The sequence below is a fragment of the Carassius gibelio genome, chromosome A3 (assembly GCF_023724105.1).
Source record: "Carassius gibelio isolate Cgi1373 ecotype wild population from Czech Republic chromosome A3, carGib1.2-hapl.c, whole genome shotgun sequence".
Taxonomy (NCBI): domain Eukaryota; kingdom Metazoa; phylum Chordata; class Actinopteri; order Cypriniformes; family Cyprinidae; genus Carassius; species Carassius gibelio.
This window is the reverse complement of record NC_068373.1, coordinates 3567773-3639861: the sequence shown is the minus strand read 5'-3', so window position 1 is coordinate 3639861 and position 72089 is coordinate 3567773. Positions and strand designations below refer to the sequence as shown.

The 72089-nt window shown below is 38.0% G+C and overlaps 1 protein-coding gene and 2 long non-coding RNA genes across 3 annotated transcripts; 1 reads left to right on the top strand and 2 right to left on the bottom strand.

Annotated features, from left to right (window-relative positions):
* Window positions 1-19080: 19080 nt before the first annotated feature.
* On the bottom strand, window positions 19081-22405 carry LOC127944147 (uncharacterized). Its single transcript, XR_008150282.1, has 3 exons — window positions 22225-22405; window positions 20169-20562; window positions 19081-19997 (listed from the first exon to the last, which is right to left on the bottom strand). It is a non-coding gene; the product is annotated as an uncharacterized LOC127944147 (long non-coding RNA).
* Window positions 22406-35368: 12963 nt separating this feature from the next.
* Window positions 35369-38163, top strand: LOC127943983 (uncharacterized). Its single transcript, XM_052539958.1, has 10 exons — window positions 35369-35473; window positions 35566-35625; window positions 35720-35770; window positions 35875-35946; window positions 36050-36127; window positions 36230-36349; window positions 36433-36516; window positions 36658-36878; window positions 37046-37205; window positions 37309-38163. The coding sequence occupies exons 4-10, from the start codon at window positions 35928-35930 to the stop codon at window positions 37452-37454; spliced, it is 828 nt and encodes a 275-aa protein (XP_052395918.1). The 5' UTR covers window positions 35369-35473; window positions 35566-35625; window positions 35720-35770; window positions 35875-35927; the 3' UTR covers window positions 37455-38163.
* A 9823-nt stretch (window positions 38164-47986) lies between these two features.
* On the bottom strand, window positions 47987-49301 carry LOC127944197 (uncharacterized). The gene is made up of 3 exons (XR_008150301.1): window positions 48855-49301; window positions 48541-48615; window positions 47987-48108 (listed from the first exon to the last, which is right to left on the bottom strand). It is a non-coding gene; the product is annotated as an uncharacterized LOC127944197 (long non-coding RNA).
* Window positions 49302-72089: the final 22788 nt, after the last annotated feature.

Genomic DNA, 72089 nt, shown 5'->3' with positions numbered 1-72089 from the left:
GCTCTACCTCCTTTAATGGACTTTGCTATCCTAGGAACTACCAAAAGTCCAGCGTTTTGTGACCTTAGGGTGCGTGATGGGTTGTAGCATGGTAGAAGGCTAGTTAGGTACGCAGGAGCTAAACCATTAAGGGCCTTATAGGTAAGTAATGATAATTTGTAACTGATACGGAACTTAATAGGTAGCCAGTGCAGAGACTGTAAAATTGGGGTAATATGATCATATTTTCTTGACCTCGTAAGGACTCTAGCTGCTGCATTTTGGACGACCTGTAGCTTGTTTATTGAAGAAGCAGGACAACCACCTAGAAGTGCATTACAATAGTCCAGTCTAGAGGTCATGAATGCATGAACTAGCTTTTCTGCATCAGAAACAGATAACATGTTTCGTAGCTTGGCAATGTTTCTAAGATGGAAGAATGCAGTTTTTGTAACATTGGAAATATGATTTTTAAAAGACAAGTTGCTGTCTAATAGAACACCCAGATTTCTGACTGTAGAGGAAGTAACAGTACATCCGTCTAATTGCAGATTGTAATCTACAAGATTCTGTGTAGTGTTTTTTGGTCCAATAATTAATATCTCTGTCTTATCCGAATTTAATTGGAGAAAATTATTTGTCATCCAATCTTTTACATTTCTAACACACTCTGTTAGCTTAGATAATTGGGAAGTTTCATCTGGTCTCGTTGAGATATATAGCTGAGTATCATCAGCATAACGGTGGAAGCTAAATCCATATTTTCTAATAATATTACCAAGGGGCAACATGTATATTGAAAATAGAAGGGGACCTAGGACGGATCCTTGTGGCACTCCATATTTTACTGATGATAAATGAGATGACTCCCCATTTAAATAAACAAAATGGTAGCGATCGGACAGGTAAGATCTAAACCATCTTAGAGCCTGCCCTTGAATACCTGTATAGTTTTGTAATCGATCTATGAGTATGTCATGATCTATGGTGTCGAACGCAGCACTAAGATCAAGTAAGACTAGAAAATGAGATGCAGCCTTGATCTGACGCAAGGAGCAGGTCATTTGTAATTTTAACAAGTGCAGTTTCTGTGCTATGGTGGGGCCTAAAACCTGACTGAAATTCTTCATACAGATCATTTTTATGCAGGAAGGTGCTCAATTGAGCAGACACAACCTTTTCTAAAATTTTAGACATAAATGGAAGATTTGAAATAGGCTTATAATTTGCCAGGACACTAGGATCTAGTTTTGGTTTCTTAATAAGAGGCTTGATAACCGCCAGCTTGAATAGGTTTGGGACGTGACCTAAAGATAAAGACGAGTTTATGATATTGAGAAGCGGTTCTTCGGCTACAGGTAACAGCTCTTTCAGTAATTTAGTGGGTACAGGATCTAATAAACATGTTGTTGGTTTAGGTACAGTGATAAGTTTATTTAGCTCTTCCTGTCCTATGGTTGTAAAGCACTGCAGTTTATCTTTGGGTGCGATGGATGAAACTAAAGTGTTAGACGCTGTAGAATCTACATTCACTATTGTATTTCTAATGTTATCTATTTTATCAGTGAAGAAATTCATAAAGTCATTACTATTTAACGTTGGTGGAATATTTGAATCAGGTGGCGTCTGGTAATTTGTTAATTTAGCCACTGTGCTAAATAAAAACCTTGGATTGTTTTGGTTATTTTCAATGAGTTTGTGTATATGCTCTGCCCTAGCAGTTTTTAGAGCCTGTCTATAGCTGGACATACTGTTTTTCCATGCAATTCTAAAAACTTCCAAGTTAGTTTTTCTCTATTTGCGTTCAAGACTACGAGTTACTTTCTTGAGGGAGTGAGTATTACTGTTATACCATGGTACAGTACGTTTTTCTCTAACCTTTTTCAATTTGATGGGGGCAACAGCTTCTAATGTATTAGAGAAAATAGTGCCCATGTTGTCAGTAATTTCGTCTAATTCATGTGTATTTTTGGGTACAAATAGCAGTTGAGATAGATCAGGCAGGTTATTTGCAAATCTTTCTTTGGTGACTGGAACAATAGTTCTGCCCAGACGGTATCGCTGCGACATATAGTTAATATCAGTTATACGCAGCATGCACGATACAAGGAAATGGTCTGTAATATCATCACTTTGAGGTACAATATTTATAGCAGTAAGATCGATTCCATGCGATATAATTAAATCTAGTGTATGATTAAAATGATGAGTGGGCCCGGTGACATTTTGCTTGACTCCAAAGGAGTTTATTAGGTCAGTAAACGCAAGTCCTAATGTATAATTTGCATTATCAACGTGAATATTAAAATCTCCCATGATTAGCGCCTTATCAACTGTAACTAGAAGGTCTGAGAGGAAATCTGCTAATTCTTTTAGGAATTCTGTATACGGCCCTGGTGGTCTATACACAGTAGCCAGAGCAAGAGATACATTAGATTTCTTTTGCATGTCTGACAGTGTAACATTTAGCAGAAGTATTTCGAATGAGTTAAACCTGTATCCTGTTTTCTGGGTAACATTGAGAACATCACTATATATTGTTGACCAGTCTGACGGGGCTCATGCTTATAACAGTAGTTTGGTGGAGTAGACTCATTTAGACCAAAATAATCATTTGGTTTTAGCTAGGTTTCAGTCAAGCAGAGTACATCAAAACTATTATCTGTGATAATTTCATTTACAATTACTGCTTTTGGTATGAGTGATCTAATATTTATGAGCCCAAACTTAAAAAATTGTTTTTGTTCATTTACTTTACATTTTTCTGGTTTAATTACGATAAGATTTTTTCTAGATCCTACATTATATTTATATTTTGACCTCACTATTCGGGGAACAGACACAGTCTTAATAGTTTTTACAGCGCAAGTACTTTTATCATTTAAGCGGGTGGAACAAAACTCATCATAATAGTTATTTGAGAATTGTCTTACTAGTCAAATGGAGCGAAGTGTCCTGGAGATGTTGTCAGAGAGAAGCTCCGCTCCAATTCTGCTGGGGTGTAATCCATCAGCGCGAAACAGTCTAGGACGCTCCCAGAAAAGATTCCAGTTATTAACAAATAGCAGATTCTGTTCTTTACACCATGACAACAACCATTCATTTAAAGCAAAAAGTCTACTGAACCTTTCGTGTCCTCGTCGATACGTGGGCAGTGTCATTCCTCTGTTTGAGGAAGCACAAGTAATTATTTTTATTTATTTATTTGTATTTATTTATTTATTTTATTCTATGTCAGAAAATTTCAGAGCCCTCTGTTAGAGGAAAAACATGTTTTGATAGTTGTTAGTTTTTTATGAATTGTGCACATACATAAAGTTAAGTATAATCTGCTGCATTTTTTTAAGGTATTTACAATGATTTGACAGAGTAATACCACTAAAAATTTACAAATTGGAAATGTGTTTCCGTTACCAATCTTGTATAATTAAAAACAATAAACACTTTGTTAAAAAGAAAATATAATGACCGGTTCAATTTGTACCACTGAAAAAAGTGGTCTGAAAAATACAAAACAATTCACAATATGTTATAATGTCCTTATGACAGCCAATGTAAAAACCAACTGCATGACAGTTTAATGTTTATGTTAACCATTTAAGCTAAGTATTTTCATAAGTTTATAATTAATCTGCTGTCATGATTATAGCAGATTCATGACAGGTTGTCTTGTTAATGTCAAGTTGTCATAACAAATGACATCTCATACAATGTCATCTTTGCCTTAAAAGGGTAATATGATGCAATTTCAAGTTTTCCTTTCTATTTGAAGTGTTACAAGCTGTTCATGAATAGATAAGATACATAAAGTTGCAAAGACTAAAGTCTAAAACCCAAAATGATAAATAAAAGTTTTTTTTTTATTTTTTATAAAAGTTAAAGGCGCAATATGTAATTTTCACCGCCAGAAGGCACCTATTCGAAAGAAAGACGTAGTTTGGAATCATGGGTGTTGTGGTCTTCATTCCCACAGCCAATGCAATCCGACGGGACTTGGGTTTTCATTTGTACATGTATGAGCCAACTATGATGTAAAAAAAAGAATGACACCTCGACTGTCCACCACGGTTGCCTCTATCAGCCTGTAGGCTCAATTGTATGTGGAGTCGGGCCCGAATTGGCGCGAAAATTCACAAAATGTGACGTCATGCGCGTTCTCGTCTACTTGGGCTTACAACCGTACGGCACGCCAGCCATTATAGTAAGCAGCGGCAATAGTGTTTTCCAGAGATGGGACCAAGTCACACATGTGCAAGTCTCAAGTAAGTCTCAAGTCTTAACCTTCAAGTCTCAAGTAAGTCCCAAGTATTTTTTTCTTGGGCAAGTCAAGTCAAGTCAAGTCACAAGCTATGTCAAGTCAAGTCCAAGTCAAGTCACCTTAATATTGTTATTTTACCTGCAGAATCTGATCTTAATAAAGTTAAAAGACAAGATATAAGTAACTGTCAGTAAATTAAAATAATTTAAATGTAAATACTCATGTTCAGTAAAATACATCATGGAATCAAACAAAATTGTAAGTTCCTAAAATTATTTATTTTTCACTTCTGCCAACAGTGTTTGAAATGTTTTACATTTTCAACATTGAGTCCATAAAACTAAACATCCAACAGACTCCTCTCTGAACACCTCTCTCTCTTCTCTCTCTCTCTCTCTCTCTCTCTCTCAAACACAGTTTACATACAACATTAAACTGTTACATTTCTCCTCTCTCTCTCTCTCTCTCTCTCTCTCTCTCTCTCTCACACACTCTCTCTCTCTCAGAGTATAGAATATAAATATGACGTATTTTCAGTTGTTTCATACTTTTTTGTTATGTACAGTACAGACCAAAAGTTTGGACACACCTTCTCATTCAAAGAGTTTTCTTTATTTTCATGACTATGAAAATTGTAGATTCACACTGAAGGCATCAAAACTATGAATTAACACATGTGGAATTATATATGGAATTATATACATAACAAACAAGTGTGAAACAACCGAAAATATGTAATATTGTAGGTTCTTCAAAGTAGCCACTTTTTGTTTTGATTACTGCTTTGCACACTCTTGCCATTCTCTTGATGAACTTCAAGAGGTAGTCACCTGAAATGGTCTTCCAACAGTCTTGAAGGAGTTCCCCGAGAGATGCTTAGCACTTGTTGGCCCTTTTGCCTTCTGTCTGCGGTCCAGCTCACCCCTAAACCATCTCGATTGGGTTCAGGTCCGGTGACTGTGGAGGCCAGATCATCTGGTGCTGCACCCCATCACTCTCCTTCTTGCTCAAATAGCCCTTGATGCCTTCAGTGTGACTCTACAATAGTCAATAGTCATGAAAATAAAGAAAACTCTTTGAATGAGACGGTGTGTCCAAACTTTTGGTCTGTACTGTACATAACAAAAAAGTATGAAACAACTGAAAATACGTCATATATATATTCTGTACTGTGTATATATATATATATATATATATATGTATGTAATATGCACTTGTCATGACTGGGTAATCGCGGCAGCTACATTTGTTTTTCTGATCAATTGTTTTGCTCTATGAGAAAGACAAGGTAACAAAATATTCGGGGCTTATGCACCCTTAGCCCAACCCTAGCGCCGCCGGCCTGCTAGCGGATCATTAGGGGCTGTTCACATCACGTATTTTGTGCGCGCAAGTTCGTTATTTCCAATGTAGGCGCGCGGTATGCGCGCTTATAATGGAAGCAACGCGCTCAACATCTAAACTTTTCAGAATGCCGCAAGCGCACCGCAGGTCATGTGACAATAACTAACCAATCAGCTTCATCCTTTCTCGTATCAACGTTGAAAGCTCAGCTAAGATGAAGGAACAGCTGTTCATAGCTGTATATGGATTGCCATTTTAAAATGAATTTAGTAGCAGAGCTACTGCGAGCGATTTTTTGTGCTGCAAATCCATTTATCCTTTGCTGAAATTTCCGCGTTTTCATTGAGAGAGAGCGTGTCATGGATGCTTAGCAACGACAGACGCCCCAGGAGCACTTCTGCCCGAGCGCTTTGGAAAGACGGAGAAAGCGGCGCGACTAGCGTTTTCCACGCGCGAACTATTGAAGACAAAAGCGATGACCCTCGGTACCTCTCAGGCTGACATGTTGATGTGATGTGATATCTGATTTAAGTGGGCGTGGTGTGTGTAAGGTAGAGAGGGCATGACTGATGATAGTGTCCTGATCCAGTCACGACACTATTCTCAGCCTGCGCTCCAGCTGAGTAATCAACTTTCTTTTAAAAAATAATTTATATATTTTATATTCAAACTGAAAACATGATGTAATTAACACTCAAGTCATTCAAGTCATCGTGTCTCAAGTCAAGTCAAGTCCCGAGTCTTTAACTTCCAAGTCCGAGTCAAGTCTCAAGTCCTAAAAATAGCGACTCGAGTCAACTGGAGTCCAAGTCACCAAGTCACAAGTTGGTAAGGCAGCGTAACCTTTCATTCTAGCTGTTGCCGCTGCTGCCATTTTGTGGAGACACAGTTTTGTTGTGAAAGCGAAACTACTTTGTTGGGTTTTCCAAAAGAGGACACAACTAAAAATCAGTGGTTAAGTTGTATTTACAACACCGTTTCAAGACAAATATTCAGAAGTGTGCGGCGCATTTTATGGAGGATGATGATGACGATTGTCACTACAATGCCAGACTCACAGTCTCTAAGTACGTTCACATATTTAAATAATTTGCCACTGATGATTTAAAGTTTTGAGTAGTGTAGAGTAGCGCTTGTTGTTTGTCTTTTTTCTCCGATCAGCAATGCAGACATAGTTTTATGTTTATGCAGGGTGACACAACATGTAAAAAGACAGTATAAGTCATTATATTCAGTAATTGTCACCACTGGATGCAACAAATGCCTAGTTTATAATGGGTTTTGTTTGGTCGTGCCGGGACATGCATCACAGTATATCAAGGGGCGTAACATTTCCGTTACAAGGTCATTCAGCCAATCACATCTCACTGGATAGCTGGCCAATCAGAGCACACCTCACTTTTTCAGTACGATGAGCTTTGTAAAAAAACTTGCTCAAGGGCACCTCAGTCGTGGTATTGAACGTGGAGAGAGAACTGTACATGCACTCCCCCACCTACAATTCCTGCCGGCCCGAGACTCGAACTCACAACTTTTCGATTGCCAGTCCGACTCTAACCATTCGGCCATGACTTCCCTTTTAGGAGTCATAAGTCTTTGGGTACAGTGAGTAAAGACCATACTATTAAATGGCACTGTTATAAATGTTCAAATCCAAAAGTTAAACAGTGCTTTGATAATTATTGATCTAGAGAGTACAGAGAATTGTACTGCAGTGGGTTTTTCGAGGACTAGTACCCAAAAGTATGTTTTTAAACAGTTGGAGAAAAACTGTGGAGACCTGTGGCCCTCCAGCAATCAAGTTTGAGACTACTTGTTTAGGAGTTATAAATGATCTCATACTTTTGATTACTGTAACTCCCCATCAGGCTGACTGGGGCGATCATTGGTGACTTTGTAGATAATGTGAGTACTACCATGCCTCCAAGTTTTAAGTCTCTAGAACTTACAGTTTGTTCTGCCTGATCAGTTTTACATGGAGATTGCTGATCCTTGGCCATTCTAAAAATTACAGTAGGGTTTCAGCACTACGTGCTTGAATTCCTAATAAAAAAGGTCTAGTACATGCCTTTAAAACAAAAAAAAACATCATGTTTGAGCTGCTGATTAAAAAATATTTATCAAACCTGGAAACATGTCAGTCAGGGAAGAAAAGACTTGTTTAGAATCATGCGACACACATGCTCACCTAATTCTGTGAAATTGTACATAAATCAGGCAAGGAGAGGGCCGTTTCCAGATATTTCATGGGAATAAAAAATACAGCATTTTTACACCTTTTTCACAGCTACTGCCTCAGCTATGAGCACCTATCAGTTATCTCCATAAAAGTTTGCATGCTTCTTCAGAATCATGTGCTGCATGTGCTGACTCCGTTATCGTTTAGGATTTATAGGCTTTTGGTCACACCATTTTCCAAATTACATAATGTCATTATGACATAACATTGTTATGGCTATCCAAAGGGGTAAGTTAATCGTTTTTTCATAATTATTGACCTAGAGAGTCCAGAGAATTGTACTACAGTGGTTTTATTGAGAAGCAGTTATTGACAAGGTTACATTTTTTGGTGAATATCTCCTTAAAGCTCTAGGAGTATTTGGAGTCAGAAATTTTTGTCTCAGAAGAATAAGAATAACTAGAATTAAAAGTTAGTGAACTAACTTTGATGTTGGCTTGGCCATCTTGGCCATGGGGCAAAAGAGCCACAGTACTTGTGTGCCTAACATTCTTGAGTTGCCCCGCTGCAAAAAAATAAAAATAATAATACCATAAAAAAATACACCTGCAACAGTCTTTTTCCATGGTCCCCTTGCTGTTTTCTTTTTTAATAAAAAGCCTAGGCTATGATAACAGCTACGACAGGGTTGTCTAGCTGATTGCGAAATAAGTCATGCAAAAACCATAATGTCCTAAATACCATTCAATTTGATGTTATTTTAATAGTACTGACAACATATTTTAAGTTATCACACTACTGAAAAATTAAAGAAGGGACACTATATATAGTATACTTTGGTGAGTCAAGAGCTAAACAAAAAGTCCTGTTTCATTACAAAATACAGTAACTTTTATAAACTTTATACTATCACCACAAAATTTTAATTAATATTTATTAAAAAATAAATATTTCCTAAAACTGAAACTTAAATATATTATTTCTATAGGCTATATAAAACAGAAAAGAAAAAAGACTAAATAATTAGGCTGAATAAGCTGATTTATAGCATGTTAAATGGTGGTTGCCTGTCTATGAATGGTACACCCCTCTAAGCTCACAGAAGTAGTTTGACCCAAGTCCTCAGCAGCCAATGACATTGACCTCTTCAAACTGATTTTTAACGCGTACTTCACGTGTATTTCACATGAATTTAACACGTGAAATACACGTTAAATACCCGCTGATTTTTCACGAGTAAACAACACGCATTTAACGCGTTAAATACGTGTTGTCTACGCGTGAAATACACATTTTTAACATGTTGTTGACGCGTTAAAATTCACGTGTATTTGACCCTCTTGGCCTTCCATACACATTAGATATAATGAAGGGAGACGTGAAAAAAGGACATCGTGTACTTTATCACAGAATACTTGTTTGAAAGCTTTCTATAGATATATCTCTCATGTCTCTTCGTTGAGTATTCATGGAGTTACAGTTCATTTTAATGACGTGTTTGTAAATGAAGATCAGCGAAGACAAAAGCTGCAGACAGCGCACCTTGTTTGTTATCTTTATTTTATAAGTGCACAAAGTTTTGTTGTTATTATGTTTGTATCCAAAAAAAAGTAGACCCTTTACAGATTCGATTGATGTATTGCTCTTATCTGTACGATTAAAACTGAAAGTGTAATTTAAGTAATTGTTGGGGTTATCAGGAGAAAATGACTCAAAAAGGGTATATGCATTAATCGACTCCAGAGTTAAAAGGATGTCGTGACTTTTTTTCCTTCCAGTATTCATAAGCTGTATCACGCTGTCAAATTATATTTCATTTTGCACACATAAACAGTTCAAAAACACCTGAATTCTGCTCTTGTTGTGTTCTAATGGGTGGATTAGTGCAATTCGCTGTGATATTATTTTTGGAAGCGCTTAAAAAATGCTGATGAAGCGCTCATTTCTCTCTCGTCTTTCTCGCTGTTCTTTGGCCAGAGACATAATTTATAAATGAGATCTGACCCGGTAATAATAACATATGTTGGTTTAGCTTGTCAGTGTGAATGAAATGTGTTGCCTATTTATTTGTCCGATCTCGCCCCGAAACGCGGCTGTCATGTGGACTTGAAGTGTTCAGAGAAATACATCGCGAGCTCGCGGACATTTGGCTGCCGCGAATATATCATGTTATTACTTTAAACAGTTCAGAAACATCTGAATTTAGCTCTTGGTGTGTTCTAACATGTGGATTGCGTGCAATCGCCGATATAATTTAATAATAAAAGATCTTAAGAATAAATTCCCTCGTTGTGAGCTCCGTATAGACAATGCCTGAGCTGAGAAGCAGCGATTCTCGCCTTTCTGACTGCTCTCTGCCCAGAAATAAATTATCAATGAGGACTCCCAATCGAAGGGTTGTGGGTTCTAGTCTCGGGCCGGACGGAATTGTGGGTGGGGGGAGTGCATGTACAGTTCTCTCTCCACCTTCAATACCACGACTTAGGTGCCCTTGAGCAAGGCATCGAACCCCCCAACTGCTCCCCGGGCGCCGCAGCATAAATGGCTGCCCACTGCTCTGGGTGTGTGCTCACAGTGTGTGTGTGTGTGTGTTCACTGCTCTGTGTGTGTGCATTTCGGATGGGTTAAATGCAGAGCACAAATTCTGAGTATGGGTCACCATACTTGGCTGAATGTCACTTCACTCACTTCACTCACTTTAAAAGTGAAAGTAAACCTTAGATCGGGTATTGCAACTAGGGGCGCAATTTTTCTTAGATAATGTAAGTCTATGGGTAATGTATTTTGACATTTAAAAATTAATTAAAAAAAAAACTTTAAAAAGATATAAAAAGATATAGCACACACCACCGCTCTATCCCGCAGGTGTCTGCCGAGTTTGGGGCTTGTGGATTTAAAGCCCTAGGAGGAGTAGCGTTTAGAATTTCTGTCAGAAAAATAATAAGAAGAAAAAGAAGAAGTTTAAATAGCATAACAGTATGTTGGCTTGTTGCCAAGCCAACATAATAAAAAAAAAAAAAGTTTAAATAGCATAACAGTATGTTGGCTTGAAACTAGAAAAAAAAGTTTGTTGAGACAAACTTTAAGTTGGTTTGAGAAAGCCTGACGAGAAAGTTTGAAGAAGTTTAAAGAAGTTAGAAGTTTATTGCTTAAAGTTAGATTGAAAGATTAGTTGAAAGAAAGAAAGAAATATTAGTTAGAAAGAATGACAGATAGATTAGTTAGAAAGAATGATATAGATTAGTTCTAAAGAAAAAATGATAGATAGATTAGTTTGACAGAAAGAATGTATGTGACTTAACATGTTTCTAGCATGATTAGCAAGTTACTAGCATGTTGTTAGCATTACTAGCATGTCGCTACCATGTTTCTAGCATGACTAGCATGTCGCTACGATGTTTCTAGCATGTTTCTAGCATGATTAACATGCTGCTAGCATGTTGCTAGCATGTTTCTATCATGATTAGCAAGTTACTAGCATTTTGTTAAAATGACTAGCATGTCGCTAGCATGTTTCTAGCATGATTAGCATTTGACTAGCACATTGCTAGCATGTTTCTAGCATGATTAACATATTTTTAACATGTCGCTAGCATGTTTCTAGCATGACTAGCATGCGACTAGCATGTTGCTAACATCATTAGCATGTTGCTAGGATGTTTCTAGCATGCGACTAGCATGTTGCTAACATCATTAGCATGATGCTAGCATGTTTCTTGCATTATTAACATGCGAATAGCATGTCGCTAGCATGTTTCTAGCATGATTTGCATGTTTGCTACCATGTTCCTAGCGTGATTAACATGTTCCTAGCATGTCACTAGCATGTTTCTAACATGATTAACATGTTGTTAGCATGTTTTTAACATGTTTCTAGCATGATTATCATGTTGCTAGCATGTCGATAGCATGTTTCTAGCATGAATAACATTTTGCTAGCATGTTTCTAGCATGATTAACATGCAACTAGCATGTTGTTAGTATGTTTCTAGCATGATTAGCATTGTTGCTAACATGTTTCTAGCATTATTTACATGTTGCTAGCATGTTTCTAGCATGATTAGCATGTTGCTAGCATTTTTCTAGCATAACTAGCATGTGACTAGCAAGTTCCTAGTTTGATTAGCATGTTGCTAGCATGATTTTACCATGATTAGCATGTTGCTAGCATGTTTCAAACATGACTAACATGCGACTAGGAAATTGCTAGTTTGATTATTAGCATGTTGCTAGCATGATTTTAGCATGATTAACATGTTATTAGCATGTTTCTATGATGACTAGCATGCGACTAGCATGTTGTTAGCATTATTTTAGCATTATTAGCATGTTCCTAGCATGTCTCTAGCATTATTAGCATGCGACTAACATGTTGCTAGCATAATTTTAGCATAAGCATGTTGCTAGCATGTTTCTAGCATGATTAGCATTCAACTAGCATGTTTCTAGCATGATTAGCATGTTGCTAACATGTTTCTAGCATGACTAGAATGTGACTAGCATTTTGTTAGCATTTTTCTAGCATGATTAGCATGTGACTAGCATGTTGCTAGCATTATTTTAGTATGATTAGCATGTTGCTAGCATGTTTCTATCATGATTAACATGTTGCTAGCATGATTTTATTATGATTAACATTTTGATAACATGTTTCTAGCATGATTAACATGTTTCTAGCATGTTTTTAGCATGACTAGCATGCGACTAGCATGTTGCTAGCATGTTTCTAGCATAATTAGCATGTTGCTAGCAAGTTTCTAGCATGACTAGCATGCGACTAGCATGTTGCTAGCATGATTTTAGTATGATTAACATTTTGCTAACATGTTTCTAGCATGATTAGCATGTTGTTAGCATGTTTCTAGCATGACTAACATGCGACTAACATGTTGCTAGCATGTTTCTAGCATGATTAGCATGTTGCTAGCATGAATTTAGCATTATTAGCATGTTTTCTAGGATGATTTTAGCATGATTAGCATGTTGCTAGTATGTTTCTAGCATTATTAGCATGTGACTAGCATGTGTCTAGCATTACTAGCTAGAGTTGGGTCTGAGTCCACCTTTGTCGAGTACGAGTCAAGACCAAGTCCACAAACATCGAGTCCAAGTCCGAGTCCGAGTCCAAAAGGGGCCGAGTTGGACTCAAGTGAGAGTTCTTAAAGGCCGAGTTCGAGTCGAGTCTGCCCGAGTCCAGAAAGTAATTAAATTAAAAAAGATTATGAATTGGTATTGTACATTTTTACATTCTATTAATATTTTAAACTTTCAACCCATTAAACCAATGGCAATATAAAAATTTATTAAACAAAATACCACTGTTACATCTAGTCATTGCCATTGAACATTTTTATTTTATGTCAACAGAACTAGTTTCCTATCAAAAAAGGTTTCAAAGGTTTTTATTGTATTACAAGTGCATAAAAATACAAATGAACCTGTTTTATTATTGTATCACACTATATTGTCCTCCAGTTAAAGCTGACATTTCAGTTATTTAATGCCTCTCCCCCACATTTGACAGAGGTAAAGTGCAGCCAATGAGGAGATCCTTAATGATGACATTATGAATTTCACGGATCACCAGTACACTGAACCGAAAACCGTTTCTTTCGGACGCGTCCGATTTGAGAACCGATGAACTGATGATACTGCGCATGCGTGTAATTTTTCAAGTATTTTTTTAAACATTGGAAAGTGTGATAAAATAACTAATATATATATATATATATATATATATATATATATATATATATATATATATATAGTTTATTTTTTTTTTAAGATACATGTTTCTAATCTGTATATTGTAAATTATGTATGGGCCAAAGGGGTTTTCAGGGAAGTTGGACAATAATTAAGACTCTAAAGACTCCATGTTTAATATGAATAAGGTATGATTTATGAAATATCTGTACTGTATTTATAGTTAATGTTGACAGATTCACAAATTGAGTTTGTAGTAAACAGAACATGAACACGAGTAGAGCAGCTGATGATACTGAACTGCAGCACGTGCCGGTTTGAGCGATTCTCGTTTTCGAGTCAAGAATTGGTTGCATCGGTTTTCGGATCATCAGTAAACTGAACCGAAAACCGTTTCTTTCGGACGCGTCCAATTCGAGAACCGAGGAGCTGATGATACTGCGCATGCGTGATTCAGCGTGAAGCCGACTGACTCACAGCGCGTCTGAACCGAACTGATTCTTTTGGTGATTGATTCTGAACTGATTCTGTACTAGTAATGTTATGAGTGCGGGTAAACCGAGGGCTTGAATGAAGGGCAATCTGACGAAACGTAAGTTCATTTAATAACAAATACATGGCAATGGATTATGTATAGTAAGTGGGTCATGGTTTCTGCGCTGATGACACCTAATTTATTTACTTTATATCTTCAAGACTTAAATCCTCGTATGCACATTATTGCTGTTACTGTATTTGGGTGTGTTGTTGCAAAACATAATTGTAAACTTTTCATGATTATGAGGTTTTAACTGACTGAAGTTATGATTAGTGACTTTATATATTTGAATGTTTGATAGACTTGATGCCATAACGTCATCGCCAATGCCAGTCATTACGTCGAGCGTAAAAGAACCGGTGAACTGTTTTTTTCAACTGGTTTATTGAATCAAACCGTCCGAAAGAACCGGTTCGCGGAAACGAATCGAACTTCCCATCACTAATCCACATTGATATCCAGTGAGTGGTGCGTGTGTTTCGTCTGCAAGCATGAGATGATATGCTACTGCTGCCTGCCGGTGTGGTGCAGTAAAATGACAGAAGGGGAGACATTCATTAATTTATCATCTCAATTTTATTCTGGTTTTATTGTTACACATGACACGGACTCGACTGTACTCGGAATATTTTCCGAGTCCAAAATGTTCAAGTCCGTGTCAAGTCCGAGTACAAATTCACCCGAGTGCGTGACAAGTCCGAGTTCATTCAAAATTGGACTCGAGTCCGAGTCCAAGTTCGAGTACCCCAACTCTATTAAACAGTTCAGAAACATCTGAATTTAGCTCTTGGTGTGTCCTAACGAGTAGATTGCGTGCAATCGCCGTTTTAAAAGGTCTTAAATAAGAATGAATTCGCTCGTTGTGAGCTCCGTGGAGAGACCAGCAGCTGATTGTTCTCTCATCTTTCTGACTGCTCTCTGCCCAGAAATCAATTATTAATGAGCCCTGACCCCTGTAATAATCAGATATGTTGGTTTAGCTTGTCAGTTTGAAGGAAATTGTATTATTTACTTGTATTTTAAACCAATGCAAAAGTGAAAGTAAACAAAACTCTGGGTATTGCAACCAGTAGGGGCGCGATTTTTCTCAGACAATGGAAGTCTATAGGAATTGATATTTAAAAATTTATTTTAAAAAAACTTTAAGTCTGATCAGTCTGAAAGATATAGCAACAAGCACCGCTCTATCCCGCAGGTGTCTGCCGAGTTTGGGGCTTGTGGCTTTAAAGCCCTAGGAGGAGTAGCGTTTAGTCTCAGAAAAATAATAAGAAGGAGAAGTTTAAATAGCATAACAGTATGTTGGCTTGTTGCCAAGCCAACATAACTAGAATTAAAAGTTAGTGAACTAACTTTGATGTTGGCTTGGCCATGGGGCAAAAGAGCCACAGGACTTGTGTGCACAACATTCTTGAGCTGCCCCACTGCAAAAAAAAAAAAAAGAAATACACCTGTAATATTTTATTTCCATGGTCCCTTGCTGTTCTTTTTTAATAAAAAGCCTGGGCTATGATAAAAGCTACGACAGGGTTGTCTAGCTGGATGTGAAATAAGTCATGCCTATTTTTCTCGTGTATGTATTTCACAGTCCTGTCACTGTCGCGTTGTGGGCAACGACAGACAAGTTAATAGAAACAATGCAGTTTAAATCAAGGTGATCATAAGGGGTCCAAGCACAATGGTGTGTATAGATGATGCAGTTACACATTGGACATGTATCTTTTCAAGTAAATTATGAGTCCTATTGTTAGTACTATTATATGCACAACATGAAAATAGATAACTATCAGTGTCCCTTCTTCACTTTTTCAGTAATGTGTGATAACTTGATAAAAATATTGGCAATACTATTAAAATCTGATCAAATTTAATGGTATCTAGGAGATTATCGTTTTTGCATAATTACTATATTGGGTTTTATGAAAGTTTATAAAAAATTATGAATATTTATTCTTTTTTTATTTATGCACATAAATGAAGTTTTTTCAAGTCTTTGAACAGATGAGGTGTGCTATATCTTTTCTAACTGATTGGACTTACGGTTTTCATAAAAATAAATATTAAACATAAAAAAAAATCCCATAGACTTTAATTGACAGGATTTTCAGATGAGCCAAGCTCCAAATCCCATTAGAGTCAATTTAACTTTGCTTCTGTGAACTATTTCTAATCAATTTAAACTCATTCAAACTCATGTAATATTTCAAATTTATTTATGTGCATAAATATACATTTATAAATATTCCTTTTTTTTAAATAAATTTAAATAAGGCCCAATATAGTAATAATGCATGAAAAAAAACTATAATCTTCTAAATACCATTCAATTTGATCTTATTTTACTGACAACATATTTCTCAAGTTATCACACATTACTGAAAAATTAAAGAAGGGACACTATGTAAGTTATCTATTTTCATGTTGTGCATATAATAGTACTCACAGAAGGAATACATAAATAGGCAATTTATGTATTCACTTGTATGAACTGCTTTGTCTCTGAATATAGCTTGAAGTATTTAGTATTTATCCTGTGGCGCCATCGTGTGGACAACATACTGAAAGCATCTGGTAAATGCTGCCTCTTTTAATATTCAATCCAGCATCAATACCTATTGTCGATTTATTTTCAGTTTATGTTCACGTGGCTGTTTTCATTTATATTCGCCAAGCTATTATGAATTTTGAAATAATCGTGAACTTGATTTGTCCAATCTACCGACGAAAAGCTAGAATCACTGTCCTCTGAAGCTGGAGAGATAGATGTTATTTTCACCTAAGACAAAAAGAACACACAGGCACTCATTTTGATCTCTATATTATATTCTTCTAATTGATTGGGTTGATTCGCTGCACTGTTTTAATTTAAAAGGCTGTCGTGACTTATTTTCCTTCCAGTATTCATAAGCTGTATTGCGCTGATATTTCATTTTGCATACATACACAGCTCAAAAACACCTGAATTCTGCTCTTCTTGTGTTCTAATGGGTGGATTAGCCATCTTTTAAACCACATGCCTTGTTCTATTTCTTACAGTACACACAGTGCATTTCTCCGTCTTGTAGCAGGGGTTAAAGTTGCCCCGGTGCAGGTTGTACAGTGGGACATTTAAAATTGTTAAATTTGTACTGAATGTTTATTCTATTTATTTATTTGTGCTATTTACATAATGTTTACATTTTTTTAAGTTTGTTTTTGTTAATTTAAAATAGCACTGCATAGTCTTCACTGTAAAATAAAATACATAATCAAACCAAAATGTATTCAGACACCTTCAGCATTTCTCAGATTATCACAGTTTATTTGCAGTAGTTTAGAAATCGGTAATAAAATATGACAATAACTCAGAAAAAATTCATCTTTATAATGTTGGATAACTTTGATAAAAAGATATGTAATGGAATCAACCAAAACTTCAGGCAGCTGTCAGTATGACAATATTTACACAACTATCAATACTTTGTTGAACAGTTAATAAGCAAGCAATGCTTAATTTGGTTCAGTCTGTGGTGTGAAAAGGTTGCATTAGCAATTAAAGAAAGAAACACTTAAGCAAAACATGGTCAGGTCCCTAATTTTTTTTAAATCTATTTCACTGGTAGCCTACAGTATAAAGAATTTTTGGGTATAATATTTCACAGATCACTATTTTGCCATTCTCACTTACATAAATGAACTAATGGCCTGCACACTAGTAAAACAATTCTATCTGATTTTTGGATTGACTTTGCATAAATTATTGTACTACAAGGTAATTCAATCAAGAGCAGTGATTGATTTACTTTCATTTTCATACATTAAAGACACTGCAGCAGAGCTAGTAAATTAGACGCGGTCGCCTTAAGAGACAAACGCATCCATTATAATGATACACATCCGATATTTTTGCAACTCTTTACTTTTACTTAAGACATAACCACATACTCTTTCGAACACACTTTCCAACACGGGTATTTCGACATATTTTGTATGTATTTGTTGTCAGTACAAAAGCAAGAAGACTCTGAGACGCGTCTCTGCTTGCGTCCTGAACACCAGAACACTGCAGTGCTGTATTGAGCTCTTTCGCTTTTCGCTCTTTTTTTCTGTTTATTTAAACTGCGATTCGTATTTGTTTGTTCAGGAGCAGGAGGACTGAAGGAGAGCTCGGTTCAGTGTTGCCGTCCCTGTTCGCGAGACGCGGCTCTCTCTCGCACCGAACACAGCGCGAGTCACCAGCTGCTCAGTTCAGCTTTCCCGCAGAGCGGGGCTGAAGCCAACTCGATGTGTTGAATGCTCGGAGCACGTTATAAAACGTATTCTTAAAATACACATTTCTGTTTTAATAAATGCTCATATTAAATCATAGCATAACACATAAGTAGGTAAAAAAATAATCAGTGATGCATATGCGACCATTTTGGTCGCAGTGTTCCCTGCTTTACCATGTCAGGCTGTGAATTCTCTTCAAGTGTTCAGAGAAATACATCGCGATGTTATTACGTTAAACAGTTCAGAAAAATCTGAATTTAGCTCTTGGTGTGTTCTAACGGGTAGATTGGGTCTTAAAGGTAAGAAGATAAGGTCTTAAATAAGAATAAATTCGCTCGTTGTGAGCTCCGTGGAGACAATGCCTCCAGCAGCTGATTCTTCTCTCGTCTTTCTGACTGCTCTCTGCCCAGAAATAAATTATTAATGAGCCCTGACCCCTGTAATAATCAGATATGTTGGTTTAGATTGTCAGTTTGAGGGAAATTGTATTATTTACTTTTTTAACCGATTTAAAAGTGAAAGTAAACCAGACTCCTCCCCCCTTAATCTCTCCCGGGTATGGGAACTGTAGGGGCGCAATTTTTCTCAGACAATGGAAGTAATATTTGTTATAGACTGTTGTAATCATGTATTATAGAAAAAATAAAGCGTTAATACCATTAAAAGGTTTTAAGATGATGCGATCAATAGCACAAAAGACCAGATTGCGGGGCTGTTGTGATACTTCCATTTCTACTTCTACACATGTAGAGTAACAGTACATAGACATTGATTGTGGTTACTTTAAAAAAAAATTGTCATGAATAAGGATTCATAGTGTCGTTTTTTACTATGTACTTCGCAAATAAGTGTGTAGTTAATGGTAGTATAGTGCATAATTTAAGTGATCAAGCTTTTTAAGTGCCATAAGTAAGATTTAGTTTTGTTTCCAAAAAGTAGTTTTAATATACATTTTAGAAATGCAAAAAGGTTACAAAAATGCAAGAAATTATGTGTTTAAATGCAATAAAATGTACAAGAAAGGTATATATTAAAAAGTGCAAAGTACAAAAAAATGAATGGACATAAAATGAAAAATTCTAAGAGTCCAGGTTAAGTAAAGCTTAAAGTAATGCTTTGACACCAACGACTCTGTTGTTGATATGCTCCACAAGAATCTTCATGGGTAATTGTTCAATGAGACTGGTGAAGTTTCCAGTGTAAAACTCTGCCGAAACTGTGTAGACTTCATCATCAGTGCTAAGAAGAGTGTAGGTGTCATCTGCTTGAGATACTCCCAAAACTTCGATTTCTTGTTTTGTCCGTGGAGTTTCCTTAATTTGTAAAAAAAAAGAAAAAAAAGAAAAGAAAAGAAAGTCAATATTATTACACCAAACATCTTGGTATGTGTAATGTTGTTTGTTTCTAGTAATTGTGAGATTTGTATAATAGGAGTGTATAATTTGTATTGTATTTGCTTGTGTGTGTTACATGATAGATAGATAAATAGATATACAGTGTGTCTTTACATTTTTGTAAAGATTGTATTATGATTACCTTAACAGTTGTGTACCGAGAAGAATGAAAACGATCCTTCCTCGAGGCACCTTGTCACCATAAAGGTGGGTGATCTCTACGTCATCTCCAATGTGTAAGCCACAAAGAGCTTCTTCTTTCCACAGGGAGATATCAAGTTGATCAGGACCACACAGCAGCTTTAAATTTAAAATGGAAATCGAGGATCGTGTCATCCTCACTTTTTGTAGCTGTGGAAGTACAGAGGCGGTGGCAAAAATGTTAAAAGATAAGAACCATAATAAGTTTATTTTGAGCAGGGACAAGTATATATATATAACGTATAAAATGTATAGTTACGTGAAATGTATTTTTGCAGAAGTAGTATGAATAAGAGAAACAGAGTGATAAAAGGTACTCACTTTTTTCACTTGGCCTTGAAGAGTAATATATCCATGCATAAAGTACATGTTGTCTTCGTTGCCAGATATGGGTTTAGAGGGTGGACAGAGTGCATCTTATGTACGAAATTTCTGTGTTGCTGGCCCGACTAGTAAATGTGGTAGCCCATCTCTGGTAGAGACGGTCACATTCTTTAAAATGTAGCTAGCTCCCTCAAATTCGGGGTCTGGGCCAGATCTTTTGTGTAGGTAGGTCAAGGCATTATTCGTGAGGGCACAGAATGAAGTTGTCCTGTATGTTGCAGGTTCAATTTTAGACTGTTGTGTGTATATAAATGTTTCAGCTTTATTTATCACACGGGTCTGAATGCATTTGCACGTAATTCTTCCTGGACGAGTATATGGAGTAGCCATTCTGGGGGCAAAAAAGTAGAATAAAGTAAATAAAAATAAACTACAGCAAAACTAAAGAGTGAAATTGCAAAATCTGGCAAAGATTTTTTAATAGTGCGTTTATTTTGTTGGTAGTATGTTACAAATGATTTGAGGAGCATAAAAAAATGCATGTAATAGTGTGTTGTAGTGAACCAAAGGAAGTGATCAGACATTTTATATAAGTTAGCTAATATACATTAATAAAAGGTACATATATAATGAAAATGTTATTTGTGGGCGTACATGCAAAATAAGTATGAACGTGTTACTAAAAGATCTGTAATAGTATGAAAATGTAGCCTACTTATAACGTGGGAGTACAGAAGGTAACGTCAAACAATGGGACTTTTAGTTTGACATGGCTGATAAACAGTTTTGAGTCCAGTTCAAAATCGACGGAGGAAAACAAGTTATATGATTTCAAGTATTGTGTTAAAAGTAGCTGTACTATAAAATATTTAAACATCGTAAACTGTGGATTTGGGAAAGAGAATGGAATTAAAAGCATAATGCAGCAATGTGCGTGAAAAGCACAGATAAGCGGATATGGAGAGGGAACAATAGCGGCGACGCCGATATAGGCAAACGCAGCCTATATGTTAAGCAAATGTGTGTTTTTAATGTTATAGCTGTTTAAGAGTAAAGATTTACGAATTACAGTGGCCTTTACTGTGAAACACTACAGCATATTCAATATAAAAATAATAACAGTAAGACTTTCATCATATACCGTGAACTGCGCTGTAAAGATAATGGCGCTTGGTAACGTTACTGCTTTATTGAATATATGGTTAAATGTGGTATGTTTGTTAATGCATCTGTATAAATGTTTAATGGTTATGGACATACCTGTCAAGTATCCCGTTTTGGCCGGGAAAGTCACGTATTTTACCCTTCTTTCCCGCCGTCCTCCCGTATTAGTATTTTCCCGTAAATCTCCCGTATTTTATTTTTTTAATTTTAACCTTCGTTATTAATCAAATAATAATAAAAAACCCATTCCCAATCTGAGCTCTGTCACTAGTCTCGCGATAACTGGCACCTGTAGTAGCCTGTCCCGAGGGGTGTGTGAGGTCAGATGACATGAGTTATAACGCGGGGAAAACAACAACAAAAGAAAAAACAGAGACGGATGATGGATGCTACGATAGAGAGTGAAAGCACACCTGCCAAAAAACCAAAACCCATGTGTAAATATCGTGATAAATGGGACAGCGAATTTACTTTTTTAAAGAATGCAAAGTCTTCAACAAATTTGTACAACAACTCACTAAAAGAGTAAAAGAAAAGTTATGAAAAGAAAAGCTGTAAAAGAAAAGCAGTAGCCTACGAAATGAAAAGAATGTGTGGAATGAAAATAAAATGTAAATGTAAAGACAAGCAATGTTAAATTAACAGAAAATATGCTAATAAGCCTTTAAATAAATGCTCTTCATATATACCAGTTTGTGTTTTCATTTGGGCTATAACACCTGTCTTAAAATGTAAGGGATACTGGAGCTTTGTTGGGGTGGTGGGACTGCTCGCGGTGGGTGCCGGAAAATTTCCCTTATTTTCAAATCCAAAACTTGACAGGTATGGTTATGGATAGAGTGATGCAAAATAAGCCTGTTACAAAATATGTGAATAATCAAGGACTTACCTGTGAAACGGATTTCCTGCTAGTGCGTCTAACTCCGTACTGAATGAGTTTGTGAGTGATGAGGGCAGAGATATGCAAACGGGCCCCATGCGGTATTGGGTCCTGATAAAAAGGCCGTAGTAGATTTGCCTGACTTTTTCTTCTTCTTGTTAGAAAGAAGAAACATGCTGATAATAAAGAGAGCGCCTATCGTATTTAGCTTTCAAGGATAAAGGATTTAAGGGGAAGTCGTGGCCTAATGGTTAGAGGGTAGGACTCCCAATCGAAGGGTTGTGGGTTCTAGTCTCGGGCCGGACGGAATTGTGGGTGGGAGTGTGCATGTACAGTTCTCTCTCCACCTTCAATACCACGACTTAGGTGCCCTTGAGCAAGGCATCGAACCCCCAACTGCTCCCCGGGCGCCGCAGCATAAATGGCTGCCCACTGCTCCGGGTGTGTGTTCACAGTGTGTGTGTGTGTGTTCACTGCTCTGTGTGTGTGCATTTCGGATGGGTTAAATGCAGAGCACAAATTCTGAGTGTGCTCTTAAAATGATTAACTTAAATGATCAGGCAGCGGCGAACTTGGGTCATACTTCTAACCAGCAGGTGGCGGTAATGCACCTTGAAATTGTCTTCAAAATATACAAGAAGAAGAGAAGGGAAATACACCTTTGAAGTGTCTAAGCTGCCGCAAATCACAGAAGAAGAAGTGAACGGATCACGAAGATCTAGCTTGGATGTTTGGAAGCGCCGGTGAGTCGTATAACAATATTAAAATGCAAACTTTTGGATAATACAAATAGGCTAATTGTTGCACATGTGCTAAGTAATAATGGATTTTTTTTGTATGTAATTAAGCATTATTAAGGATATTTGTTCAATCTGCTTGTTTTTAGCATACAGTATGTTGGGTGTATTTTTATCATACTATGTAAGGTCGTTAAATTATTTAGGTTAGTGAGGTGAAAGAGAAGAAAACAAAAATATAATCGATCAGCAAGCCCATGGATGTGGAATAGATGTGAGTCAGGGGGTTTGTGTTTTGCCTAAAATGTATCAAAAGTGCATTGAAGTTTTTTTAGCCACGTGGATACACGCGGAGTCCTATCCAGCTGCGGTAACAAAGGTCCGGACCTCGGGAAATAAATATTTGTTAAAAATCACATTTGTTCATCAATTGACTAATGTGCTGTTTAACAGTCCTCATATACATGTCTGCATGTATATTTAAGTTTAGAAGAATGTTTAGGGTCAGTATTGAAAGCTGCTGGAGTGAATTAGGTCTGAGACAAAGCTGTGAGTGAGAGCGCAGGAGCAGCTTTTGTGTTGCCAGATCCAGTTGTTAAAAGCGTCTTTGGACTTGTCTTTTACACTTAATTTGAAACTGTAGAAAGTAAATAAACTGGACATTTAAGTTTAGGATTAACAGTTTATTCATAGTATTATTATGTTTACCTGTAAGTTAACTAACTGACAGTATTCAAATGAGCCGATGGGCATTTTATTGCTGAAAGGATATCACATTCAGTAAGGCAAAAAATTAATAAATGATTATGATGATAATAATAATAATAATAATAATAATAATTGGCTATCAGTTCCGAATATTATCAAAGCTGTCAAAGCAATAGCATATAACACTAGTGCTGAGATTTTGTAAAACAAGTAGGTTACAGAATGAAAAAAGATTGTAAACACCAACCACGAAGAAGTCATGATATTTCATTGTAAATTGTAGGTCTAGTTAAATTTTGACAAAGTCATGTCAAAAACATTCAAAAGAGCTGTATAGAAAGTTATCATATAGCATGTGTTTTAATGAAACTACAAATTATACTATTTTATGTCCCTAACATATAGCAATTGTGTGTAATTTAATTGAACAATTGTTATTTCTCCATAATTAAAATATTTTTTTTACAAAAACCTGTTCTGTTACTCATCGAGACAGGAGTCTTTCCGTTTGTTCAAGTTTCTATTTACCAGTTCTGTGTGCTGAAGAGACGGACTGCCTTTTGTTATTTATAATTTCATTAAAGACTGTTATTCCTGTCATCTCTGCTTTTTGGATCCTTCATTTACCAGCGTGACACAAGTATTGCATAAACATAAATGTATCATATATTGAAGTTAGTTTAAAGTGAATTGTGATGTTTCACCCTCAGTTGGGTAAGTAATTGTCTTATGTATTAAATGAAAACTGATGTTAATAGTGTATAGTATTTTTTTAATCAATGTACTTTATTTTGTAAAAAAGAAAATACATAATTCTTTTATATCTTAATTTTGTCTGTATGCAGTTAAATGTATGGTTTTAAAATGTATGTTATTGAATGTGCATTGAACATTGTAATTAACATGTTTTTTTGTTTACTGTGTCTGTTTGTCCCAACCTGTCCTGTCCTTTCCTGTCCGTACCTTGATATTTTCAATCAAATCTTTATCTTGCTTACGAATTTAAACTCATGCCTCTGTTCTTTTCCATTCTTTCTTTTCCAACTGACAACTGGCCATGCTCATGCTACTGCATTGCTTTGCTACTAACCTTTTATGCACCTAAACTACGCTTGCCAACGCATCTTTGAAAAGCGGTCAGAAAAATTACCCAAATACTGATCTTTGATCACCTCTGAATCAAAAACACTTGATATTGCAAAGAGAAATCTTTGACCCTGAAACATAATCTGAAAACGCAGGTAAGAAAACAATTTGAGTTACAATTTCAGAAACCGTGAAAGAGACATGTAAATGTACTTTCATCTACACTGTATTTTCATTTACATTGTCTTCAAGGATCTCTGATTTGAAGACTTCGCCAACTTAATGGCATAAACAATAAGTCACATTACCTTTGAGTATTAGATATTTTATCTGTATATATTCAGTAACGTATTATTAAATACATTACATATTTACCACGTTTATTTCCTAGTGGTGAAACAACACCATGCCAAGAAAAGGAAAGAGGAGTGCATCTCAGAAACAGCGCAGAAAGCTTGAAGCTGCATCAGATGTTAGCAGTACCAACTCTGTGTCAGGTATGAATGATGCACAACCGTATGTTTTGTCTATAAGGGCATCACATTGTCAAACTGATCCTAGGTACAACCTTTACTCGCGAGGCCGGCAGTGTACTTGCAATTCTTTAATCTTCCTAGCAGTCCATCAAGAAAGTAATGTGCTAAGCAGTAGTGATTTAGACAACATTTTACAGAATGGGGATGCAGTTTACACTACAGTTAAACAAACACTGCAGAGCAAAGGACAATTTGTGCATAACTTTTTAAGCTTTGATGAGTTACCGAGCACAGTGGAGATAAACTCAGAGTTGTATACCATCATAAAACATCCTAGAAGGTTCGGATTTCTAAGAGATACACCTGCACTAGGTGATTATGAAAATCTTGCAAACACACTGCAATGTCTCAGAAGTGATGTGAACGATGCTTTGCTGTTAAGTGGACATTCATGTATTGCTGTGTTTAGAGATCGGTCAGGGAGGTTTGGTTATTTTGATTCACATTGCAGAACAATTGACGGCATGATTACTGATGAAGACACAGGTACGGCTTTAATGCTGACGTTTTCCTCTTTAGAAGATTTGATAGAGAGATTGCTATTAGTGTTGCAAGCAGATTTGATCTTAGGAGACCAAGATCAGTTTGATCTGTTGCCTGTTTCATTTGTAAATACATTAATGGAAAGTTGTGTACATACTCAGCTTTGTGTGACCAGCCCTGAGTTTGAAAGGAATACACAGCCATCTGTCTCTCCTGAGAACACAGGTCTAAACAACAATCAACATTTGCCTGGCATTTCACAACTTCAAGATGTTCAACAGCTACCCGAGGAAAGGTTCACCCAAGCTAAATCAACTAAGATTAACTTAAATGAGCAGTCAAAGAAACTGAACCAGCATCAAAAGAGAAGGGCTTATCATATAAAACAGCACAAAGAGCTAGCACAAAAGAAACACGCAAATGAGAAAAAACAGACTTTACATAAAGTCTATGACTATAAAAAAAGTAACAAATACAGGCAAATACATAAAGAAGCTACGAAGAAGACCTATTGGAATAATATGACTTACAGGGAAAACCACAAACAAGCAATGAAACTTAAGTATAGAAATACTGATGAAAACAGAGAGAGAGGAAAGATCAGGATTACCAGCAATTACAGGAATATTGCCAAATTTAGAATGAGTCAAAAAAACTATATGGTTCAAGATTATAGGAAGGACAAACAATTCAGAGAGAGGCAAAAGAAATGTATAAATCAAAAGTACAGGACCAATGCTAAATATAATGAACAGCACAGGAGACATATAGTTGAAAGATACTTGAAAGATCCAATTTTTAAGCAAAGGAAAAAAAAACATTATACAAATCAGTGCAGAAAGGATTCTGAGTTCTATGAGAAAAGGAAATTAAATTGGAATCACCGATATCACAATGATGTACAGTTTAGGACCCGCCAAAAAATGTATTACTTATTTAAAGTACAAAAAAAAATATCTGCTTTTAACGAAATTAGCAGGATTCAACAGGGAAATACAGAACAATGGATCTTATGCGCCAGCAGAGAAACATACAACAAAATAGCCAGTCTGACCTAATACAAGATGCAGGAGTTCTAAGAGCTTTAAATACTTTTAGAGATGTTGTTAAACACGGACCAACGTTTGTCTGCACATGCTGTGCCAGAGTGCTCTTCTCAAACCAAGTACGTCTTTGTGATCGTGGCCGATATCAAAAGAATCCAACAGTTTCTTCAGTTTGCTTAAGTGGAAACTATGTTCACATCTGCTCTGACTGTCCTGATCAATGTGGCTTGGAGAACAGGAAAACAGAATGGATCTGTCACTGTTGCCATACAACCTTGATGAGAGGTTTCATGCCAGATATCGCAATAGCTAATATGCTTCAGTTCACTCCCATTCCTGCTGAACTCAGTGATTTGAATATTCTTGAGAGACACGTTATTGCAAAGTACATTCCCTTTGCTAAAATTATCACGCTTCCGAAAGGTCAACAGAGAGCTATAAAAGGAGCCGTAATATCAGTTGCATCTGAAGTGGAAACAACAGTAAATAGTTTACCAAGACCAAGAACTGAAGCTCAGATGCTAACGGTGAAGCTAAAAAGACGTCTGGGGTACAAAGGTCACTATCAGTTTCAGACTGTGAATATGCATAAAGTTTTGTCTGCTTTAAGAAAACTAAAAGAAATTCATTCAGAGTATAAAGATATTACTATAAATGACACAGTCTCAGAAGAAGAAATGTTTAATCAGAATGAACAAGGAACAAATGAAGTCAGTGCCCCTAATGATGAAATGGATATTGAAAGCAGCAGCCAAACTGACAACATTGAAGGAGTGAGCAATGAAAATCAACAAAATGATTCAAGTGATGACTCTGAGAATACTGAAGATCAGCCCTCTGGTCTAGCATTGGATACATGTCTTCAGCCCCCAGATCTTGGCCAGCACTTGTTGTCCTATGAAGATGGAATATTTTGTATTGCCCCAGCAGAGAGAAATACACCTATAACTATGTTTAAGATTCCTAAATTAGAATCTTTGGCTTTCCCGGTGCAGTTTCCTGATGGTATGAACACCATTGATGAGCCTGATCGCACAAAACGTGTCTCCCCTAGCAGATACTTTAATGCAAGACTGTTCTCTGTTGACAATCGCTGTGCAAGAGACACAAACTATATCTTCTTTGCTCAGTTTGTCACTGAAATGCACATGGCCACATCTAGTATGTCTGTTCAGCTGAGGAAAGCAAAACCCATGACCCGTGATGGACGCAGAATAAACTGTTCACTGCTGCAAGACAAAGAGGAGTTAGAAAAGCTTGTGAATAATAAGGAGGCAACACGTTTCATGCAACCATTAAGAGGGACTCCAGCATACTGGGAGAAAACTCTCCGTGACTTGTTTGCTATGTTGAGACAACTGGGCACTCACACATTTTTCTGTACGTTTAGTGCTGCTGAGATGAGATGGCCTGAAGTCATAACTGCTATTAAAGCACAACAAGGTGAAAGTGTGAACTTCTCTGAATTAGACTGGTCTGAGAAATGTGAAATTCTGAGAAGTAACCCAGTCACAGCCATGCGCATGTTTGAGAAACGAGTTGAAGCCTTAATGAGAGATCTAATCATGTCACCTGCTCAACCTATCGGTGAGGTTATTGACTTTTTTTATAGAGTTGAATTCCAACAACGTGGCTTTCCGCACATTCACTGCTTATTTTGGGTGAAAGAAGCTCCTGAATTTGAAAAAGATCAAGATCAGGATGTTTGTGATTTCATTGACAATTACATCTCATGTAAATTACCAGATCCAAACAAAGACCCAGAACTGCACAGAATTGTAACGGAAGTACAGGTTCACAGTCGAAACCACTCCAAGTCCTGTAGAAAAAACAAGAAACATTGCAGATTTGGATTTCCTAAACCACCCATTAACAGAACCACGATAACTCGCCCTAGACCTCCTTCTGAAGATGAATCACAAGACCAAGATGAATCAATAGAAGACCGAGATCATGGTACTGTTGAAAAAGCTAAAGCTCAACTTCAGAAAGTGTGGGATCTACTGAATGATTGCACTCAATGTTTGGAAACCACTGTACAACTGCTTGATAGAGTCAACATGACTTATGAAGAATATGAGAATTACATTGAGGTTCTGTCTACATCAAATGTAACCATTATGGAGAGACAACCACAGGACTGCTGGGTTAACGGCTACAATCCTTTGCTGTTAAGAGCTTGGAATGCAAACATGGACATACAGTTTATTCTGAATCCTTACAGCTGTATCATGTACATTCTTTCATACATTTCAAAAGCTGAACATGAAATGAGCAGTTACCTAAACCGAGTGATAAAAGATTCAAGCCACGATAATCTGTCTGACAGTGAGTGCATGAAGCAGGTCATGAATGCCTATTCAAAGAACAGAGAAGTCAGCGCTCAGGAGGCAGTTGCTCGCACATGTAGTCTGAAATTGAAATCATCATCACGCACTGTTCTATTCATACCCACTGATGACAATGCTGTAAAGATGAGTTTACCCATGAGGTACTTACAGACCCCATGGATGATGACATGGAGAATGTGTGGATGACAGGATTGCCAGACAAGTACAAGGCAAGACCAGAAAGACCTGAATTTGAGAACATGTGCATTGCTGAATTTGCAAGTGAATACCGCATTGTTTATGCTGGACAGACAAAAGGTAAAGCTGTTTTCAAAGCCACTTCAAAACAATATGGGACACATACAGAAAAGAACAAGAGGGAAACCTGCTGTTATCAGATTTGCTCGTTTTTCACAGCAGAAAAACACAGAAAAATTCTATAGAACACTTCTAAAACTTTACCTACCATATTGCAGAGATGAACAGCTGAAGTCCACAAGATTCCCAACATATGAATCATTCTATGCATTTGCTTCAGTAAAACTACCAGGCACTGATGACCTGCAACGTGTGTTCGACATTGTGAAAGAAAACCGTGAAAAATATGAAAAACATAATGAGACCATAGAAAAGGCAATTGAAGAATTTGAACAGAATGGTCCAATTGAAGATGCATGGAGTACATTGGCACCAGCGAACGAACTGATCAGATTGGAGAGCATTATGGAACGTGAACCCACTGATCCTAATGAAGTAAATGAGCAGGATGAAATTCCTGAATACACATCGTCAACCTCTCTCAGTAACACAGCCATGCCACTCATGGAAGTTTCCCAGCTAAATCCAGCACAGATTCGCAAAATGTATCAGAGCTTAAATCAGACACAGGCGTCTATATTTTATGCTGTGCGCGATTGGTGCAAAAGATGTGTTTCAGGTGAAAAACCACAACCGTTTATGTATTTTTTAAATGGAGGTGCCGGAGTTGGTAAGTCACATGTGATAAAATGCATTTTTGCAGAAGCAACCAAAATCCTGCGTAGGCTTCCATGCACAAGAGATCTTACAGATATTTCCAAGCCAACAGTTCTCTTAGCTGCACAGAAGAGAACATGCACACATCTTAATTATTGATGAAATCTCAATGGTGTCAAAACAGTTGTTTGTCTATGTGAACTGGAGACTGCAACAGATTAAAGGAAACCAGAAGCCTTTTGGTGGATTGTCCATACTTGCTGTTGGAGATTTTTTTCAACTGCCACCGTTAGGAAGAGCTAAACCACTCTGTGTGTATGAAGACCATGTGCTGGACTTTTGGAAGGATAATTTTCAAATGATAACACTGACGCAGATCATGAGACAGAGAGATGATCTTGCATATGCTGAGTTGCTCGACAGACTAAGAGTGAAACAGAATAAGGACCAACTGACTGATGCAGACAAGTGTATGTTAGAAAACAGTCACAAGATCCTCCCCTGAAGAATGTCCCACAGATGCATTACACATCTATACAACCAATAAAGAGGTTGAAAACCACAACACTGAAGCTATATCTTCGCGCTTTTCAAATATTATTAATATTAATGCGGATGACTACAAAAAAGATCCACGAACAGGTGAAATGAAAAGGCAAGCTGCCCCATGTAAAGGAGAGAAATGTGACCTTCTCGACACACTACAGATTGCTATTGGTGCACGAGTGATGCTAACCAGAAATATTGATGTAGAAGATGGCCTAGTTAATGGTACTTTTGGCAATGTGGTAAAAATAACGACTCGGAACCGTGACAGTGTTTCATATGTGCAATTAATTGGTTTGCATTTGGATAATGTAAATGCTGGACAGAAATATCGCAAAAAAGCACCTGATGGAGATGACACAATTGTCTATATTGAAAGGTCAGAAGAACCCCTCAAAAGAAAGGGTACAGTGAGAAGACAATTCCCCATGAAACTTGCTTTTGCATGTACTGTTCATAAAGTGCAAGGCATGACAACTGATTCTGCTGTTGTATGTCTGAAACATATATTCGAACCAGGCATGGCATACTTGGCACTCAGCAGAACAACAACACTCAGCGGTTTGTACGTTACTGACTTTGATGAAATGAAAATCTTCTGTGATCCTGAAATAAGTTCGTCCTTGGAAAACATGCCAAAAGCTGACTTTCGTAACATTCAGCCCATCCTACACACACTGCAAGAGTCAAGTCTTGATTCATCTTTGAAAATCATTCATCACAACACAGAAGGACTGCAGTGTCATATGAATGATTTAAAATGCCACCATGAGCTACTATTGGCTGATGTTTTGTGTTTAACTGAAACACATTTGTCTGGCTCAGCTGTTCCTGAGTTTCTCCAACTGAATGGTTACACTATGTACAAACGAAACAGAAGTGTATCTTACACAAACTATTCACATTTGGCTAACCAAAAAGGTGGAGGTGTAGCAATGTATGTGAAAACCAACTTAAAAGTTCATCCTCTGATGTATATCCAGAATGTGACAGACTTAGAATGCTTGGTTTTAAAGGTAGAAGCTCCTAAACAAGCACTTATTGAATCTAAATGCCCTTTTGACATCTCTAGAAATCTTTGATTTCAAGCATGTTATAATATGCGGAGACTTCAATGAAGATCAGTTATCCCGTGGCAACAAACCTATTCTACGTTTATTTCAAGAAAAAGGTTTTAACCAACTTATTAACTCTGGGACAACAGAAAACGGGACTCTTCTGGATCCTTTCTTCATAAGCGGCGCACACTCTCATATCAGGGCAGGTGTACTACAGACATATTACAGCTATCATGATCCTGTGTATTGTATTTTAGAATAGAAGCAACTTTTTTGAACATACAATAAATAAATTTTTATAAAACACAACTTCAACACTTCTGTAAGATTAATATATTGTTTTACGATAAAATATCAATAAAGAGTTTTCTTTTGTGTCTGTTTCTTGTGTGCATGTGTGCGTGTATGTGTTCAACATATAGTGTGTGTGTGTGTGTGTGTATGAGAGCATTAGATAAGGAATGAATGGAGAGTGAGTGTCCTTTCCAAGGATCGCCACCTTGACGTGGTGGAAAGGCTTGTGTGTTCCAGTGATCCCAAGAGCAAATCAGTCTGGAGATTTTCACTTCAGTTTGGCTTGCTTAAGGGTGAGGTTCCAGACTAAGTGCGATCCAAAAGGTCTTTAATTCAACTAAATAAAATGTTTTTAACATAATTTGTTTCTTTCTTTCTTTTTGTCTTTAAGTCATTCAGTCACCATGATAGCTTATTGACCAAACTTTGATGTGTAGTTTATGTAGGCAAGGTTCTAACTACTATGTGTTATCAAAATGATCTGTAAATACAATGTAGTTAAGTACAATCAACACTAGTAATTCTCTGCATTTTATTTCTAACATGATCGCTCCGTATTATTTGCCTTTCTTAAAGTATTGACATTGATCCACTTCAGATTTACAGTATTGTTCAAAATAATAGTTTCATGATTATATTGTTCTCACCAAATGAGTCTTTTGAACCTCCACCAGGTATGACACATTATCTGCATTATTCTTTTGCTTTTATTACACCTTTATCAGCCTTTGTTGTGGTTATTTCAAGCTTTACAATCCACTAAACTGATCACTTAGTCTCAGTATGCATTTAGCCCTTATTTATCAAAAGTCTTACTATAAAAATTATTGTGACAGAAATGCATTATGAAGAAATGCACCTGCTATAAGTAGCATTAGAGCTAACGTTAGCATCAAGCTACATCAGACAATTTATTAAATTATTAGTAGACTTTTACTAAAAACTCACTTTAAACCCCGATCGAGTGTTTATAATAACTTCCTTTAGCAATCAGGGGTGGAATTTGGTCGTTTACTATTGTAAAAATATGTTATTTGTAGCCTTTTTCATCGCTGCACAAGTTAGCATTTCCGATGTACATTTTCTTTTTCTTTTTTTTATAAAAACGCCCCAGATCTCAAGAAAATCTCATACCAAGTTTTACTATCGTAATCGCGGGTTTATTATTCGGATATTTCGTGTGTACAGAGGTGTTTCAGTGTTGTTATGGTAAGATATGAACCAGGAAGTTTACAGGAAGCATGTGACACGATGTGGCGGTGTCCGGATATGACACTCTCAGATTGACATGGGGAAGGACCAATCGGTGTCTGACTGACACACACACACACACACACACACACACACACACACCTAGCACCATAGACATATAAATAACTAGACGCCTCATTGGCCGCTCTGAGCCGTTGCTGCGATACGTCAACACGTCCGCCATGTTAGTGAGGGCAAGACTGCCTTAAAAATACATGGAAGTAAACGGGGAGCTGCGGTTTATTCTGAATAAAAACACGATAACGTTCACATTTATCAACCGATTTCAGGTTTGTGATCCACGTGCAGTTAAAAAAAACGTTGCCTCCAGTTATTTAGTTAGGTTTGGAAAATTATTAATTTTCGTAAGGAATTATGAAAGCTCACATTTGTCTCACTTGTTGATTTCGTTGATTATTTTCGGTTTACAATTCTAATGTTAATTTAGTATAACTGTGACATATGCATGTAATGTAATTTGAATGTACATTCAATTAAATGCAGTTGTTTTATTGCGTTCTCTGAGTTCAAATTCCACTTTTTTTTCTTTCTTGTGTCTCAGGTCAAAACACAGCTCATTCCCTTTGAAATACTGGGAAAAAAATTGAAATAATACATCTTTAAACATGAATATGTAATATCAAGAATTACAAAGAATATGTAATATCAACGGTGGAATAATACAGAATAGACAAAATGAAGAATAAATTAATAGTTAATTATAGAGTAAAATAAACAATTGTGAAATGTTATTTTAAAATACTATTTGTGTAATAATTATTAAACAAATTAAGACACAACTAATGACAGAACACAAAAAATTGTGGACATGAGTTCCAAATTGTGTTTAATTAATGAGCTCCTTAAGTATAATATATACATGTACACACATACACACACACTCATACATACACACACACTCACACATACACACACACACACACACACACACACACACACACATATATATATATATATATATATATATATATATATATACAGAGCCGATCAGCCCTATACGCTCACTACGCAAGCTGCGTAGGGCCCCGCAAATTACTCAAGGCCCCGCCTCCTCCTCGTGTCATAGCGCGTCACGTCACCGTCAATTAATGTTTACAACATCCATGACAAAATGAAGCGAAACTATCCTTCTGGTCACGAAAAGAGGAAAAAAAAAACCCATGAAAGTGAACTGCGGGAACAACAATCAGGTAAACTTGTCTTCTCTCCTCTCTAAGTTTGAGGTCAGCAAAGTAAAGTTTATGTGCATTTCTGTTGTGTTTTTTCGGTCTTGCTAACACTTTGCTCATCTACAAGAGGTTCCGGAACATGGTCGATTTCTTCACTTACCCTGTGGAATCTTCCAAGCTAGGCATTTTTCATTTATCTGGCCTGTCAGATACACTCCGCTTTACCCATATAGCAAATGTGCAGAAGAAATATTATCTTCTTCCTTGCCTGGATGGAAAGGCTGGTTTTCCGTTGATCCACTTGTAAAAATGACTGCTTTTTTTGAAGGGGTGAGAATTTAATTTATTTTGCCTGGAAATTAATCAATTTTTACTTTATGCACGTTTTTCTTCTATTTTAGATGCTGTTTGCCATTGTTCAGTTTATTGATGAGGAGGATCAGCCATTTGCAGTGGTTCCGCAAGTGTGGCTCAGCGAGGGCATGTGCTATTGGCCCCCATTTAACCTCCGCAAAAAAGACAAAGGCAACAATTTAGCCATCCGCTGCACGCCTCCACACAGCACCTGGGAGAAACATCATTTTAAGTTTATGAAGGGAGCAGGTAAATGGTTCTGACTTATGCATTTGATTTTCCTGCATTTCATCTGTGTATTTTCTTTGTCTGTTTATGGTGGATAACTGACTTTCATTCATTATTCCCTGCTCTAGAATGTTGGCAAGAGGCGATGAGATATTTGGTGCGCTTCCAAACAGGTTCTAGCGTTGAAACGACGGACGATGACAAGAAGAGAAAGAGAAAGAGAATCTCAAATTCCAAGTATAGACCCCAGGCCTCTTCTGATGAAGAGGAGTCTAGTCTTCCAGATGCACCAGCAGTGCTGTCGTTTGGACAACCTCTTTTGAGCTTTAAAACATTGTTCCTGGTAACAAGGTTTCAGTGCTGCCCGATGCTCCAGAAGTTGCATCGATTCCAGAAAACCAGGAAAATGTTGTGCCATCTGTAGACTTCAGAGGTGGTATGTAAAATTGCTGTGATGCTTGATTTGTGATCCTGCCACTAAACTATACCCTTTGTTAGATTTTCAAAGTTCTGTTTCCTCTTTCTCAGAACCAGGTTTCTCTCCAGAAATTCAGACTCCACTTCACAGAGCCAAGAGTTTGAGTACAAGTAAGTGATGTTATTTGTGACGTTTTTTTGTCTTGGAAACTATTGCTTCTATTTAAGATAAGGAATCCTTTAATCATAATCTGTTTTTCATTAGGACACTTGACTGGTTACTCGCCGCAGCAGTTTCTGGATGAAAGGTGTCGAGGTGTGTTGTACATTCCATTAGCATTGCACAGTTCAATTATAGTTTCATTACTGAATATGCAATACTCTGCACTGAAGTTAAAGCTGTTATGTTTGCTCTTCCAGCTCGTCAAGTACTAAGCTTTACACCCCCAGCAGCAAATTTACCCTGGCAGCATATGGGTGAAAACGCTGGAGGTATGTAATATGTTGCGCTAAACTAAGTGTTCCATTTTAAGTCCAATTCATTAAATGTATGCAATAACTTCAAACATATTTTTACGTCAATGATTATCAATAGGAGAAAGTCATCGCTCTGTAATTGGCCCTTGGACTCCCCTGGCATCTTGTGTACAGCATGAAGTTTTCAGCTATGAAGGTATATTTTAGGCCTATGTCTTAGTGTCCAGTGTTTTAAAAGTATTGAAAATAGTGCCTTTAGGTGTTTTTTTTTTTGTTGTTGTTTTGTTTTTTAATGTAGATTTCCAGAGATTCCAGAATGAAAAACAAGCCGTGATGGAGGAGAACCAAGCCCTTAGGGAGGAGAACCAAGCTCTGAGGGAGGAGAACCAAGCTCTGAGGGAAAGCACTGCACGAGCAGGTAAGAACATGCACAAAAAAGTCAAACTTAGGAAAGAGTATGTGATGTATGTACAAAATTACCATATGCCTTTCATTTTGTAGCTTCGGATGACAGCGGCTCACTTCAAGAGCAGGTGAAGCAAGTTGGGACAATGTTGAAGACGTTTGCTCGCACTGGGCAATCAGGTACAACTTGCAAACAACACCTGTGGTTGTTGGTTTAATTCCCACTGGGGCCACCTATACATGTAGTAGACCTAGATATAAATGTCATAGTTTAGTAGTTGAGGGACCAGGACTGACTATTATTTTATTTAACCCCTGTAGGTGCAGATCAGACCTTAATGCTGCGACGTCTTGGAGAGTTTGGCGATGTTGTGCGTAGCATGGACAACAAAATGGACACTATGCTGCAACATTTCAGTGCCAATGTGTCTGTTGGAGAGTTATCCCTGCCAGGGGATCGGTTACTCCCCCTAGACACCCAGGAAGATTTGGCGTTGCTTGACAACAGTTTGAGGCAGGATAAAGAGCTCCAGGAACGATTTGTAAGTGTGCTGATTTCGTTTATAACTCCATAGGGTAATGTAAAAAGTAGAATTAAGATTGTACACTGCATATTCTACAGTCTGAATCCATAGCCTGTCACATTTTATATTTATGTATGATAAGCTTCAGAGAAATGTAATTTGTAACACTTTTTTTGGATTTTCAGCTTCGGTTTTTGGCAATCAAATGTGGGAGGGACCTAAAGACAACCGTCTGGCGGATGCTTCAAAGTATCTTCTCTAATCACCTTTCCATCAATACAACCTGGACTGGAGTTGGGGATAAAGCATGTTTTAGAGACATGTTCCTGAAGACCATTGTTCAAAGTAAGTTGGATGTAAAAAAATAAAATAAAATAAAAAATATGTTTAGTAGATGTGTATGGCATTATGCCATTCAAATGGAATGACAGATCTGTATTTTCTACAGGAGCCATCCGGAAGAACCCGGCAACACAGGATGCCACTGATGAAGCCATCCAGGTTAACGTTACGCGTTACCTGAAAGGAGCATCTGACCGTGAAGGCGGAAAAAGGCGCCGCACAGCTGAGAGGGACCCACAGCCGACCCCTTAAACCTAGGCTGACTACTGACATCCCAGCATCACTGACAACTGGAACCCTTTCTTTATCCTGCAGTCAGTAACATCAAGACCCCTAAAGAAGCCAGAAGTGTCAGACTGCACTGCCCAATCCACACTGTTCACTGTGGATATTATCATAGTGCTTAACTTATTATATTGTTAAATATAGCTTGTAAATCCTTGTGCCACAGGTCAGCATTGCAGTTATATCTGTTCTACTACTTTTTTTACCTCAGTATTTTTTATATATATTTGAAGATGTTTATCACAGATACAAGAGACATCTTGTACCCCAGGTCAGCAATGCCATTATAATGGTCTATTCTACTCCAGAGCTTTATTCTAAATTATTACCACTTATCTTATTGTTAGAAATGGCTTGTAAATGTGATGTTATACCTGAATTTTTTTTGGTGTCCTGCACATTCTTTGGTACCAGATATACTCATTACTTATGTTTACTGGTAATTCTTTTCATGCCAGAGCTGACCTCTTTATATTATTAACAATTATTGTAAGTGTTATAATTTGCTTGTAAGCTAAGGCTGTTTTTTTTTTTTTAACAATTTAATTGGAAACCTGCATGTGTGTGTGTGTGTATTTATTTATTTTTTTTCTCTTTTTTTCTGTTATTTATATTTCAGGGATCTGACATCATGTTTCAATGACAGTTACTGTACTTTGAAATGTGGAATTAAAACGTTGACGTTAGGGTTTAGACCAAATGGAAATTTGTCTGGTTTGATCAATCATTATTCTTGATAAACTGCATAATATATATATATATAATATATAATATATATATAAATAAATAAATAAGCAAGCGGCGACCGATCGCTCGAAAATAGCGTTTGCCTCCGACGGGCCGCGGAAGGGTCGCCTTTGATATAACGGCGGCGGGACGGCGGTTGGCCCGCGGGCCGGCCGCGGAACGAAGGCGGTAGGAAGGCGGCTGCCGCCGGCGGTGCACCGTCAAACGTGTTTGCGATTACGCTATTCTGACGCTTCTACTGCCGCCGGAGCGCCGCCGGCGGTCCGCCGACTCATTGCTATCTGGGTAGCTGGGCAGGCAGGCAGTGCATCTCTTGCATCACTTTGTGCCTGACAAAAGTGAGAGTAAAATACAATTATTTATTACGTTTGTTTTTGATAAACGACAAAGTGCGACGGTGTTTGTATGCGCATGCACGAATAGAAATGCGCATTTTTCAAGCAGAAATATATGTGGAGACCAGACAGACTGTACAATATATGGGCGTGAATGATGGCACTCCTCATCAAAAGTGCACATTATACATAGCCTACATACTTTTAAAACAAGACACTGATTATCTAGTCTCAGTCAATGTGTAGTTAAAAACTCTATAGGCCTACAACTGCACTGCACTAATTATGCAAAATGGAAAGCAATGTATTGATAATTTGACAGTGATTGACTTGATTTATAGGCTATATTGAATTTAAAATGTTGATTAGCTGGACATACTGGTCAATGTGTGGATGCACATCGCTCAGTTAATAATAACCATAAATCAAGCATTGCTTCACCATATATATTAAAAAAAAAAAAAAAAAAAAACTTTAACATGCTATGGCAAGCCATTTTAGCTTTTATTCGTTCACAGTTTATGCATTTTTGATATCAAGCATTACATTTTTTTACTATTTGCAATGTGAATTCTTGATTATTTTTACTGATAGTTAGTCAATAATAGCTAATACTAATTATATTAATACTAATAGCTAATAGTTACATTTTTATCTACCAATGTCTATTTTTGATATCAGGAATTACATGTTAACTTGTACAAAAGTTCATTCTTGATATCAAATAAATAATAATAAAGTAAATGACTGTTTAACTAACTATGTGATATTCTTCTCAGTTTCTTCTAGACAGTCCAAATAGACTGGTGTTGCCCATACTGATGCCGAAAATGCCCAGGCTGTAAAGAGAACCTAAGTTAATCCCAAAAGCCAAAGCTCAGAGTTATAATTTATTATTTTCTTCTTATTTATGTTTACGTTAATATTCACTTACTTAATAATGTTCACTTGTTATCTTAATATTCTATAGGAAATACTCTATTCAATAAATATTGTTTGTTTGAACCTCATTCTGTTCTATATTGTTGTTCTATATTGTCGACTGTTTTGTTTAAAGGAGGGAGGATTATATTGGGATCACTGAAGTGTCAGGTGTGACTGTGTGGCAATGGCAAATGGTTTACATAGCTCACAGCATCATGGGTCAGTTAGAGGGCCCCTTAGCAGAATTTTGCTTAGGGCCCCAGGGAGGTCAGGATCGGCACTGTATATATATATATAAATCCTCTGAGAAATCCTCAAGAAACACGTTTTATTTCAGTTTATATTTTATTTCAGTTACGTTTATTTCAGTCTTTCTCTGTGAATAGAGTGGTTTAGCTGTGAAAACAAAACCTGACAAATAAAGATTAATTCTTCACCGCTTCCCTCAAGATTTTCTATTTTATTCAATTAATGAGTCAAATAATGTAAAAGACTTGACGATGCTTGACATTTTGTTCTATAATGCACATTACACACACTCATGCAGAAAACACACACATTTTGAAACAGTGGTTTGTTTTTGTTAACACATATGAATGTTTGAGTGTGAGTGTGTGAGGTTTACCTTGTACAACAAAATCTCAAAGTATAGTTATGTTTATCACAGACCAGAATATGAGATGGTCCCCTCAAAAAACTTTATATTAATCAAAATGAATAATCATTATAAAATCATCACAATGATTTCATTAATTTTATTGCAGCTGGACTCACTATGAGTCATTTCTAGGCTATTAACATCATGTAGTTTTTGTGTAAAGACACACGCAGTACATGATCAGCTTTAAACAGCCTGTGCAAAGCTGTTAAATGCAGTCTATAGTATTGTGATGGACTGAGAAAAATGGTTATATTTAATTATTAATAACTAATAATTCCTTACATTTATATAGCACTTTTCTGGGCACTCAAAGCACTTTACACTCAAACACCACCAGTGTGCACATCTACCTCCAAATATTTGACAAAAACTACTGAAACATTTAATAAGGTAATTATATTATTTATATTAAATTCTATCTTTACGGGGGGGGGGAGGGGGGGCGTGGGAGAATATGAGCAGGGCCTATCTGGCCATTCATTCAGGTCTGCTCTGGGTTTAGTACAAACACAACACTAGTTTAGGGAGGAATAGTCTTGTCTCTGAGAAATGCAGAGAACAGCTTTCCTCAGCTTGCCTTGTCCTGTTTGCAACTGGCTAAAAGGGAAGAGAAAATAATAATGTATTACATAGAATCAGTTCACAGTTTTATGAAAAGCTATGAAATCCTTAAAATTAAGTGATGATAAACTTAATCAGTAACAGAGTTACTGAAGAATAATGGTCCATTAGTTAATGTTAACTACTTTAGTTAACATGATCTAAGCAAGAACAATACTTCTACAGCATTTATAAGTCTTAGTTCATGTTAATTTCAACATTTACTAATGCATTATTTAAATCAAACGTTGTGCTTGTTAACATTAGTTAATGCACTGTGAATTAGCATGAACTAACAATGAATAACTGTATTTTCATTAATAAAGATGAATAAATACAGTAATAAATGTACTGTTTATTGTATGTTCATGTTAATTAATGGATTAACTAACATTAATGAACCATGATTCTAAAGTGTTACCACTTAATCTTTGTAAATAAGTAACGGTAGTGATGCTTTAGAATCGGAAAATTTGAAAATGAATAGAAATTACAATTATGTCTGAAGAAATATGAAGTAAACATCAGTAAATATATCCATATATCTCCGCAGATATGCATCTTTGGTCTATAAATCCTTATTGACGCTGTTCAGTGAGTCTGTGTGAACACAAATAAACCGCTGCTGACCTGACTGAATATGAGTGAGTGGTGAATTTCTATTCAAAATGTGGCATTATACGGATTTATTATTTTGCACTCCTGACATGAATTACTAAATAACTGTCACTGCAACAACGTTTTGTCAAAATTCGTCAAATATCAAAGCTTAGTCTTTAAACTTTCAATTGATGCAGTTTGTCTAGATGTAAAGGGGTTTTAATGTTCAATCCTGCATTAATACTACCCATTTTCAATTTATTTCTCAACAGTTTATGTTCGCCAAGCTATTATGAATTTTGATATAATCGTGTAGCCTACTTGATTTGACCGGTCTACTGACCACTGTCCTCTGAAGCTGGAGAGATGGATGTTATTTTCACCTAAGACAAAAAAATCACACAAGCACTCATTTTGATCTCTATAATATATTCTTCACATTTTTTTGTGTTGATTCGCTGCACTGTTTTAATTTAAAGGGCTGTCGTGACTTATTTTCCTTCCAGTATTCATAAGCTGTATTACGCTGCATGGGCTGCTCATGAAGCGCTCATTTCTCTCTCGTCTTTCTCTCGGTTCTTTGGCCCGAGACATAATTTATTAATGAGATCCGATACGGTAATAATAACATATGTTGGTTTAGCTTGGCAGTGTGAATGAAATGTGTATTTATATGTCCGATCTCTCCCCGAAACGCTGCTGTCATGTGACTTTTTCTCCCTCGATGTCAAATGATATTTCGATTTGCACGGCTCAACAAACACCTGGATTTTGCTCTAGTTTTGTTCTAATGAGTGGATTGTGTGCATTAATATTTAAGAAGCTCTTAAAAATATATATAAATGACTTTACCATGTTGTGACGATGGATAGCAATTGATGTGAGGTTCAGCCTGACAGATACAATCTCACAATCACATATAAACACTCATTTTCATGTGTATAATATATTCTTCTAATTGTTTTGTGCCGTTTCGCTGCAGTGTTTTAATGTGACAGGCTGTAAATTCTCTTCAAGTGTTCAGAGAAATACATCGCGAGCTCGCGGACATTTGGCTGCCGCGAATATATCATGTTATTACTTTAAACAGTTCAGAAACATCTGATTTTAGCTCTTGGTGTGTTATAACGTGTGGATTGCGTGCAATCGCCGTTTTAAAAGGTCTTAAATAAGAATGAATTCGCTCGTTGTGAGCTCCGTGGAGACAGCAGCAGTGATTCTTCTCTCGTCTTTCTGACTGCTCTCTACCCAGAAATCAATTATTAATGAGCCCTGACCCCTGTAATAATCAGATATGTTGGTTTAGCTTGTCAGTTTGAGGGAAATTGTATTATTTACTTGTATTTTTAACCGGTTTAAAAGTGAAACGAAATCCGACTTCTCCCCTTAATCTCTAACGGGTATTGCAACTAGGGGCGCAATTTTTTCTCAGGCAATGTAAGTCTATGGGTAATGTATTTTTACATTTAAAAATTAATTTAAAAAAAAAACTTTAAGTCTGATCACTCTGAAAAGATATAGCAACAAGCACCCCTCTATCCCGCAGCCCAGATAGCAAACATATCCGGGCCTCATCTGGGCCAACTATGGCACATCTGGCTCAGTTCTGGCAGCGGCAGAGGTTATATGGGCCATCTCTGGCCCACACACATCAAGCCGGTTTTAGTTTGAGTCGTGGCTTGCTGTGTGTGGGCCAGATCTGGCCCGCGTGCGACAAACCGGCTTTAATTTGAGTCGTGGCTTGCTGTGTGTGGGCCAGATCTGGCCCGCGTGTGAAAAACCGGCTTTAATTTGAGTCGTGGCTTGCTGTGTGTGGGCCAGATCTGGCCCGTGTGTGACAAACCGGCTTTAGTTTGAGTCGTGGCTTGCTGTGTGTTGGCCAGATCTGGCCCGTGTGTGAAAAACCGGCTTTAATTTGAGTCGTGGCTTGCTGTGTGTGGGCCAGATCTGGCCCGTGTGCGACAAACCAGCTTTAATTTGAGTCGTGGCTTGCTGTGTGTGGGCCAGATCCGGCCCGTGTGCGACAAACCGGCTTTAGTTTGAGTCGTGGCTTGCTGTGTGTGGGCCAGATCCGGCCCGTGTGCGACAAACCGGCTTTAATTTGAGTCGTGGCTTGCTGTGTGTGGGCCAGATCCGGCCCGTGTGCGACAAACCGGCTTTAGTTTGAGTCGTGGCTTGCTGTGTGTGGGCCAGATCCGGCCCGTGTGTGACAAACCGGCTTTAGTTTGAGTCGTGGCTTGCTGTGTGTGGGCCAGATCTGGCCCGTGTGTGACAAACCGGCTTTAATTTGAGTCGTGGCTTGCTGTGTGTGGGCCAGATCCGGCCCGTGTGCGACAAACCGGCTTTAGTTTGAGTCGTGGCTTGCTGTGTGTGGGCCAGATCCGGCCCGTGTGTGACAAACCGGCTTTAGTTTGAGTCGTGGCTTGCTGTGTGTGGGCCAGATCCGGCCCGTGTGCGACAAACCGGCTTTAATTTGAGTCGTGGCTTGCTGTTTCTGGGCCAGATCTGGCCCGTGTGCGACAAACCGGCTTTAATTTGAGTCGTGGCTTGCTGTGTGTGGGCCAGATCTGGCCCGTGTGCGACAAACCGGCTTTAATTTGAGTCGTGGCTTGCTGTTTCTGGGCCAGATCTGGCCCGTGTGCGACAAACCGGCTTTAGTTTGAGTCGTGGCTTGCTGTGTGTGGGCCAGATCTGGCCCGTGTGTGACAAACCGGCTTTAGTTTGAGTCGTGGCTTGCTGTGTGTGGGCCAGATCCGGCCCGTGTGTGACAAACCAGCTTTAATTTGAGTCGTGGCTTGCTGTTTCTGGGCCAGATCTGGCCCGTGTGCGACAAACCGGCTTTAGTTTGAGTCGTGGCTTGCTGTGTGTGGGCCAGATCCGGCCCGTGTGCGACAAACCGGCTTTAATTTGAGTCGTGGCTTGCTGTGTGTGGGCCAGATCTGGCCCGTGTGCGACAAACCGGCTTTAGTTTGAGTCGTGGCTTGCTGTGTGTGGGCCAGATCTGGCCCGTGTGCGACAAACCGGCTTTAATTTGAGTCGTGGCTTGCTGTGTGTGGGCCAGATCTGGCCCGTGTGCGACAAACCGGCTTTAGTTTGAGTCGTGGCTTGCTGTGTGTGGGCCAGATCTGGCCCGTGTGCGACAAACCGGCTTTAATTTGAGTCGTGGCTTGCTGTGTGTGGGCCAGATCCGGCCCGTGTGCGACAAACCGGCTTTAGTTTGAGTCGTGGCTTGCTGTGTGTGGGCCAGATCCGGCCCGTGTGCGACAAACCGGCTTTAGTTTGAGTCGTGGCTTGCTGTGTGTGGGCCAGATCTGGCCCGTGTGTGACAAACCGGCTTTAGTTTGAGTCGTGGCTTGCTGTGTGTGGGCCAGATCCGGCCCGTGTGCGACAAACCGGCTTTAATTTGAGTCGTGGCTTGCTGTGTGTGGGCCAGATCCGGCCCGTGTGCGACAAACCGGCTTTAGTTTGAGTCGTGGCTTGCTGTGTGTGGGCCAGATCCGGCCCGTGTGTGACAAACCGGCTTTAGTTTGAGTCGTGGCTTGCTGTGTGTGGGCCAGATCCGGCCCGTGTGTGACAAACCGGCTTTAATTTGAGTCGTGGCTTGCTGTGTGTGGGCCAGATCCGGCCCGTGTGTGACAAACCGGCTTTAGTTTGAGTCGTGGCTTGCTGTGTGTGGGCCAGATCCGGCCCGTGTGCGACAAACCGGCTTTAGTTTGAGTCGTGGCTTGCTGTTTCTGGGCCAGATCTGGCCCGTGTGCGACAAACCGGCTTTAATTTGAGTCGTGGCTTGCTGTGTGTGGGCCAGATCTGGCCCGTGTGCGACAAACCGGCTTTAATTTGAGTCGTGGCTTGCTGTTTCTGGGCCAGATCTGGCCCGTGTGCGACAAACCGGCTTTAATTTGAGTCGTGGCTTGCTGTGTGTGGGCCAGATCTGGCCCGTGTGTGACAAACCGGTTTTAGGTTGAGTTCTGGCTTGTTGCATGTGGGCCAGATATGGCCAATACCAAGTGACCAGATGTGCCATTTTCTGAAGACACGTCCTCGCAGATCACCTTACTTTACCAGTCAGTGGTTCTAAAACTATTTTGAGTACTGGACGCCCATAATATTTCAGGACACGTAATATAAATACATACACACATTTATTTGACCTGCACGGACCTTTTATGAAGCTGCAATGTTATTTGATTTTTTTTACATTTTTGTACCATGTCCTCTGGTGTGACACCATGTCCTTTGAACTTTTTTGGAACCACTACAAATGTTTTATGCTTTGTTGTGCATTAATATGACACCCCTAAATTATATATATTTTTAATTAAAAAGTGCATGTTAAGCTACATAATCCTAGAAAATTTTGCAAATGTGTCTTGCGTGCCACTAATGACAGGTTAGCTTGGAATAGCAAGGTCATTAATTGACAGAAAAGGCTGAATCGTCCTTTGGTGTGATAAAAAAAAAAAAAAGTCCTCCATTGTGACACCTGTACTGTCACACCACAGGACAAAGTTTCTCTAAAAATAATTTTAAAGAATTAAATAATATTTGTTTAATTCCTTTTTTATACTTTTAAATGCAATAATTACATTCATTAAATTAAGCTCTAATCATAAAAAAAAAAAAATTATGAATCTTTAGAATATATGACAATTTCACTTTTAAATAAAAAAGTTACAAAAAATTTGCTTTTTTCATGATATTCACATTTCTTCAAGATGCACCTTATACACGCACACACACACACACATATATATATATATATATATATATACACACACACTTACATACATATATGAGTGTTCGTAAAAGCAACAATACAAAATCTTAAACTATAAAAGTGCCACTTTGTCACACTATTATGTGTAGGCCTGGCATTTTGCACTGGGCTATAGAACTACAAAATGAATTTTAATTTAGCAATATCATAATTGAATGACATTTTGAATTATGTAGTGATCTAATTCTATCCACAAGGCAATTGTATGTGAATGTGTGAGACTTATGGTCATGGTTATAGGGAAATAACAAGAAAAACAAAGTGCAGTAAACGGTAAAACTGTTTGCACTACAAACCAGTATGTTCATAATGGGTTAGTTGCACAAGATGGCGCCGGCGAGCTTCAGCGACGCGAGTGTGTGCGTACTTATTTCCGGTCTTGCGACGCTCGCATTGACTGTAAGGGAAACTTACATATGAAACTTAGCTAGATGTATATAATTAAAGATTTTCAAATTTAACAGCCGATATTTGTATATCAAAAACATGGGGAAACATCCTCCCTATATTTTCACGTACCTCTGTGGGGAAATTCATCAAGATACAACGCGGAGATTGCTTTATTCTTCTGTTGATTATGTGGATCAGCGTCAGTTCAGGTCCACAGGGATTTCTTTTTTCAAACACAAACCTCTCAAATATGCAATACTTTTCATTTTCGAAGAGCTGGTTTTGTTCTGTTATGTAAGATACATGTTTCTGACTGTCAAACGACTCAGAGATTTCTGATAAAGCATGTTTTATTAACTTTATTTGATAACATAATTTATAACTAACTGTACAATTAAACGTAGTATAATTATGGTAGGTTTGCCTTACATAAAAGATCGCTGTTTGCATTCATGTGTGTTTTTATCTGGTTATTTGTTTTGTGAAAGATCTGCAGCATAAATCATTATCTGTCTACGAGTAGCCATTGTTATTGTTTTGCATTAATTATCAGATTAAACAGATATTAAAAGTCACGTATTTTTTACTGTGTAAAATAATCTTGTGAAAATAACGATGAAACAGACTGATGTATGTGTACAATTGAGAAATGGATACTTCTGAAGATAAATCGCAGCCCACGTCTCACGAGGTAAATATTTAATATAAAAATAATAATAACAATGCAAACATCTTCGAGAAATAAGTAATTTGTACATTTACATATTTGGTAAGATAAAATACATTATATAGCTGTGTATACACACCATGAGTTCAACTTTCATCTCGTGAACAATAGTGAACATTAGTGTATTTAATTCAACAGGACCGAAACATACACAGGTTTCAAATCCACTGGCTCAGTTAACATTTGTAGTATAGTGATAATAGCAGTGTATATCTTATTTGCATATGAAGTGATATTATAAATCCTGTAAACATATAGAAGGTAATATTTGGACTTCTCCGGTTCTCCCCATACGGTAAGAAAATATTTTTAAATATATTTTCAAATATATTTCAAAATATAAAAAAAATGGCCAAAAAATATATTTCCTAAAATATATTTCAGAATATATTTACATAAATATATTTTCTACAAATACATTTTTGGCCATTTTTTTAGTTTTTTACATATATTTCAAAATCTATTTGAAAACATAAAAAAAATGGCCAAAAAATATATTTCAGAATATATTTACATAAATATATTTTCTACAAATACATTTTTGGCCATTTTTATATATATATATATATATATATATATATATATATATATATTGCCCTGCATATATTTCAATCCAAGAAAATACATTCACAATGTAACATTTGAATAAAATCTTTATTTTCTGTCTAAAATGTGAGCATATAACACCCCTGAATAAAAATCAAGTAAGGAACATGCTATAAAATAAAAAACAGCAGCAAAAAAACAATAACAAAATTAGCTCCTTTTTTTTTCAAGCAGTCTCAGTTCCCCCAGCTTGGAATTCACTGCAATACCCAAAGCTCCTCTGGACACATTGGGAAACCTCTTCTTGACTGCCACTGTAAGAGACAAAAAAAATTACTGATATATTTTAGGGTTAGTTCATGCACCCAAAAATAAAAATTCTGTCATTACTCATGCTCATGTTGTTCTAACCCTGTTAAGACTCTCGTTCATCTTCTAAACATAACTGAAGATATTTTAATAACATTTGAGATTTCTGTCGCTCCATTGCTGCATATTTTGCCACTGCCTATGTTAATGACGGCCAGGTGTCCACTGGTGCAGAGCAGAGCCAGCGTTTTCAATTAAATTCTATGGAGCAAGCAGTGAAGCGGCGTAAATGACACCACTAAATCAACCATGTTGTTACTGTCATGTAACTTACCAATGTCCGAAATTCATTCATATAGAATGTACTTTTTTAACGGTTGTAAATTCAAATACAAATCTACTCAAATATTTCAGACACACTGCAAGTCTTGATTTACCAAATATGGCTCCCATGGTTTCCTTGTCAAGGGCATGTCTTCTCTCTGCACTACCATCAGTTTTACTCTTTCCCCCTACAAAAGACCATACATGATACACAAACATTTGTATAGGGTACAGAGGGCATGCACAATTGTCTTCTGACCAGTTATAGATTTCCAAATATTTTTGTTCACCTCAACATTGAAAGTAAAGAAAAATAACTGGGTTTGAAAGATATTTGTATGGATATGTTAGATGTAGAATTAGCCTTTTTTTTTTACACTACTCAGATTAATATCTAAGAATTTGACTTGGCCTTGAAACTGTTTACCTTTCAAATTGCTGTGGATCAGAACTTCTAGTGGGAAGGCGGCCATTAAAAGAACACGCACCATTGAAGTGGCTGTTTGGGCCTGCAGGGCAGAAGTCCATTGATGCTTGAGGATTTTTATGCCCGTGCCATGTGCTAACTCCACCTGTGGTTGTGATCACATAAAAAGAGATTTATAATATACATTATTTTCAAATCAAATCTTTAAAACTTGTTTAAGTTTTTATTTAGCCATTTCACCCATTGCAGAAATGAATAAAAAATCTGTATGTACAGACCTAAATCCTCAGCAAAAAGTACTTACATAATTAGCATCACTGGAACACTTTAAAAAAAAAAAAAACATTAAATCAAAATGAAAGTCAACAATGTTATTACAGACAGACTGTTGCTGGTAAACTCTAAAGGAAAGGAGGAAGAGCTTACCTACAAACCTTTACATACTTTATTAAAGGAACACTCCACCGTTGTTCCCTTAACTAAGACGAGTTGATACACACCTCTCTCGTCCCAATCGCTCTGGCGCATGGAGACTCTTTGATAGCACTTAACTTAGCCCAGTTCATTCATTAGGGACCAGACAGAGATGAAGTTAGAAGCGACCAAACACCTCCACATTTCTCTATTTAAATACAGTTACACAAGTTACACAACAAAGTATGGTGACAAAAAATAAAACGTGGCGCTTTTCTAAGCGGGTAAAAAGGATAAAGTAAAAAGTCACGTTGGTTCTAATGACAGAAGTGAGAGGGAGAGGGGGAGAAGATTTTCAGGAGTGATGATATTACTTGCGCAGAGTCGAAATGCTCCCAGTGCTATTCCGCCATACATTAGGGGTTCTCCGATCACGATCGGCCGATCGTTAATGCCCATCTCGTCAGTAAAGCCGGTTCTCTAATCAGCGGTTAATTCCATCATGTGCGTGATTTCACATAGAGCAGCTGTTACTACACAGAGCCGTTGTTAACTGAGGAGATGCGCCAAAAAACGCTGAAAATTAACGTGATTTGCGCCATCTCCTCAGTTAACAACGGCTCTGTGTAGTAACAGCTGCTCTATGAGAAATCACGCACCATGATGGAATTAACCGCTGATTAGAGAACCGGCTTTACTGACGAGATGGGCATTAACGATCGGCCGATCGTGATCGGAGAACCCCTACCATACATTATAGTTATCCTTTTTACCCGCTTAGAAAAGCGCCACGTTTTGTTTTGTGTCACCATACTTGGTCAAAAAACGGTGGAGTGTTCCTTTAAGAATTAACAAAGCAATGACTCGTAACTACACCATGTATTTTGGCAAGGCAAAAACAAAATACTTACTTTAGCAGACAGAGAAGCATTGGATGCAGCCTTTGACACCTGTAAAGCAGAATACTCATTAAAAACAATACACAACACTGAGCCTCATAAAATCTATTTTACAAGTATCAAATATCACAATGTTGCACAACTATCAAAACATTACTCCTTGTTAAGACTTGTGACTCATATTTTGATGGAGGTATATACGGGACGGGTATATAGATATGTATGGATATATATATATATATATATATTTGGTGTACGCAAGTGAATAGGTACAAAGTTTACATGTTCTGAAAAAGACAGAAAAAACTTAATTGTAAGTTTCCAGTAGTTCCAGTAAGACCCCAGTAGTTTAATAAATGTCTTCTGAAGCAATTTAGTGGATTTTGGGTGAGAACAGACCAAAGCATTCCTCCAAAATTACTCCATCTAGTGCTCTGTGCATGTGTTAAAGGGGTAGTTCGCCCAAACATGAAATTTCTGTCAGTAATTACTCACCCTCATGTCGTTCCAAAGCCGTAAGACTTTCGCTCTTCGATCATCTTCTGAACACAAATTAAGATATTTTTGTTGAAATTCGAGAGCTTTCTGACCCCTCCATAGACATCATACATCATCATAACTACTTTCAAGGCCAAATAAATTGTTAAAATAGTCCATGTGACTCCACTGGTTTAACCTTAATGTTATGAAGCGACGAGAATACTTTTTTTGCATAAAAAAATAACAGCCTCAGAGACTGATACGGAAGAGAATAAATTGTAAGAACTGAATAAAGACTCTTTTTTTTTTTTTTTTTTTGGAACAAAATTTATGCTCGAACCACTGGAGTCACATGGAATATTTTAACAATGTATTTTAACAATATTTTAACAACAACTACTTTTCTGGGCCTTGAAAAGTGGTAATGATTTTTCTGTGGGGTCAGAAATCTCTAAGATTTCATCTAAAATATCTTAATTTGTGTTCCGAAGAAGAACTTAGGTCTTACGGGTTTGGAACAACATGAGGGTGAGAAATTAATGACAGAAATTTAATTTTTGGCTGAACTATACCTTTAAACACTATGTTAATGACTATATATGCATATAGTCACCATATCTCCATCAGGACATATGCTGAGGAAAAAAGTCACACAAACATGAGTAAACACAAAGGTGAGTAAATTATGAGATATGTCAATTTTAGGTGAACTATTGTTTATCTAGCACAGTCATGTTCAAATCACTAGGATGCTATGAATAATGTTTCTGACTTGACAAGTATATATGAATGTAAAAAATAAAATAAAGACAATAGTTAAAATGCATAACTTACATCAAGGACATCTGCATTTGATTCCACAGGCTAAAAATGAATATGGTAAATGGATATGTTAGCAATAGTACTGGACAATTGTTTACAATATAAGTTTATCTACTGATCTAAAGATGTAACTGTGGCTCTTGTAGCAGGATAATTATACCACAAAATGCAGAGATTTAATATACAGTATAGTAGTTTGCATGTAGCTGTGGTATGAAGTACAACTTGTTCTGTTGTAATTTCTTAATTATTTTAATTAATTTCTTGGTTTATTATAAATGTAAAAAAAAATCTATTAGAAAAGTCATTATTTCAATAGTTGTGCTTAGTATGTGACATAATAGCTTGTGGCATAGACATTACATAAAAAGCAGCTAATACTTACTTTAGGAGCATGTGAGAGGGGAACATGAGATGGAGTCTTTGACATCATGAACATCTGCAACAGATTCCACAAGCTATTGTAAACTGCACCAACAACAACAATAACGATAATGACAAACAAATTATTTAATTAGATTTAAATCCTACGTCAGGGGCATCTGCATTTGACTTCATGGGCTGAAATAAGTAGGCAGAAATATTACTACAGAGCAAGCAAAAAACTCCAATGGTCTTAAAAAGTTTTAAAAGGTAAGGAAATGTGGAGCATTGTCATTAGTAAAATAAATTAAGGCATAACTGTTACATCATGTAAACAATTATTCTAACCTCCTGGAGTAAGTGCTCTGTAGCCAGAAGGAGAGGTGGGATTTCTGTGAACGTAAAATTAAACACACATATACATAACGTTATAAATATATATAGTACAGAGTACTATCAAGTATTTCATTTTAAATATATATAGTAATATAACAGTACTTACTTTTAAGTATTTCATTTTTCAGCCTCTCATTTTCTTTATTTAAATTCATGTTCTCTTCTCTCAGCATTTATCACACGCTGCGGATGTTCAATTTTTCTTTCATTCCACAACTTTAGATCATTTGGTAGGTCTGTGAGCTGTCCCTTAAACACACATCATTGACTGTAAACAAGTACATTTATATGTATCCATAAATATGTTATATATAACATATATAAATATATTCACATATGGGAAACACTAACCTTTTTCTTAGCTGCTGGTTCCTCTCTCACATCTGCGGCCTCTAGGAGTTTCATTGAAGGTTTACTCTTTCTCTTAAGAGTGTCTGGCTTGGGTAGCTGTTCTTCAAGCTCCTTAAGTGTTATTTGTAACGTTCTCTCCCTTTCTGAAGAGATAGAATAATGCTGATCAAGTCACAACACGGTCCTGATATATATATATATATATATATATATATATATATATATATATATATATATATATATATATATATATATATATATATATTTTTTTTTTTTTTAATGAATATTTTACTGACGTCTTGTTATAAGAGTATCCAGAATAATAAAGGATGACATAAGAGTATATTAAAGACATCGTTAAAATAGTCCAAGTGGCTCAGCCACTGTAACGTTAGTCACTTGGACTATATTAACGATTACTTTAATAACTATTCTGGGCCAGCAAGTTTCAATCCCTTATGGAGGAGTGAGACAGCTCTCAGATTTAATCAAAAATATCTTAATTTGTGTTCCGAAGATGAACAAAAGTCTTACGGGTCTTGTCAAAGCTCTATAAATGCAACAATACGTTTATTTAAAAAACTGGGGACATTATCCTACTCATGGAATGGAAGTTCCCCAAAACGGGAAGTAAGTTACCTGCCATAAATCAAAACGCAGTATGCTCGTCAGGAATAAGGTGGATAGGATAATAAAAATAGGTAACGTTACCTGCTATCTTGATGATGGAGGCCTCAAAAACCGGCCACCCGCCTTTCGGCTCTTTGACGCCTTGGTGCCTCTCCACAAAGTAAACGTCATTTTCTTCTAGACCCGCTGAGTATTCATCCTCATCAAATCCTCTAATGTGTGCAGTTGGAAGAATTGAGAATTTTTCATCCTCCACCCACTTAATTAGCGCGAACATAATCGACTTGTTTCTTCCCGTCTCCTATACTCGGTGCAGTCACATAATTCGCGCCTCAGGCAACGGTTTTTTTTTTTCTTAATGACGTCATCATACTGCTTTTTTAATTAACTAAATTGTTGACATTTTATAATGTATTTGCACTTACATTAAAACATTTTAGGATTCTCTTAAATATATTATTTTACCTTTAAATTAAATCTAATTATGTAGTTTTATTATATCATCAAGGCATTGCGCCATGCATACAGGGCGTGGCTGCGCGCGTTGATGGATGGATTTCAGACGATGCATTTTTTTTATTCTCTGAAAGACTACTTGGTAAGCATGTCACAATACATTCTATCTTTATTAGACATGTTTAACTTTAACCCTTCGGGTTTTACGATTAATCCTCAATAATGTTGTTCTTAATTTCATCAATATGTCACATATGATTTACAGACACAATGAGCGAGCCTCTACACAGGATTTCGTATAAACGGTATCTAACTGATGCTGAAGAGGAAATTCCTCCAAGAACCATACGAAGATGGGCCCTTAAAAAAAGGTGTGTGGATAAAATTTCTCCCACTGCTAGGTCTATTAACACCAACCAAAACGCCATTACAATTTTCCTCAATCAGCCGTTCTGGCCGGGTGTACTTTTGTTTCTGATGCTTATGGTGCGAACAAGTTAGTCACCAATAATTCATAGTCGGTTCTTTTGATTCCTCAGAGCATAACGTGTACAACCCATAAACTAAAAAAAGATAAAGGTGTACCCCGGCTCCCGTATTAACGGTATTCACGTGTTAGGCCCTGTCCCAAATGACACCCTAGTACTCGCGATCTTACTAGGAGTTTACACTTACATGATTTATAGCGCGAGTATGTCCGATTTCTCTGCATGTTCTTGAATAATATAATGTTAGGTGTATAATAGTTGTGGTGTGAAATTTATTTTTAGAATGATTCTTAAAGCATATATATATTTTATATGTATCGCTATAGTTATCTTTTTATGAGTGACTCTTTTTAGTAATTAGGTTTTATGAATCAGTTGTAGATGACTAACTGAATTCAAAAACAGAAACTATGATATTACTATCAAGCAAGTAATTATTAAAAATGTAATTATTAAAAAAAGTTACAGCTTGGCACTTTTTGCTATGTTTTGGAGGCATTAATGGCAGTAAACTTAGAATTTTTTTAAAGCAGTAAGCACTTACATTTTATTCATTACTGTATATGTTTTTTTCTTTTTCAGAATTAAGGTAGCAGAAGACCTTGAGAATGTTATCAAGGAATGTCATAAGGTATGGTTCTGGTAATTTTCACAGTTTACAATTGATAGATCCCTTTAATTAATTAATTAATGCTAATTTACTCACCTTCATGTTGTTCTAAACCTGTAGTTTCCTTGTTCTGTTGAACACAAAATAAGATATTTTAAAGAATGTTGGTAACAAAACAGTTTCTGTTCTCTGTTGACTTGCACTGTATTTCTGTTTTATAGAATTTATACTATGCAAGTCAATGGGGTCCATTAACTGTTTGTCTACCTGCATTCTTCAAAATAGCTTACCGTATGTTGTGTTCAACAGGGAAGAAAATCTTACAGGTTTAGAACAACTTGAGGGTGAGTAAAGGATTACAGAACTTTCACTATCCTTTTTAATTAATTTCTCCTTTATAACAAGTAACATCTTATTTTTCTGTTTTCAAGACTTGTTATCTCTTCAAAGAGTATTAATGTGATGTTAACAGGACCCATAATTCTCGTTTTTTTTTTTTTTTTTTTTTTTTTAGCCATTCCCAGACACCATCCCAGAAGACATCCAGCTAACTACTCCTGATGAAGAGTGCACTTCCAGTCCTGTTCAGATAGAGGATCCAGCGGATTCAGGTCAAACAAAAGAGCAAACCCAACTACTACTTCTGGCACTTAAGCTCAAACACAATTTGACCAATGACTGTCTTGAGATATTATGAGAATCCTAAATGTTGTTGGTGGTAATGATTCGGTATGCAGAACAAAATACTCCTTTTACAAAGCTTTCGATTATACCAAAGACATTATGAGAATATGTTATGTGTGTGACCAGTGCAATGACATAATGTCAGCTGAACTGGACCATGTTCATTGTGTTCAATGCAACATTACTCATGACAAAGCCAGCAGGTTCACCAATAATTTTTTCATATACCTCTCCTTGGAAGATCAGATAAAAAATCTTTTGAAAATTCCAGGAATTGCAGACGAATTGGTAAAAAGGCAAAAAGAAACATCAACATCTCTCAGTGATATTTGTGATGGTTTTTTGTATCAGAAAGCTTTAAGTGGTTCAGATACGCCCCTTTCAACCCTTACCTTGACATTTAGCTGTGATGGTGTGCCAGTTTTTAAAAAGTCCCCTTGTAGTATTTGGCCTCTCTTATGTACCATTAATGAGTTGCCGTTGAAAATGAGACAGGATAATGTACTCCTTTGTGGACTGTGGTTTGGGGATAAGAAGCCTCATATGAGAACATTCTTAAATCCTTTTGTAGAGGAATGTGTAAAACTAGAGGACAGTGGTTTCACGTGGGAAGATGACAAAGGTGTTTCTATCAATACAAAAGTAATCCCTCTAGTTCTGATGAGTGACTCAGTTGCCAGACCTTTAATACAGAATGTCAAACAGTTCAATGGTGAATATGGCTGCTCCTATTGCCTTCACAAAGGAAAATGTATTGAAAAGGGCAGAGGATCTACTCGTGTATATCCTTTTCAGAAAGACCTCCAGCTTCGCAGTCAGGAACAGACAAATGAATTTGTAGAAGCTGCATTAGAGTCTGGACAGCCTGTTATGGGTGTCAAAGGACCAAGTGCATTGTGTCGGCTTCCCAGTTTTGATGTCATTGAAGGGTCTGTGCCAGACTACATGCATTCAGTACTTCTGGGTGTTGCAAGAACTGTTACAGGGCTGTGGTTAAACAGTGAAAACCATGAAAAGCACTGGTATATAGGTAGGTCTACAAAATGATAGACGAGTTGCTTTTAAAGATTAAACCACCATGTAATGTACCTCGTGTGCCAAGGTCAGTCACATTGAGGAAATTCTGGAAAGCCCACGAGTGGTACATGTGGCTCTTTTATTATAGCTTGCCTGTACTAAAAGGTGTCTTGCCAGAACCACTACTGAATCACTGGTCCAAACTAGTGAAGGGTGTATCACTTCTGTTGAGTGAAAATATAACCAGAGACCAGATTACTGAGTCTGAGGCACTTTTAACAGATTTTGTGAAGGACATGGAGGTATACTATGGGGAAGCCAATATGTCTTATAATGTCCATCTTTGCCTCCATTTACCAAGAAGTGTAGTTAACTGGGGGCCTTTGTGGGCTCACTCTGCCTTTGTATTTGAGTCTTATAATGCTAAACTACTTGACATGATCAAAAGCACTCAAGGGGTTGCACTGCAGATTGTCAAAACCTTTTGGTTACAAAAGGCTTTACCTTTTTATGGTCAGACTATCCTAAAACATGCCTCAAATGAATGCAAGGAGATCTTTGAAACTCTGACAAGACCAAAACAGCTGAAACATGTAACTCGCACATGTGATGTCACTGCACTCGATCGTCCTGAAGTGCGATTACTTAGGAGAGATGACTGTATGGCACTGAGTCGTTATGGGGTACAAAAAGGCAGGGTAAAGTACTTTCAACGAATCATTACAAATGGCGAGGTGGTTCACTCAGAAGATTACAGCCGTGTATCTAAACGCAATTCCTTCACTGTTGTGTTGAATGACGAAGCTCAAAACTTTTTTAGGATTAAAAGATTCTTGATTTGCCAAAATGAAAATGAGGAGAGGTGTTATGCCATTGGCAGATTCTATGAGTTAAGTCCATAAAATCACACAAATATTACTTATAACTGTTGTTGACGCTTCTCTTACTTGTATTATTTGATGTTAATAAACTGTTGTTTATTTACTTTATAGGAATGGTTTAATGTCTTCGAAAAAGTCTGTTAGCATTTCTACCGTTTTCAGACGACGTATCGTCAGGTATGATAACTCTATTGTGCTCTTATTTATGAAAGTTTGGGCTTTTAATCAAATCTTCATCTGTAGATGATAGCTTTTGACTGTTTTGTTGGTAATCTTTCAATGGATGATTGGAAATGGCTTAATTTATTTAACCTTAACATTTACACTTTACTGTTTATCGATGACTTCACGTTATCAAGGAGCGCGAAAATTGGCAGAAAACTAAAGTTGTTTTGATCTTTTATGGTAAACATAAAACTGTTCTGCGATTTCAAGAGTAACAAAATAATCCTTCTACAACAGAAGGGAGTTTCCAAGATTTCAATATTTCTGAAGGGAGCTGCTGACAGAGATGTAGGAAGCGCTGAAAAGGTTAAGTAATCTAATATGCATTTTTTTCACAACATATATCGCAATGAATCTGTTATTTTATTTATTTTTTGCATTTCACCTGCTCTAGCTTGTTTCCATCTAATAAACCTGGAACTGCAGACTAAATATTGTTGGCTCTGTGTCAAATAGCTTGTTTTGTTCCTAGATTCTTCAGTGCTGATGGCCTGCTGCATCCAGCAGAGTCGGAGTGAACCTACTGTAATGCTGTGTTCACACCAAACGCGAATAGAGTGTCAAATTCGCGTCTACCGTGCCTAGTTTGCCGCTTGACCATTTTGAGATCATTCGCTTCATTCGCGCGTGAAATTAACTTCACAACAGACGCGAATTCGCGTCATGGGGGGGCTTCTGCCAGCTGAGTTCACGCAGCATTTTCAACCGCCATTTTTATTCGGATAATGTTCAAAATATTACAGTTATTGTGTCATGAAATGTAGTTTTAAAAGTATTTCAGGCGAGAATGTAGTTGTTTTAAACTCAAATATGCGGTTTATTTATAATGACAGCGTCTATTTAAAAAATGTGTTTCGCCGATCTCAGAGATGAGCTCCGTGCGATCAGCGGGAGCTCCGTCATCATGTATCCGCCGAGAGCAGCCTCACCTCGGATAGATCTTCTGACATTTGCCGCTGGCTCTGTTGTGTCTTTAGTGGTTCAAGATAAAATATAATTCGTTTGGGGTAAAATGAAACGTTTCTTCTCTTTGGCCTTTATTCAATTTATCTATTAATATGTTATATATATATGTAACGGGATAAATATTATAGATGAGGGTTCTTTAATAAATCCTGCTGTAATGTGATCGCGCTTCCTATTGGCTGCGCTGGTGGCGCTATAGCACACGGAGTTGAATGAACTGCAGCAGAGCTAGAGGGAGTCGTTTCTGTTGCAGCTCCACATTAAAAGTAAAAAATACTGGTTTTATATCGAATGTTAGAAGATGTATGTTAGGGATTGCACACAGTGGACATTAATTGATTTTTGAGTGTGTATTCTGTTCGTATTTTTGGGTAATTTGATAGTTTTATTTCTGTTTGCACGAACTCCATTATCTTTTAATGTGCGCCATTTTTTTCCATGTGCTCTCTAAAAAAAAACTGAAATCATTTCTCAAACAGATGGAGCTGTATTAGCATTACTCACAATTCTCTTCTTTCCACTGCTCTGTGTGCAGGTAATTTTCATAAAGCATTTAAGAATTTACATATGTTTAGAATGGTTATTGTAAACTGTATTTTGTAGAGCTCTCAATTCATTCTTTTACTTAGTTTTCCATTCAATTTTATCAGAATCAGAATCAGAATCAGAAAGAGCTTTATTGCCAAGTATGTTTGCGCATACAAGGAATTTGTTTTAGTGACATAAGCTTCCAGTACACAGAGACACCAACACACAGACAAAAAAAAAAAAAAAAAAAAAAAATTAGCGAAATAAATAAGTGTATAAACAATTGTGCTATAAATGATAATGGGATAGGATTGAAAAAGATGCAGGGATGTACTAGGATGGAGGGATAACAAATAAATATAAGGATGTTGCAATTTTGTTTGCATAAGCATAAGTGGGGAACATTTAACTGTTCATGAGGTAGATTGCCTGGGGGAAGAAACTGTTTTTGAGCCTTGCTGTTCTGGTGTTTGCGGCTCTGAGACGCCGGCCAGATGGCAAAAGTTAAAAAATGGGGTGACTTGGATGTGAGGGATCCAGAGTGATATTATGAGCCCTTTTCCTCACTCTGGATGTATACCGTTCTTGAAGGGTGGGCAGGGGAGCACCAATAATCCTTTCAGCAGTCCGAACAGTTCTCTGTAGTCTTCTGATGTCCGATTTTGTTGCTGAGCCAAACCAGACAGTTATAGAAGTACACAGTACAGACTCAATGACGGCTGAGTAGAACTGTTTCAGCAGCTCCTGTGGCAAGTTAAACTTCCTCAGCTGGCGAAGGAAATACAACCTTTCTTGGGCCTTTTTTACAATGGAGTCAATGTGATTGTCCCACTTCAGGTCCTGAGAGATGGTAGTTCCCAGGAATCTGAATGACTCCACTGCAGTAACAGTGCTGTTCATGATGGTTTGTGGGGAAAGTGCAGGTGGGTTTCTCCTAAAGTCCACGATCATCTCCACTGTTTTGAGTGTGTTCAGCTCCAGGTTGTTAAGACTGCACCAGACAGCCAGCTGCTCAACCTCTTGTCTGTAAGCAGACTCATCACCGTCCTGGATGAGGCCGATGACTGTAGTGTCATCTGCAAACTTCAGGAGCTTGACAGAGGGGTCTTTAGAGGTGCAGTCGTTGGTGTACAGGGAGAAAAGCAGTGGGGAGAGAACAAATCCCTGAGGGGCACCAGTGTTGGTGGAGCAGCTGTTTGATGTGAATTTCCCCAGTCTCACTAACTGTTGCCTGTCTGTCAGAAAGCTGGTGATCCACCGACAGATAGAGCTAGGAACAGAGAGCTGGGTCAGTTTGTTCTGGAGGGTTGTTGGGATGATGGTGTTGAAAGCCGAACTAAAGTCCACAAACAGGATCCTCACATAAGTCCCTGTTTTGTCCAGATGTTGCAGGATGAAGTGCAATCCTATGTTGATTGCATCATCCACGGACCTGTTTGCTCGGTAAGCAAACTGCAGGGGGTCCAGTAAGGGTCCAGTGATGTCCTTCAGATAACCCAGAACCAGTTTTTCAAACGACTTCATGACGACAGATGTTAGAGCCACAGGTCTGTAGTCGTTAAGTCCTGTTATCTTGGGTTTCTTTGGGATGGGGATGATGGTGGAGCGTTTGAAGCAGGAAGGCACTTCACACAACTCCAGGGATCTGTTGAAGATTTGTGAAACGATGGGGGCCAGCTGGTCAGCACAGATTTTCAGACAGGCTGGTGTAACACCATCTGGGCCTGGTGCTTTTCTTCTTTTGTTCTTCTTGAAGACCTGGCGCACATCATCTTCACAGATTTGAAGAGCAGTAGGTGTGGAACGGGGGATTGCAGGAGGTGTTAATGGTTGTGCAGGGAGATGGTCAGAATGGGTGTTGGGGGTTTCAAATCTGCAATAAAACTCATTCAGGTCGTTAGCAAGCCGTTGATTAGCCTCAGTGCAAGGAGATGGTGTCTTGTAGTTTATTCTACTGTTACCGTAAAATGGATGATTATTTTGTACTCTGTATATTATATGATCACAAAACATTACATCTAGAAAGAGTACTGGGAAAAGTGTGTATAATTTCCTGGAGAAATTACATTTCAAAATGTGTTTTACTTTTGTTGTTTTAAGTACAACAATTTGAGTAAATCATTATACTGAGAACAGCAAAGCTAGAGGGAACTGCTGTGGATGGAGCTGTATTAGCGTGACTCACAATTCTCTTCTTTCCACTGCTCTGTGTGCAGGGAAATGAAGTAAAACATCATCCACAATCTGAGTGTGTGTGAGTGCTGTGGAAGAATGGGGCAAACCGGGCCAGATTAACCAAAGGTCACATTGGTGCCGTGACTCAGGACTTCAATCAAGGTGGTCGAAGATCATCCCAACATCGGACCGGCAGACCTGTCGTCATTCTTCACTGCACAGGACCTTCAGCTAAGCTTTTATTAGTTATTGCTGGACTTTAAACTAAAAAAAAAAAAAAAAAAAAAGAGGGAAGAGACTTTTGAATGGACACTCTGAAGTGATTTGATATTTTATTGACTCCGGGTATCACAGCAGTATAATATAGTACACACATTGGTTTTTTTCTTTTCCCATTTATATACTCCTATTACTTAATTATGGAAAACAATAGGTTACCGGGATCTCGTTATGTGGGCAGTCCGGTTAGTGTTGGTCGAGGGAGAGGTCTATTAGTGACACCTATTCCTTTCCCAGATATTAGCTCTAATATGGGTGCCACTAACAATGGTATGGGGTTAGAAGCAAATGCATTTCTTGAGCCAAATGCTAATTAAAACCCTGTTAATGTGAATTGCACTTCTGAAACTACACGGCCAATTAGTACATCAACTCTAGTCCTTACCAGTGACATGATGAGTCAGATGGGTAACATAGTGCAGCAAGTAGGCCTTCAACTGGCAGATAGTATCCTTACACATTTGAATTTGCAAAGTCAATCAGAAGTTGCACCTAAGCAAACTCAAAATAACCACAATAGTAGATACACGCCTGAGCAGTGCTCCATGTCAAGTGCATCACAGATTCAAGTAGTGCGTCAGAGGGAAGTTAAAGATCCTCCTACTTTCAGAGGCGATACATCAGACACTGTTACACTCGATGAGTGGGTGGAGCTCATGAAGAACTTCATAAAAAAGGGGTTTCTGCCTACTGAAGAGCAAGGTGAAGAAATTTTAATCCACTTGAGAGGCAAAGCCAAAGATGTTGTTTAAGTGGGGATACTGTCAAGCGGATTAGATATCAGAACGAATCCAGATGCAATCTACACCTTATTGCGGAAGCATTTCAGTTGTCATCAATATTCTCCTGTCCCTTTACAAGATTTCTACACTACTCTTCCAGAACCTCGGGAGGATCCCTTTGATTACTGGTTACACCTGAACCATACTGCTGACATCACAGCTGAATGTCTGAAACAACAGGGAAAGGTACTAGACAACCAACTGAACGAAGTCACACGCATGTTCATTAGGAACTGTCCAAATTCAGATCTAGCACTGACGTTTCGTTCAAAAACCATTGACAAATGGACAGCTCATGAAGTGCAAGAGATCCTTAACGAGTATCATTCAGAGAAAAATCTCAGAGCCACTGGACAAGGAAACAGACAGATTGAATGTGAAAATAAAATCACTATGAATGAGATGCGTGTAAGTCCTGGCCCAAACACAGTGAAAGCTGAACAAGATTCACTTCAGTCACAACAGTCAGAAAACATGGCTCTGGAAAAAGTGATCGATATGTTGGAAAGAGTTCTGATGAATAATAGTAGTAATGCACAGGCGAGCAAGGAGTATAGGAAGAGAAACACCATGCCAAGAATTCCAGGCTTGAATGATACACCGTGCTTAGTGTGCAAGGACATGTCACATTCTGCTTTTACTCACTGTAAAGACAAAAGGTTCTGTTTCCAGTGTTATTAGCCTGACCATCCCAGATTCCGGTGTCCAAAGGAAAGGAAGAATGCTTCCTCAGCCAACCAGCAGTCAAACTAAGTGATCTACGTGTGAGGGAGGATCACGTAGATCTTGAGAGTGAATCTCCCATATCCAGTTTTGAAGATGAAATGGATTGAGTCTTTATGTCAAATGTTCAGTGATGTAACTTCAGACAAAACGGTCATCTTTCAGGGTGTTCAGAAAGTTCCAAAAGCCGATAGCTTGTTTTACACATCTGTTTCAGTTGAAAATGATCTCGTCATTAAGGCTTTAATTGATTGTGGATCAATGGCATGTACTATTAGCGAGTCCACTGAAGAACGGGTGGTGAAAAATATCCCAGATATGATAAGTCAGCCAGCAGAAGATATTGTTATTGTTGGTTGTGGTGGCCATCGTGTTGCCCCCACTGCAGTCTATGATCTTTAAGCTACAGTGTACGGTTGCTCCATGATAATTCCTGCTTTAGTTGTGCCTGGGCAGACCGAAGAGATGATTTTGGGCACAAACGTCATAAAGAGACTTCTGATGCAACTGAGAGAAACTGATGGTTACTGGAGGCTCATGTCTAAGTCAAGTAACAATGAGAGTGATGAGTGTTGTATGTTTCTATCTCTTTTCTCAAATGCAGAAAGATGGAGAGGCGAATCCATACCTGAAAATGTCGGTACAGTAAAGTTACATAGGAGTGTGATTTTAGAGCCACAAACAGAACATCTGGTTTGGGGTAAGCTACCTCAGTCTTCTGTCTTGTCAGTAGGCAGCACTGTCATTGTGGAACCGACCAAGTCCAGAACAAGACCAAGGCAAACATTGGTCGGAAGGGTCATTACACCACTATGGGGAGATGGTTCTATCCCCTTAAAAGTCATCAATCCCAGTGATTGAGTGATTTGAACCTTGGTGAACTTGACTTGGAGTCATGTGAAGTTTCAGCCCACTGGAAAGACAAGTTGTTGCAAATTATTGAGAAGTATGAATCTGTTTTCTCAAGAGACAAAATGGACTGTGGAGAGGCTAAAGGCTTTGTCCATCGCATTAATCTCACGGATGACAAACCCTTCCGATTTCCATATAGGCGTATACCACCAAGCCAGTATGATAAATTGAGGACAGCTTTGAATGAGATGGAGGAAAAAGGAATCATTCGCAAGTCACATAGTGACTATGCTTCCCCTCTCGTACTAGTTTGGAAGAAGAATGGAGATCTCAGAATTTGCACTGATTTTAGGTGGTTAAACGCGAGGACTATCAGAGACGCTTATCCTTTACCACACCAGTCTGATGTGTTAGCTGCTTTAGGAGGAAACACCTTCTTCTCAACCATGGATCTTACCTCAGGGTATTACAATGTCCCCCTAGAAGAAGAACACAAAAAGTACACTGCTTTCTCTTCCCCATTTGGACTTCATGAGTATAATAGGCTTCCTCAGGGTCTCTCTAATAGCCCAGCCACTTTCATGAGAATGATGATGTCTATTTTTGGAGATGAGAATTTCAGCAGCGTTCTTTGTTACCTTGATGATTTGATGGTGTTTGCCCCTTCTGAGTCAGTAGCCCTACAACGTCTTGAATTGGTTCTTTTGCGGTTGTCACATCACAATCTAAAGTTGGCTCCAAAGAAATGCTGTTTCTTGAGGCGGTCTGTGAAATTCCTTGGCCACATTGTATGTGAAGAAGGGATTAAGACTGATCCTGGTAAAGTTGAGGCAATTAACAATATTCAAGCTTCTGATCTGATGGAACCTGATGGAAAAACACCATGTCAGAAAAAGATCAGGTCCTTTCTTGGAATGGTTCTGTACTATCAACATTTTATTGAAGGATGCTCAGCAAAAGCAAAGCCTCTATTCAAGTTGACATCAGGTTCAGTAAAACAGAAAACTGTCACAAAAGGACGTAATCCAAGAAAGAAAATTAATTACCTCAAACTTTCAGCGACTGACTGGACAGCTGATTGTGAAGAAGCCTTGCACACACTAAAACTAGAACTAACTAAAAATGTAACACTGGCTCACCCAGACTTTGACCGACCTTTTGTTTTGGCTGTCGATGCATCTTTCGACGGAGTGGGAGCTGTATTATCACAGGTTCTGCCAGGTGAAGAGATTGCAAGACCCATAGCCTTTGCAAGCAGAACTCTGTCTCGCTCACAAATGAACTATCCAGCTCACAGATTGGAGTTCTTTGCCTTAAAGTGGGCTATCTGTGAGAAGTTTATCCATTGGCTGAGGGGACGGCACTTTACGGCATGGACCGACAACAATCCTCTTACATATATCCTGACTAAACCCCGACTTGATGCATGTGAGCAACGATGGGTGGCAAAACTTGCATCTTACAGTTTTGATCTGAAGTATGTCCCAGGAAGGAAAAATGTTGTCGCTGATGCTTTGAGCCGTGAGCCATTTGTTCAGTCTTGCATAGGACATCGCCTTATCACTGAACCCTACTTGTCTCTCTTGAAGGATCTTAGCGGTGTAGTCGACAACACTGTCCAAGATGCTTTCAAGTGCACAAGTAATCATCAGGTGGTGCAGAAGGATGGGAAATGTTCTTGTGACCCAACCAGTGATGGACTCTCACCTTCAGGTTCTTCTGGGTGCCAGGAAGTTTCTGCAGTGTTAGCAGCACACACTACTGGAGGTTTGAGTGAAGTATTGGGTACAGTGCCATCCATTTCGCAACCACAACAGTTTAGCCCTCCTTTGCAACACAGCAACATCGTGTTTGAACAGGAGAAAGACAGTACCTTGAGTCGGATTTTGTACTACATTGAAAGATGTCGGAAACCATCTAAGAAAGAACAAACAGAGGAATCCACAAGTGTGCGGAAACTGTTGAAACACCATGATAAACTGGTTTTCTGTAACGGTGTACTTTATAAGGTAAAGAGAGACCCGAAGTTAAACAAGAAACTCTACCTGTTTGTTGTACCTGCTTCTCCATGATGCCGCAGGACATCAAGGACGTAGCAGAACACTGTCTCTAGCAAGACAACGATTCTTCTGGATTGGTATGAAAAAAGATATCGATGATCATGTGAAGAATTGTCATCGATGTGTGGTTGGTAAAACCTCAGAACCCAATGCTTGTGCTCCACTGGAAAATATCCGTACATCAGAACCACTTGAGCTGGTCTGCATTGACTTTTGGTCAGCAGAGGTCAAAGAAGGAAAGTCGGTAGATGTGCTGATTGTGACTGATCATTTTACAAAAATGGCCCACGCATTTCCATGCCGGAATCAATCAGCCAAACAGGTTGCGAGTAGACTCTGGAATGACTTCTTTCTGGTTTATGGATTCCCCAAAAGAATTCATTCTGACCAGGGGGCTAATTTCGAGAGCAAGTTGATCAAGGAACTATTGACCATGGCAGGTGTAGATAAATCACACACAACACCATACCACCCCATGGGTAATGGCATTGCTGAGAGGTTCAATAGGACTCTTGGAAGCATGATCAGGACATTACCCCCTAAAGTTAAATCTAAATGGCCACAGATGCTTCAGCAACTTACTTTCTGTTACAACTGCACAGAACATGAGACAACGGGTTTTGCGCCATTCTTTCTTATGTTTGGCAGAGTTCCTCGTCTCCCAGTTGATGTCCTGTTTCAGAATGTGCTTCTTAATGAAGATGTGGTGGATTACAAAGATTTTGTGTCCAAGTTGAAGACCGATTTGCGTGAAGCAGCTCGCATAGCAAGGATGCACACTCTGAGAGAGCAGGAACGACATGGCAGACTTTACAACAGAAAGGTAAAAGGCTGTCCACTGGCTGTTGGAGATAGAGTGTTGGTTGCGAACAGAGGTGAAAAAGGTAGAAAAGTTTCTGACAAATGGGATTCATCTCCATATGAAGTCACTGCAGTGTATCCTAATATCAATGTTTACAGGATTCGAGAAATCAACTCTGACAAAGTGAGGGTAGTCCATAGAAATCTGTTGTTATCGGTGAACTTCCTACCAGTTGATGAACATCAGGAATCTGATCAAAAGAATGATGATGTGAATGATGAAACTGATCTTCAGGAAGTTGATCATGATGACCGAACTGCAAACTGGGTATTGAGTAATCCTGGTGGTTTTGATGAGGAGGATAAACATACAAACTGTACAGCCTTACCTGACGTGTCAGATTGTGTTTCTGAGATACTGGACTCGGCAGGCACTGATGCTGGGAACCTGCAGGAAATAAATGATGTCAAAGTGATAAGTGATGTAAATGTGACAAGTGATGTTGATTTGCCTGAAGAAGGAGGTCAATACTCTAACTCAACTCAAGCACAACATGACAAGAATGAAGTCATCCAAGATGTGGAATCTGTGGTGTGCTCACAGCCAAGACTGAGTTGAGGCTGTAGTGACTCAAACTAGACTTGGCAGAGTCATAAACCAACCTAAAAGACTGATTTATGAAATGAACAAACAACACATAGACAGTTCAGACTCTACAGTGAGTTCTTTTATACTGTTGAATGAGTGACTCCTAGCAGGCTCCTGATTGGTTAACGCGGCGCGAATTGACGCCAAAGTTCAAAATTTTCAACTCGGGCGGCAGACGCGAATTCGCGTCAAACGCTAAATGCACAAAAAGCACCAGTAGACTAGCTTAAACCATGTGGATTACAGATTATAGAGTAATCTGCCTAATTCAAATGTGTGTAATGAAAAGGCAATGATATTTAATGTTTTCATTTTTATTTGGTTATTTATTAATTTAATATACTTAATCTGACTTATTCCAGTGAATGTTACAGATGTAAACAAAGTCATTTTTATGTATGTATGTATGTATGTATGTATATAATTGATTTGACTGGACAGTCTGAATCCTGAGCCATCTGTGTCCCGGAGAACAGAGTGACTGTAGAGCAGACACAGACACATGGCACTCGGGCAGTAGCCGTGTGTGTATGTGTGTGAGTGTGTCAAAGGGGACTGCTGACTTTGTGTCTGTCATTGGCAGCCATGTAGCATTTGACTGACCAACAGAATAACAGACTTCTGTCAGGAGCGTCCCATCACACACACTCCTCTCATCTGCACTGATATCACTGCAAACGTCCACAGCTACACGCACACACACACACACACACACACACACACACACACATACACATAAATGATAAGCACACACACTCATAAACACACACACAAACAAACACACACACACACATAAACACACACACACACACCCTCATAAACGCACGCACACACACATTTACATTTACATTTATTCATTTAGCAGACTCTTTTATCCAAAGCGACTTACAGATGAAGACAGTGGAAGCAATCAAAAACAACCAAAAGAGCAATGATATATAAGTGCTATAACAAGTTTTAGTTAGGTTAACACAGTACACGTAGCAGGGGATTTTAAATAATATCATGAATAAAAAGAAAACATAGAATTAAAAAAAAAAGAATAGAGCAAGCTAGTGTTAGAGGTCTTTATACACACACACACACACACACACACATACATATACAATTGCATAATAAATGAAAAGAAAATAGAACACAAAAAGATTAGAAAGGTAGTTAGATTTTTTAAAGAATAGAATTAGAATAGTGAGTGTTAAAGTTAGAGAGTCAAATAGAGATGGAAGAGATGTGTTTTAGCTGATTCTTGAAGATGGCTAAGGACTCAGCTGCTCGGATTGAGTTGGGGAGTTCATTCCACCAGGAGGAACATTTAATTTAAAAGTCTGTAAAAGTGACTTTGTGCTTCTTTGGGATGGCACAATCAAACGATGTTCACTTGCAGAATGCAAGCTTCTAGAGGGAACATAAGTCTGAAATAACAAATTTAGGTAAATGGGTGCAGAGCCAGTGGTAGTTTTGTAGACAAACATCAATGCCTTGAATTTTATGCGAGCAGATATTGGTAGCCAGTGCAAATTGATAAACAGAGGTGTGACGTGTATTCTTTTTGGCTCATTAAAAATGTATCTTGCTGCCGCGTTCTGGATTGAATCTGAACACACATGAGTAGTTTAGTAATTTACACATACAAAAATGGTCTCGCTTTCACACGTACGTAATCGATTTGCACAAGTGTTGGTTTCCACGTGTGTTTGTTCAAAAATCTACAGGTAACTGCTAATTCCAAAGCATTTAAAAGAAATGTTGCATAAAATAAAATGATTAAAGTGTTTTCAGTAACGTACTGTGACTCTTATTCTGAGCATCTAACTATTTTATAATATTGTTTAATAAATGATGTTGTAAAAGTTTGCCCGCCTTCTCTAAATATCAGTATCAGCTAATGAAACTCCAAATCTTAGTGTTATTTCTCAGACATGTCTGTGACATCATCATCTGGTCACCTAGCAACGTAACGTAAACAGCCAATCACACACAATAAAGTAATAAAACCTAAAAAAAAATAAAACATGAAGATTACAGTCTTCATGACTGATCCCAGCAGCTGCTTCCACAAACGCCAGTCTTCCAGGAAATTAAAAACTTTCACTCCTCATCATGTCCAACATCTAACACATCATGAGACAAAGTATCATTGTTTGCTTGGGAAAGTGAGATGAAGGTCCCGTCTAGACATTTAAATGCCAGAATACGTTTATCAGAGTGGTCTGATATCTTGCACCTTAGTGATCGATTAGTTCCAGGTTATTGCCATCATGGCTACTGCTGAAGAACAGCCATAAAGTAAACATTCCCTGAAGAATCAGTAGTGAGTTTACACTTCATTAGAGTTCATGTTGTTCTGCATACATCAAGGAGAACTCACCACCATTATTTACAAGACGAGCCTTCACTTTCACGAGCCTTCACTTTAACCATAACCCTAACCCTAACCCTACACAAACATACAAATTAAACCAAGTCTGTATTTGTATATGGAATGCATTCAGATTTCTCTTTAAAAAGAGCAACTAATCACCCTAATCACCTGTTAGATGGAGGAAGGGAAGGTGGGAGGGATGGAGGAGGGATAGATGGAGGAAGGATGGGAGAGATCATGGATGGAGGGAGGGAGGGATGGGGAATAGTTCATTCGTCCATCATTTACAGCATACAGGTCTTAAAGCTCTTAGGACTGCATACACCTTTAATGTACAAATAAAGTTATCCTTATTTAATACGCACTATGAATCTGAACGTAACCACAAATGAGCTTTGGCAGAGGAGAAACATTTCTTCTGAAAGCGTATGGTTTAAGAACTCAAATGCACATATGTGACACACTCAGTTGGGTTCATGTAGACTCTGCTCTGGAGCTGATGATCTCAGTCAGGTGTGTTGAATCAGGGACACACCCAAACTGTGCAGAGCCCTGGGTCTCCAGGAGCAGGACTGAAAACCACTGATTCAGACCACTGTTATGATGGGGTTCTGTCCTGCAGCTTCTCTAGCCAAGGCCACTACAAACTGTCATTGCACGGAAAAAAGAGTAATGGCATGAGTTTGGATAACAAATGATAAAAAAAAATCTATTTTGGGGAAGGAATCATTAGGAATCATTATCACTACCATCATTAGTCTTCTCCTCACAATGCAGAGGGGTTAGTTTTGTCTCCTCATTCTCAGTTTTCAGTGTTCATCTATTTTCTTCAGTTATAGAGGGCCTTCTGCAGCATGCCGCTGTGAAAAAGTTACTTTTTTTAATGCACAACTAAAGCACAGCAACACCAAGGCCACGGGCTTTGAGTCCCACAGAAACACAAATACTCACAAATGTTGAACTTGAATGCATGCATGTTGCTTATATATTTTAACATGACAACAGTTAATTCACTCGCTGTATTAATAAACTCGTGTCCATCTTTTTCCTTCACCCAATGACAATCTGAGTGAATTATGGGTATATTAACATTTAGCAAACATTTATCAAACTGTAAACAATCAACTGCATATAAATGAGTTAAAAAGGCTGTATGAACGCAATTCTATGATAAGTATTTGCCAAAGTATTTTAAAACGCATGGGGTGTTTTAAACAGACTTCATTCTGGTGACTCTCTGACTGTCTTCAGGACAACATCTCACAAGATCAACGACACATCTCAGTGAATGCTGTGACTGACAGGCAGAGAGACTGCTGTGGTCCAGAGCTGTGTGTGATGAGCTGTGCACACACTGTCTGATTACTGCTGGAGTGACCCAGGTCATGCCAGCTCTGATACACTGCAGCCAGACGAGGACATGCTGATCACTGGTGCCCACACAATCAGGACCACCACGTGTGCCTTCAGATGCAGCGCTGCACTCGCTGTACTTACAGAAATCTGAAGATCTGCCCAATATATCGAGACATTCACAGATAATGCATTGTCAGATGGTCATTATCAATACACTCCAATATGAGACTGTTCAGAACCTCTAATGAAATATTGCTTTATTTAAATATACTTTAAAGGCACTTTACAGTACAGCAGAATAAGTCAAATGTGTTTATGTATAGCAGTATTGGTAGGACACCTGCATCATATAGAAAAGGATAAATGCACACTAACATCGAGAGCACTTCTGTTATAGTTCTTCATTATTTGTTCGTACTCTGTTTAAACTTCAGCCTCTATGAGTGTATCAGCTTTCAGCCGGTCTGAACGCTTGAGCTCCACTGCTCCAAACAAACGCTTTCTGGCCTTCATAAAGCCATTCAGAGCACAGTCTTCACTGAGTGGCGACAGCCTCCTAAATGAACCTCACATGCAGGCCATGAAGACTTGTGTGCCTGCTGATCCAGTCACCCAAATTAAACACAAAACAATAGTGTATTTTAGTTATCTTTTAGCAAAGCTTTCTCTGTACACATAACTGTGTATTTACAGTAAGCCCATTTTCTGTGTTTTTGTGTTAAAAGTGAAAAAAAAAATTGCTTCGCTAAGAAGTGGAAAGCATGAAGGTGGATTCCAGCAGAAGGCATAACGCAGCATTGTCTTCAGTAATTACTCAGCTAACGCTAATGTCACGCGCTAATGTAAGAGACACCAGGAAGACTAGCGGCTGCTTCACCTGAACACTTCCTCCCACTCAGGTGCTGGTCCTGAACATGTGCCACGAGACTATAGCTGTGTCCCAAAGTTGAGTGAACACACTTCGAACACCACGGACTTCGAAGACC

Bases quoted from the DNA above. Each gene is read 5' to 3' on its own strand.
- LOC127943983 (XM_052539958.1), top strand. The intron at 36,517-36,657 runs GTACAACTTGCA...TAACCCCTGTAG, and splicing joins TGCTCGCACTGGGCAATCAG to GTGCAGATCAGACCTTAATG. The intron at 36,879-37,045 runs GTAAGTGTGCTG...TTGGATTTTCAG, and splicing joins AAGAGCTCCAGGAACGATTT to CTTCGGTTTTTGGCAATCAA.